The sequence below is a fragment of the Thalia democratica genome, chromosome 1 (assembly GCF_965202585.1).
Source record: "Thalia democratica chromosome 1, ktThaDemo2.hap1.1, whole genome shotgun sequence".
Classification (NCBI taxonomy): domain Eukaryota; kingdom Metazoa; phylum Chordata; class Thaliacea; order Salpida; family Salpidae; genus Thalia; species Thalia democratica.
Window position 1 is genome coordinate 54,830,901 of NC_139165.1, and position 60,948 is coordinate 54,891,848.

A 60,948-nucleotide genomic window follows, 5' to 3' on the forward strand; every position below is an offset into this window, starting at 1 on the left:
TTACTAGAAAATAAACTGTTTGCACACTATATTAGGAAAAATAAAAACTATTTACTATTTTAAGTTTTTTTAATAATAATGTGTTAAAAACTGTTAACATATACTTTAATTATCTTTGAATTCAATTAAGATTTAAACTCATTAAAAGACAGTTTTCACTTTATAAAATACTTTAAGCACAGCAAAATAGTTTCTTTGCACACGTTGAATTGTTTGTTGAACGGTATAAAAATAGAATCATTCAAAAATTTTGGTTCTAAGACCTGGTGTATACAAGATATTTTTCGGTTTTCGAGTATTGAAACCACATACTTGAACACATTTTAGAAACCACATACATTGAAACCGGCTAGGAGTTAAATATGCACGAAGAGACACTTTTGCACTAGAAGACACTTTTGCACGGGTTGAATTTTTTGAAATTTATTTAACTTTTTTATTAGTTTAAAATTTTAACTATCACTGTTAACCTCTAACCCTTACCCTTGGTCGATAACTCTATTTTTCTTTTTCTTTTTTTATTTTATTTATTTTTATTTGTTTATTATTTTTTAAATAGTTTATATAGATTTTTTTACTCTCGTGCAAAATGTCCCTTCGTGCAAAAGTGTCCCTTCGAGCATATTTGACCCGTTCCCATTGAAACCACATACTAGAAAACACTACAATTCGTTTAGTCCTCTTTAATCAAAAAATAAAAAATCTTTATGTTAGTAAGGTCCTGGACATGTCCTGGACATGACTTTAAACTGTATCCTGGTGTATGACTCGATAACCGAAAGGTTTTTTCGTACACCAGGTCCTTGGACCAAATATTTGAGCGCTTTTTTTGTTCGTTCAATAAACAATTATAAGCTTAATAATTTATAAAGCTTTAAAAAAATTTAAGACAAAAATTAAGATAAAACCTTTCAAATATAAAAAAAATATATAGATCCAACTTTAGAGTTTATTATTTAAACAAAAAATATATTTCCACAAATTTTTAATATATTTCTAATTATTTAAGGTATAACAACAAATAAACACTATAAGCTACCCTGGAAAGACGTTAAAAGATATCCAACAAGGAGTTTGACTCGATAATCGAAATATTTTTTTGTGCACCAGGTCCTAGGACCAAACATTTTGAACGCTTTTATTTGTCGTTCAGTAAACAAAGCAATATAACACAAAGCACAGTTACTTGTATATATTTTTAGTCTGTTTCATGCTCCACAGTTAAGAATATTCTTTTATGCAAAAAAACTGTTTACAGTTAATAAGAAGAAAAAATATTACAATTCTGTGTGTGTATAAAGCATAGTTGCCGACTTAGCAACAAGTGTATCGCTAAAAACTACTCAAGCAGACATTAAAAAATGTACAAAACAATATTAAGTATTTTTTATTTCTAACTTATGACAACTCTAATATGCATACAAAATTTAACTTAATGCAAACAAAGGTTTTTTTAACTTAGAAATACTTGTTTTTAGAGTTCTGGAAAATCTGCTTTCTAGCATACTTTTTGAATATTCATTTAACTTTTGTTAATTAAAAAAAATAAAATTAATAAAAAGTACTTTTTTTTCCTATCTTTATATATGTAAGAAAACAGCATTTTCTAACATAATAGTTTTTCTTTTTGTAGTAACCTGGCAAGTTCCAGAAATAATTAGTCTTGAATGTTGAATAAATGTTTGTTTTATTTTAAAACTTTATGTTTGAATAATAATGTGTCAATTTACTCTTAGACATCTAGCATGTGTGTTAGATAAATCTTAGTAAAAAAGGTTTTAGAACTTTATGTGTATAAAATAAATTTTGTTGATAAAAAAAACGACTAAGTTTACAATTTTTGATAATTAAAAAAATTCCTTGTAGATTATAAAAGGCATTAGAAAACAAATATTACTTTTTATAAAGTATCTTTTGAAGTGGTCAAATTAAATGATGTTAAAAATTGGGCTAGGTAGGCATTTGGTGGTCGTCAGCTAATTTTAGAAAATAAAAATATTTGTGGGCTGCATTAGTTCGAAATATTTAGTTTAAGTTTCGAACTTTCCTTTTATTTATTTTTTGCTTTTCACTTCAAAACTAAAAATATCTGATGTATGCTAGCCCAGGTTTTACCTTTCATGGGCCAAATTCCTTTTTAATTAAAACTTAACTCAGGGGCCGCACTTTTACCCTTCATGGATCAAGTGGCCTGCCGGCTACAGTTTGTTGACCCTTGTTTTAAAGTAGAAGTTTAAGAAAAAAATATTTGGCATGGGAGAATTCAAAGATCATATTCAAAGATATATTCAAAGATATATATTTGTGTTTCATTTTTTGTACAGTAACTGGTGTTAACTTTTTAATTCTTTAAATTACAACTAAAAAAATGTTTTATGATTAAACACTGAACTTTAAATAAGATAAATGGTATCAAGTAAGTAAAACAAATACTAAAAAGTTAAACCTTTAGTACAAAAGTTGTAAGTAAAACTAAACAAAACGTAGTAATAAATTAATGTCTGTATTTAAACCAAAAAATATCATATTTTAGTTGTTTTTAATTAAACACAAGCTTTTAAGTAGATTTTAAATGTGACATTGAGACTAGATAGAAACGATACAAAACTTCTAGTACTGTATATAAAATTGTAGTTATTTTATTTGAATAAAAATCGCACTTTGTTAATCCTTTCAGCGGTCAAACTTAGTAAGTGTATGAATTCGTGATAATATTTTTTCAGTTCTACTTATTGTTTGTAGCTGTTCATAAAACTGTGTTATGAAGGTAAACAAAATTTGTAGCACCAGTTTTTTATAAAAAAATCGTCCTTTATGTGAGCAGATATTTAAAAATTCTACCTTTTACTGAGGAATAACTCTTTATCTTCTGTTGTAATTACTGCTATTTTCAAGTTGCATATTTGCAAAACTCAAATTATACCGCTTCTGGTATGTCAGATTAATGTAGTTAGGTTAGATTAATGACGTCACTTTAACACAGAGCGTCATTTAAGCACATAGTGTCACTTTAGCATAGAGGATCACTATTGCATGAAGTGACACTTATGAAAAATGCAAAACTTTAAGACAAAGCTTTTATTTTGTGAAGGGATCAAAAATTTAGAAACAAACTGTGCAAAGTTTTAAACTAAAAGATAATAAGCTTTAAATGACTTAAAAGTAAAAGCTTTAATTAATACTTCGCGTTTAAAATGTACTACAAGTTTTTTTTTAAACTACCTAATCTTTCATAGATAAGATAAAAATAGATTTTTAAATTGTATTTATTTATTGTATCCCATAGCTTTTGTTTTTATTTTTAATTAAAACTGACACTGGATACATACCATTTGTAAGGTAAGTCATCAGAACCATCCTACTTAAATGTAACTGAAAACGTAACAAATTACAGACTGCCAATTTTTTGCAACAACTGCTTTTTTAAGAACAATGAACTGAAAAAAGGAGGAAAAATACACTAATCTTTGAAAATTCGAAGTTTTAAACTTGTTATAAAGAAGTGAAAGTACATCTTAAAAATACTCTGGTATTCATCTGAAAAAATTGACAGGTTTTAAATACTACTTTAAGAAGCTACTACAGCAAAACAGAATTAGTGAAAGATAAAAAAGACTAAGGATTAGACTGAGACAAAACTATGCCTTTTAGCCTATACAGGATTGCTACAGATCGAGCTGAAAAAATCTTACTTAATTTTATAAATAAAATTCTGAAATTAAACCAATTTATAAATACACAAACAAAGACTACTATTTATGTAAAGTTTCTGATATTAATTTAATACAGATTAAACTAACAGTATTTTTGCTGGATTCAGTCGTATATCTACCATTGCTTCATTTAAATCATCTGTGTATGACCAATGTATTTGCAATATTTCGCTCTATCAGCAAAATGTTTGTATCTCGATCACAAAGTAAATACGCACATGAGATCATAGAAAATTTTAATTTATTCCAAAAATCAATTACAACATGAAAAAAGATGAATTGTATAAGCAAATATTTTAGAAAATAATATTAGTATAGTGCACTTTTTAGTGATGACATTTAACCTATTAAGAGCATTTTTGTATCAAATTTTCTGACTTTTTTTCAAAAAGCTCTATTTTTTCCTGACTTTTGTGTTTTTCATTTTTCCTAACTTTGTGGCTACCTTGCAAATAAATGCTGAAAAGACAACTATAAAACTTAAAGTACATCTATCTCATTAAAAACATTATCGAAACTCTTACTTGCAGTATCTTTAAATTGGGAAACTTTCAGAACAGCTAGTAGTAGTGCTTTATAAAAAGAAAAAAAACAGAAATGAAAACTGAAGGTACGCAATCTCAGAGTTTTTTTGGTCAAAAGAAAATAACTTACTATTTTTTTATAGTTTTATTGAACAAAAGCAATTTGTGGGGAAGTGATGAATCTTTTGATGTGAGAATACAGAAAATATCTAAGGTGATTGCGTAAAATTAAAAACGTTATTGGTAATTCAATTTTTAGGCTATCTTATAGGCAACATGTGAGAACAGCTACTAAATTAAGTTTTCTGCTTTCTAGCATTAAAAAAAAATCATGTTTGGAAACCTAAAAAGTTCATGAAGGATTTAAATATAATCTGGCATCAGTTTGGTGAAGATTTTAAAATTAACTCGTTACTTATGAAATTCGTCAAAATCTTAAACTTTTATATACTGCTTGATGAACACAAAAAGTTTGGCTATTTTTTATTTGACAAAAAACTATTTAGTCTTAATTGAAGTCTAAACTGTTAATGTTAAAAATGATTGCTTAAACAATGTAGGAGGAGATAAGTTTTTGAACGAAAAGTTTTTTTTAGCTCAAACATTTCAAATGGCACTTTAGCTCAAACTGGTTAATATCTGTTTTTTGTTTTTCTTGAAATATTTTGCTACGCTGAAATCTTTTTATTAAGCTTAACTCTTAAGTCGGGGCTCCGGATTTGTACCAGGGGCGTGTTTTGACTGGTTTCCTGTTTCCTGTGAACCCCATGAAAAAAAAGAAAAGAAAAAAAATATCTTAGAATATCATTAAAAACGTTGTTTATTGACTTTGTTTTGGTTATTTGATAAACTTTGAATAATGAATGTTTAATTTATAACACTGAAAAATAAAAAAGTTTCCTTAACAAAAAATGCTCTTTTTTGCCCAGCTGAAAAAGATTTTAAATAAAATTTCAGTTGTGACGTCATAATAGGTAAAAGTTTTAAAGTAGCATTTTATTTATAGGAAATTTTTTACTATGATGTTCTTGGTTTACTATCATTTCTAACTCGCTATCATTTCTAACCCGTTCACTTCTAACCCGATCACTTCTAACCCGATCACTTCTAACCCGATCACTTCTAACCCGATCACTTCTAACCCGATCATTTCTAACCCGATCACTTCTAACCCGATCACTTCTAGCCCGATCATTTCTAACCCGATCATTTCTAACCCGATCATTTCTAACCCGATCACTTCTAACCCGATCACTTCTAACTCGATTACTTCTAACCCAATCACTTCTAACCCGATCACTTCTAACCCGATCACTTCTAACCCGATCATTTCTAACCCGATCACTTCTAACCCGATCACTTCTAAACCGATCACTTCTAACCCGATCACTTCTAACCCGATCATTTCTAACAAGATCATTTCTAACCCGATCACTTCTAACCCGATTTAACCCAATCATTTTTAACCCGATCATTTCTAACCCGATCACTTCTAACCTGATCATTTCTAACCTGATCATATCTAACCCGATCTTTTCTAACCCTATCTAACCCGACAATTATTAACCCGATCTGTATCAATATATTTGTTTATTATTGTTTTAAAATAAGGATTTGTTTTAAAAACAAATTAGTCTCAACAAAATTATTTTTTTTTAAGAAATTTAATTAGTTTTGTTTAAAATAAAACTTAATGTTCAGATAGCTTTGTTGAAATTTAATTTTTGATATTCTTTGCTATTGGAAGTTTGTTATCCTACGCTAGACCCAGGCATCAAAATTTGGGCCAGTTAAACTGAATGCCACTTAACAAAGAGACGCAAATTTATATTTCTTATAATAAAAAACTATAGTTTTTTCTAAAATTTATAGATTAACAGCAAAAGAATTTAACACTTTTGTATAATACTAATTGACTTATTTATATTTTGAAGGAGAAGGTTTTTAACAAACTTTGTTTTAACTTCTGAATAAGCAAGTTTAACATCAATTCTTTCATCGATCAGTGAGTTCCAGTAAAATCAAACATAGCTGCACAATCTTTCAATTTAGAATTAACTTCCACTTTCTTTCCATCAAAAATCCTTCACTTAAAAATTCAGCAACACATATTGAGACGATTTAGTAAAATATTTCAATGATTTTAGTGCAGCAATCAGCAAAACAGTCTCAATTACGCACTTTTTCATTAAAAGAAGGTTCATGGTTACTTTTATAAAATTCTTTTAGAACATACTAGAATGTCATAATTAAAACAAACTACATAAGTTCATGAATAAAATTTATTTTTGTTCAAAAACCAATCGGATATACAGATCCTGACTTTTATAGTTAGGTTCTGTACATTTGTGCAACCGTTTTATATTTCATTGTTTTTTTATCAATTGTTTTTGTCGCTTTGACAAAGCATAATCGATACAATTACAATAAATATTATTGGAATTAAGGTACAGACAATTGTAAAAAAAATAAAAAAATAAAGTGCATTGACTGACCACTAAATTTAAAGTCCAAAGCACATTAGGAACACGAATTTAAAAAAATATCTATCGAAAGTATTGAAAAACCTTGTATTATTTACAGAGGAAAGGCGTTGCTAACAAAATCAAACTATAGAGTTACCCAAGTTCTACATATTATATTATGGTTTATAATGGTGTATTTTCGTTAGGTTTATAAATCAATCGTTTATTTTCGTGGTAATTATTTATTTAAATAAAGTTAAAATGGATTAATTATGAAGTTTAGTTAATTAGTTTTAAAAACCATTACGAAAATTCTAAGTCTTCTGTCTTCTAAAGATTAAGTATTAAGTTTTGATAGTCGTCAATGTAAGAAATATAATGAGTTTTGCAGCCATTAAAGACTATTCCGTACTTTTTCTTTGAAGAGAATTTAAATGGTTATATACATTTTTTAATTATGGAGACCAGATTGGCAAGTTGCATTCAAATTTAAGGCGAACTTATATAAAATACAATTTTTTAAGAACATTAATATCAGTATATATAAAACTCGAGATAATACAGTTAATAAAATTTAGTAATCGTAATTAGTATGGTGGTTTCATTTAAACTATTATTATTAAATTCTAAGTTCTTAAAACGAAAGTGTATACTGTTTAAATAGTCAAAAGTAGAGGTAGACTTTTTTCAATATTTAGAACCCGTCATTTACTAGAAGTTAAATTTATTTTTATTTTTTTTAGCCAATGGTAATTTATATTTAACGATTTAATAAGATATATTACATAATAAACTTAACTATAAAAGTTAAGTGTCGAAAACTTATTATTTTGCTTTTTTTTTTCTTTCAAAATATGATGTATATAAAGAAAAACAAATTTACATTTGTCATGAATATTTAAAAATTTTCAAAATTTAAAATTGCAAAAACAGCTTCTCACGATTAATAGTAGAAACTTCTTTAAAAAATTTATTAATATCTTTTAAAAGTTATTGTATTACAGGTTTCCAAAAACACAAGAACTTAAAATTATTCAGCGAAAATTAAATATGAAATATGAGTATAAGTTACTTGATTAATTTATATATTTTTAAAATTTAAAATAAAATAATAAAATTTGTTTGTATTGTGAAACTCTAATATAGGTTTCTAGAAAATTAGAGGTCCAAAAAAACACCGCGAATAAAGTCAATAGATTTCAAGCTGGCTTTACTGTAATGAATAAAAAGTAAATATGTTGCGTGTAATAACCTGTACCGCGTGAGCGGTAATTGTCTCTTTTTTGCTTTCTTCTTTTTTCTCAAGCGATATAAATTCAAGAGTCTCGATTAATTTATGTTTCAGTTCTTTTAGTTTTGACTGCATAGCAGTGGTCTGAACTCAGTGCAGCTTTTCGCTGCACTTAAGTTTTAATGGTTTCAATCTTGTTTCGATTTTAAAATACTTTTTGAGTTTGGTTTAAACATTTAGTGTTTAGTTTCTTTTATTCGAGATTGTCGTCTTTTAAAAGATTTGATAATTTGGTTTATTAGTGTAATGTTGTGCAGTTTTTTATCATCTTTTCGTTTCGCAAATTCATTGTAAATATAATCATGATCACAAATTCGAACTCAGTTTAAAATAATATAAGTGACCGATTTATTAAACCTTTAGTAAATATTAAGTAATTCATATTAGTTTATTTAAGTCAACCATAATATAAGCGTTATCTTGGGGATTTCTACTTTATAAGTTAGAGCGCACGTTGCGTAATAAATCAGGCCAATAATAAGTGTATAGTAGAATCCTCGCGTGATAGCCTCATGATGACCCGGACGTCCAGTTATTTATAGCTGGAATTGAACACAGATACCTTCATTAAAATTTCTACGTTTTTTAGATAGGGACAGAGTGGAATAAACCTGATTTAATAATAGTATAAATTTGAGAAACTTTATGGCATTTATTTAACCTAGTCAACAGGTTGGTAAAATTTATAAAAATGAGTTTAAAATTTCTAGTTGGAAAAACAACTAAGTAGTTCGAGTTTGTGATAGATTTGAGTTGTTTTTTTCTAATGGTAATTAATTTATTGTGTTTAATGTTATGTTAAAGTGGTTTGGTAAAGGCTAACCGACATGTGTTAGAACTAAAATGTATTTGTGGTGTATGATTTTATCGCAATTCATCGTTGAAGCGTTTTGTAAAGTGAATTTTAAAACTTGTACGAGCAAGTTGAAACAAAAGTTAGTCTTGTTTCGAGTTTTTCCGCGTTTTGTCAAATTAATTAAATATCGTTCAATCGTTTTAAACATTTTATTAAAAATTAAAATGAAACTAAAGGCTTCTAATAATAAAACTTTCTTTTAACAAAAAGAGTTTTAAACGTCTATAAAAGTTAGCAACTGTAAAGTTTAATTGTTTTGTTTTCAAACAATCGTTTAATTTGAACTATAATGGATAATAAACTTTTTAAACTGCATGTAAAAACATTGTTGTTTTTCGTTCGTCCTTGTAAAAATATTTGTATGAGGTTATTAAAACTTGTTTTCGAGTGCATAATCGGTTATTGAAGTGAAATTTCTTAAGTTTATTAAACTTAATTTAGTTTTATATTTAGCAACAATGTTATGTTCAAACTTTAAACTATAATATTTAAAGTTTTTTTTTTTACAATGACCTTGTTAATTGCTTGTAACAAACTTTATTGGCATGTTTTTTGTTGTTTTAAAGCTAGCCGTACTTACAAAAAATAATTTTTAACGAGGTCTATCGAGCTATTAAATGTCTTACCCGGTATTTAAAATCTGAAAATAAAAAACTATTTTGTTTAAAATTTTTTAGAATATTAAAGTTTTCAAAATCAGTACAAGTTCACTGGCTATATTTTTACGAAAAGAAGTTTAAACTTTTGAGACGCATGTGAACGCTTGTTTTGTCAACTAATTCGTGTAAAATGTGAAATGTTTTTTATTTTAAAGCTTGTAGAGAATTACTGTATATTGATTGGAGCCAAAAATGTTTCTCAATTACTTTGAAACTTAACAAACTTTAAAGTTAAAATATAAATATACTAATTGATTAATGTAGTGTTGTTGCTAACTATTAGCATATAAGTTTGTAAATTGAATTTTGTCATCTTTTAATGTTTTAACTTGTTTTTAAAATTGATATCAAGTAGTGACGTACATTCTAATTGCACTTTCGCACGAACGGCTCGAGAAACGAATCGGCGAGGAGCGGTAGAGGAGACTGATGTACGAGGTGAGGAACGAGGAGCTGAAAGAGGAGATGTATGGAGAGACGGATCAGAGGATTCCGTAGCGCCAAGAGACCGCTGGAGACGTAAGGAGACGGTTCCGTAGCGCTAAGAGACCGCTGGTTGAGGCAAGGAGACGGATTCCGTGGCGCCAAGAGACCGCTGGGTGAGGCAAGGAGACGGTTCCGTAGCGCCAAGAGACCGCTGGGTGAGGCAAGGAGACGGTTCCGTAGTGCCAAGAGACCGCTGGTTGAGGCAAGGAGACGGATTCCGTGGCGCCAAGAGACCGCTGGGTGAGGCAAGGAGACGGTTCCGTAGCGCCAAGAGACCGCTGGGTGAGGCAAGGAGACGGATTCCGTGGCGCCAAGAGACCGTTGGGTGAGGCGAGGAGACGGATCGGCGTGGACCGGTCAGACGACGTGGAGATGTGCAGGGGCGGAGCGAGTTCCGGCGGCGAGGAGATTTTTTGAACTTTCTACATTTTTCTGTTATTTTGAAAAACTGTACCATACTTTTATCATTTTTGTGTATTTAAAACCGGTTTATAGAATTTATAGAGTTAAGTAAAGTAATACTTTTTAAACTAAAGAGGTAAAAGTCGGCGGTCGTATTTTCGTTAATTTTTCTATATAGGGAGTTTTAAGCATTCTTACAAGTGTTAATGAATAAAAATTAATTTTTTTTTTTTTTTTTTCGGAAAACCAAGAATAAATTTTTAAAGTACGAAGGTAAGAGGAGAAAATGTACCGCGTGAGCGGTAATTGTCTCTTTTTTGCTTTCTTCTTTTTTCTCAAGCGATATAAATTCAAGAGTCTCGATTAATTTATGGTTCAGTTCTTTTAGTTTTGACTGCATAGCAGTGGTCTGAACTCAGTGCAGCTTTTCGCTGCACTTAAGTTTTAATGGTTTCAATCTTGTTTCGATTTTAAAATACTTTTTGAGTTTGGTTTAAACATTTAGTGTTTAGTTTCTTTTATTCGAGATTGTCGTCTTTTAAAAGATTTGATAATTTGGTTTATTAGTGTAATGTTGTGCAGTTTTTTATCATCTTTTCGTTTCGCAAATTCATTGTAAATATAATCATGATCACAAATTCGAACTCAGTTTAAAATAATATAAGTGACCGATTTATTAAACCTTTAGTAAATATTAAGTAATTCATATTAGTTTATTTAAGTCAACCATAATATAAGCGTTATCTTGGGGATTTCTACTTTATAAGTTAGAGCGCACGTTGCGTAATAAATCAGGCCAATAATAAGTGTATAGTAGAATCCTCGCGTGATAGCCTCATGATGACCCGGACGTCCAGTTATTTATAGCTGGAATTGAACACAGATACCTTCATTAAAATTTCTACGTTTTTTAGATAGGGACAGAGTGGAATAAACCTGATTTAATAATAGTATAAATTTGAGAAACTTTATGGCATTTATTTAACCTAGTCAACAGGTTGGTAAAATTTATAAAAATGAGTTTAAAATTTCTAGTTGGAAAAACAACTAAGTAGTTCGAGTTTGTGATAGATTTGAGTTGTTTTTTTCTAATGGTAATTAATTTATTGTGTTTAATGTTATGTTAAAGTGGTTTGGTAAAGGCTAACCGACATGTGTTAGAACTAAAATGTATTTGTGGTGTATGATTTTATCGCAATTCATCGTTGAAGCGTTTTGTAAAGTGAATTTTAAAACTTGTACGAGCAAGTTGAAACAAAAGTTAGTCTTGTTTCGAGTTTTTCCGCGTTTTGTCAAATTAATTAAATATCGTTCAATCGTTTTAAACATTTTATTAAAAATTAAAATGAAACTAAAGGCTTCTAATAATAAAACTTTCTTTTAACAAAAAGAGTTTTAAACGTCTATAAAAGTTAGCAACTGTAAAGTTTAATTGTTTTGTTTTCAAACAATCGTTTAATTTGAACTATAATGGATAATAAACTTTTTAAACTGCATGTAAAAACATTGTTGTTTTTCGTTCGTCCTTGTAAAAATATTTGTATGAGGTTATTAAAACTTGTTTTCGAGTGCATAATCGGTTATTGAAGTGAAATTTCTTAAGTTTATTAAACTTAATTTAGTTTTATATTTAGCAACAATGTTATGTTCAAACTTTAAACTATAATATTTAAAGTTTTTTTTTTTACAATGACCTTGTTAATTGCTTGTAACAAACTTTATTGGCATGTTTTTTGTTGTTTTAAAGCTAGCCGTACTTACAAAAAATAATTTTTAACGAGGTCTATCGAGCTATTAAATGTCTTACCCGGTATTTAAAATCTGAAAATAAAAAACTATTTTGTTTAAAATTTTTTAGAATATTAAAGTTTTCAAAATCAGTACAAGTTCACTGGCTATATTTTTACGAAAAGAAGTTTAAACTTTTGAGACGCATGTGAACGCTTGTTTTGTCAACTAATTCGTGTAAAATGTGAAATGTTTTTTATTTTAAAGCTTGTAGAGAATTACTGTATATTGATTGGAGCCAAAAATGTTTCTCAATTACTTTGAAACTTAACAAACTTTAAAGTTAAAATATAAATATACTAATTGATTAATGTAGTGTTGTTGCTAACTATTAGCATATAAGTTTGTAAATTGAATTTTGTCATCTTTTAATGTTTTAACTTGTTTTTAAAATTGATATCAAGTAGTGACGTACATTCTAATTGCACTTTCGCACGAACGGCTCGAGAAACGAATCGGCGAGGAGCGGTAGAGGAGACTGATGTACGAGGTGAGGAACGAGGAGCTGAAAGAGGAGATGTATGGAGAGACGGATCAGAGGATTCCGTAGCGCCAAGAGACCGCTGGAGACGTAAGGAGACGGTTCCGTAGCGCCAAGAGACCGCTGGTTGAGGCAAGGAGACGGATTCCGTGGCGCCAAGAGACCGCTGGGTGAGGCAAGGAGACGGTTCCGTAGCGCCAAGAGACCGCTGGGTGAGGCAAGGAGACGGTTCCGTAGTGCCAAGAGACCGCTGGTTGAGGCAAGGAGACGGATTCCGTGGCGCCAAGAGACCGCTGGGTGAGGCAAGGAGACGGTTCCGTAGCGCCAAGAGACCGCTGGGTGAGGCAAGGAGACGGATTCCGTGGCGCCAAGAGACCGTTGGGTGAGGCGAGGAGACGGATCGGCGTGGACCGGTCAGACGACGTGGAGATGTGCAGGGGCGGAGCGAGTTCCGGCGGCGAGGAGATTTTTTGAACTTTCTACATTTTTCTGTTATTTTGAAAAACTGTACCATACTTTTATCATTTTTGTGTATTTAAAACCGGTTTATAGAATTTATAGAGTTAAGTAAAGTAATACTTTTTAAACTAAAGAGGTAAAAGTCGGCGGTCGTATTTTCGTTAATTTTTCTATATAGGGAGTTTTAAGCATTCTTACAAGTGTTAATGAATAAAAATTAATTTTTTTTTTTTTTTTTTCGGAAAACCAAGAATAAATTTTTAAAGTACGAAGGTAAGAGGAGAAAATGTACCGCGTGAGCGGTAATTGTCTCTTTTTTGCTTTCTTCTTTTTTCTCAAGCGATATAAATTCAAGAGTCTCGATTAATTTATGGTTCAGTTCTTTTAGTTTTGACTGCATAGCAGTGGTCTGAACTCAGTGCAGCTTTTCGCTGCACTTAAGTTTTAATGGTTTCAATCTTGTTTCGATTTTAAAATACTTTTTGAGTTTGGTTTAAACATTTAGTGTTTAGTTTCTTTTATTCGAGATTGTCGTCTTTTAAAAGATTTGATAATTTGGTTTATTAGCGTAATGTTGTGCAGTTTTTTATCATCTTTTCGTTTCGCAAATTCATTGTAAATATAATCATGATCACAAATTCGAACTCAGTTTAAAATAATATAAGTGACCGATTTATTAAACCTTTAGTAAATATTAAGTAATTCATATTAGTTTATTTAAGTCAACCATAATATAAGCGTTATCTTGGGGATTTCTATTATACAAGTTAGAGCGCACGTTGCGTTATAAGCCAGGCCAATAAAAAGTGTATAAGTAGAACCCTTTTGTGGATAGCGTCTGAAAAAATAGTTGATTAAAGGAAACAAAAAACTTGATGTAGTTTTTATAAACATTTGCTTCTAGTTATACTTAATTTTACAATAATTAATTTATTACTCTAAATTTTAAAGAATTTTCGTCTACTAAAGTACTAATTTAAGTCGTAATTAAATCATTTTGTATGTTATATAGATTTAAGTGAAGGTTTTAAAGAAGATTACCTGGGCGAGATTTGATTAACCTCGGACTTGTTATACAAATAAACATGAATGTTTAATTGTTAGTGACTTTTTTTTGCTTTAGGAATAAGTAAGAAATTATTAATGATGTGAAATCAAGACGCTCAATCGATGTAATATACTTTTACAGTTTGTTCTACGACATAACTGTTTTAATATCTAGGTTATACCTAAAATTCAGGCTTAAACACTTAATATAACAAAAGTATTTAATTTCTACTAGTGTTTGTTTAAATTCCATTATCTTAATAGGCCTATGTAAGTTGTATAACAATTTGTAAAAGTTACTAAAATGAAACTTAAAAATAACCTACTATAAATCGCTAGTACATTAATCAGCAATAATACAACATTTACAACAGACTTACATTGTAGTTTTTGGACCGTAATATAAAGGTTTTTGTATCTGAATATTACAATTGTCAAGGTTTACTTTTTAAAATTTGCTTATGTTAAAATTATTATAGTCACGTGAATTATTATCAGATCCAACTTAAATATAGTTATAAATGCTTACTTTAAAATCCTACAAAGAATAGTTCAAAATTTTTTAAAGTAAACGATTTAGTGAATTGTATATTATTAACGAAAAACGGCTGTTAAAGTAGATTTAAAGAACAAAAAAATATGAAATAATGAAAAAAATTGAAATTATGTGTAGGATGAAATATTAAAAAATAAGGTGATAAAAGTAAATAAAACTTATGTTTAGTTGATACTAAAGTTTAAGTTCATACTAACAATGTTTTTTTACGTAACACAGGAAAATCATAATGTTTTAAAGAAACTAAAAAAAAAATACTTTAATAATTTTATAAGACTAGTTTATTTTTGAAGCAATCTATATCAAAATTAAGAAATAAAATAAACAAGTAGAATGGGTTAGAAATGATCAGGTTAGAAGTGATCGGGTTAGAAGTGATCGGGTTAGAAATGATCGGGTTAGAAATGATCGGGTTGAATCGGGTTAGAAGTGATCGGGTTAGAAATGATCTTGTTTGAAACGATCGGGTTAGAAGTGATCGGGTTAGAAGTGATCGGGTTAGAAGTAATCGAGTTAGAAGTAATCGAGTTAGAAGTGATCGGGTTAGAAACGATCGGGTTAGAAGTTATCGGGTTAGAAGTGATCGGGTTAGAAATGATCGGGTTAGAAGTGATCGGGTTAGAAATGATCGGGTTAGAAGTGATCGGGTTAGAAGTGATCGGGTTAGAAGTGAACGGGTTAGAAATGATAGCGGGTTAGAAATGATCGGCTCCCGATGTTCTTAGTTCCCACTAAAAGTTGTTAATTAGTGTAAATAACTTTTAATACAGTATTGCTTTTGAACTAGTAAGTAGAATTTTACTTAAAGAAAATACAATATAATCCGATCATTAACTTCTAATCCGATCATTTCTAACCGAGTTTAGCCCGATCATTTCTAACCCGATCATTTCATACCCGATCACTTCTAACTTGATCACTTCTAGCCTGATCGTTTCTAACCTATTTTACTTGTTTATTTACATTAACTTTTTTCAGGATTTTAAGCAATAAAAAACAAATCTTAACAAAGTAATTAAAAAAATTAATAAAAGTTCAATTTTTAGTTTCCTTAAAACATAATGATTTAATGTGTTACGTAAAAAATATAGTTTGTATATATTTTTTATTTTAGTGTTAATTTGGCATAATATTAATTTTTATTTTTTATCTCATTTTTTGAGTTGTATAAACTAATTTAATGACTTATATTTATAATTCATACATTATGATCGCTAAATAATTTAAAGTTTTTGTGTTTTTGGAAATCTGTGAAATAATAATTTTTAAAAGATATCAAGCAAAATATTAAAGAAGTTTTTACTATTAATCGTGTAAAATTGATTTGGCAATTTAAAACTTTTTAAATTTTTAAATTCTTATTAGAATGTAAATTTATTTTGCTCAATATACAACATATTTTAAAAGAAATATTAAAAAATCAAAATAATAAGTTTTCGACACTTAACTTTTATGTTTTAGTTTATTACAAAATATTTAATTTTTAATCCTTAGATATAATTTACCATTGGCTAAATGAAAGAAAATCTAATTTAAGTTCTAGTAAATGACAGGGTCTATTTATAAAAAAAAAGAAATGTTTACCTCTACTTTTTACTTTGTATTAAACAGTATACACTGTCGTTTTAAGAACTTAGAACTTGATGACGATAATTTTAAATGAAACTACCATACTAATTACGACTACTAAATTTTATTAACTGTATTATTCTAAGTTTCATATATACTCATACTAATACCCTTAAAAATGGTATTTCGTATAAATTCGCCCTAAATTTTAATGCAACATGCTAATCTGGTCTCCATACTTAAAATTTATACTAACTATATAGAATATCTTCAAGAAAAAGTAAAGAATAGTCTTTAACCGTTGCAATGATGATTATATTTGTTACATTGACGACTATCAATACTTAAAAATTAATCCTTAGAATACAGAAGACTTATATTTTTCCTAATGCTTTTAGAACTAAAAACTACAGTTAATTTATAACCAATTTTTCAACCCTATTAAAATAATTAATTACCACGAAAATAAATCGAAAAATGCATGCAGTCATAAGTATCTTTCCGTTTAAATGTGGAGTTAGCTTTTAAACAAAACTAATCTTTGCATAAAGTTGAAAAAATTTGATTAAAGCTTACTTGATTAAAATAAGATACTCAATATTAGAAACTATCAGTAATTTAACAAATTTTAAATTTATGAACCATTGATTTAATATGTAGGATTTTGTTCATTCTACAGTCGGATTTTATTAGATTTGCCTTTCCTATGTAAATAACGAAAAATTGACGCAGGCAAATCTTCACAGCCAAACGTCTTAGACATTGTCAGCTTAATGTGAGATTTTACTCTCCACGTTCGTTTTATCAGTTTTAGCCAGTATTTATTTTGGCCATCATCAACAAAGTTGAGATGTTTTATGCCATCGAATATAAACAATGAACTTCACCGCACGATCAACAACAACAGCATCCGAGACAATCCTACGACCGGTTTCGTCCTAATTAGGACTCATCAGGCAGGAACAGTCGCGAGAAACCGCTATTGTGATCTCACCAAGCGGGCTTAAGTACGAAGCACTGAAGCGACCGTTTGTGGGTAAAGTTCGAAAACTTTGTTGATGATGGCCGAAATAAATACTGGCTAAAACTGATAAAACGAGCGTGGAGAGTAAAATCTCACATTAAGCTGACAATGTCTAAGACGTTGGGCTGTGAAGATTTGCCTGCGTCAATTTTTCGGACTTTACACACAAACGGTCGCTTCAGTGCTTCGTACTTAAGCCCGCTTGGTAAGATCACAATAGCGGTTTCTCGCGACTGTTCCTGCCTGATGAGTCCTAATTAGGACGAAACCGGTCGTAAGATTATCTCGGATGCTGTTGTTGTTGATCGTGCGGTGAAGTTCATTGTTTATATTCGATGGCATAAAACATCTCAACTTTGTTGATGATGGCCGAAATAAATACTGGCTATGTAAATAATAAACTATTTTTCAATGTTTCCGATAAATGTTTAATTAACCTGTATTATTAACGTGATTTGGACTTAAGGTTTAAACTAAGTGGTTAGTCAATGCATTTAAACTTTTGATTATTTTTTTCAGTTGTCTGTACTTTAGTTCTAATAATTTTTATTTTACGATTTTGCTTTGGCAAAGCTACGAAAAAATGATAAAAGAAACAATGAAATACCAAACGGTTGCACAAATGCGCAGAACCTAACTCTAAAATTTAGGATGTGTATATCTGGTAGATGTATAAACAAGAAGAAGTTTTATTCATAAATTTTTGTAGTTTGTTAGAATTCTGACATTGTAGTATATTCTAAATGAATTTCATAAAAGTAGTTCTGTACCTTATTTTAATGTAGAAGTGCGTGATTAAGAATATTTTGCTGATTGTTGAATTAAAATCATAGAAAGAATTTACTAATTCATCTCAAGATGTATTGCTGAATTTTGCAGAGAAGATTGTTTGTTAAAAAGAAATAGAAAGTTAATTCTAAAATGAAAGATTATGCAGCTGTGTTTTGTTTTATTGGAACTCACTAATCGTTGAAAAAGTTGATATTTAAGTTGCTTATTATAAAATTAAAACCAAGTTTGTTGAAATATTTCTCCTTCGAATCATAAATAAGTTAATTAGTCTCATACTAAGTGTTGATTTTTTTTGCTGTTAAAACAATTTAAAACTGTAGTTTTTGATTTTAAGATGTACAAAATTTTGTCCCTTCGTCATGTGCTATTTAGTTTAAACGGCCCAGATTTTTATGTGTTGGTCAAGCGTAGGAAAAAAAAACTTCCAATAGCAATAGACATCAAAAATTAAATTTTATTAAAGCTATCTAAACATTAAGTTTTACTTTAAACAAAATAAACTAAATTTCGATAAAAAAACATTTTATTTAAGATTACTTTGTTTTTAAAACAAATCCTTACTTTAATCCAATAGTACTTAAACATATTAATACAGAACGGATTAATAATTGTCGGGCTAGAAACGATCTAGTTAGAAATGATCGGGTTAGAAGTGATCGGGTTAGAAGTGATCGTGTTAGAAGTGATCGGGTTAGAAATGATCGGGTTAGAAGCGATCGGGTTAGAAGCGATCGGGTTAGAAGTGATCGGGTTAGAAGTGATCGGGTAAGAAGTGATCGGGTAAGAAGTGATCGGGTAAGAAGTGATCGGGTTAGAAGTGATTGGGTTAGAAGTGATCGGATAAGAAATGATCGGGTAAGAAGTGATCGAGTTAGAAGTGATCGAGTTAGAAGTGATCGGGTTAGAAGTGATCGGGTTAGAAGTGATCGGGTTAGAAGTGATCGGGTTAGAAGTGATCGGGTTAGAAGTGATCGGGTTAGAAATGATCGGGTTAGAAATGATAGCGAGTTAGAAATGATAGTAAACCTTTGAAAGAATCTAATTGTAATAACTGAGAACATAAGTCAGTATTTCAATATAAAAAATGTAACTTATAACTTAAAACAGTTATTTTTTTTCACACTAGTGATAATCTTAACAATATTTTTGAACAATTTTATGAGTTTAGATTATTCCTACAAAAAAAAAATTGAATTCAGCTACAAACTTTTACCTAAGGAATAGATTAAACTGAAAAGAAGCATGACACACGATTCGTACGCAAAAAAGTTTTCATTCTTTGCCTGATATTTTATAAAATGGGTAATCTTTTAGGGGCGATTTGGGCTATCAGAGGAGAAGTATTTAGTAGTAAGGCGGAAAAAAGCACAATGCTAACTAGCTAGTAATCGAGCGATATCTAGAAAATGAAGGTTTTTTTCAAGTGGGCATTTATGAAATCCCTGCCGTAACCTTTGTTAGTAGGCGCTAAGTTCGTCATATAACCAGATGAAAAAACATAACGTATTAGATAAGTTATAGTTGCCTAGCTAAAAATAAAACTTTCAAGTACATTTTAAAATTATTACCTGAAAAATATCATAAAAGTTTCAGAACTTGAATTGTTGTGTAAATGCTACAAACGTATTAGACATGTTCATGGTTGCCACTGATCAAGCTGAGAAAAATTTCCTGACCTTTTACCAAAATATTCCTGACTTTTCTAAATCAAACTTATTTTAAAATACATAATCTAGCACTTGAACTATATAAAGCTTTTAATCTAATTTTAATACAGCTTAAAAACAACAGTTTTTTGCTAAATTCTATCATCAAACTTCCAGTACATCACTTAAACCATCTTGTGTATGATTGATGTTTTTAATAAACAGCTCTATCAGCAAAATACTTGTATTATTACCTTATAAACACAGCTTGTCTGAAAAAAGACACAATTTTTTAGCATTTCCTAGCATAAATGTATCTAGATAAACAAACGACATATAAGGAACTTTTACAATTAAAACCTTAAATTAATAACGGAACTTTCATAACTAAAATCTTAAAACAATAACAAATTTTTAAAGTTGAAACCTTAAAACAATAATGAACACAAATTTTTAGAATCCTAGCATAAATGTATTTAAATAAACGAAACGACAAATAGGAAACTTTTACAATTAAACCTTAAATCAATTAGGAACTTTCACAACTCAAACATAAAAATAATAACGAACTCTTACAGTTAAAACAATAAAGAACTTAATCAAATGCTGTTTTTTTAAATGTGTGTACTAAAATTTATTTTATACGTTTTTTATTAGCACTTCTTTTTATTAGCAACCTCTTTATCTAATGAAGATATGGTTTGATAATTTTGATTCTAAAATTATGCTAGATAAACTTTTGTGTATATATCACAGTTTCACTATGGAAATGTCCTTGCTACAGATCACCAATACTAAAAAGCTTACAAAATCTGCTTGTTCAATATATTAATAGAAAATTTTTGCAGTTTTATAAAGGATATTTTAATAATTTATACTTAATGAAGGCATTAGAAATAAAATTAAATATTTTGTAAATTTATAGGAAAATTTTAGAATTTTTTTCTAATTTTAAAGGACTTTTAATTAATTTTTACCATTTGAAGGCTTTGGAAAACAAGGAATTTTGTAAATTTAAACAGACAAAATCTGACTTTTTTTTAAATTTTATCAAATTTCCTGACTTTTTTTCAAAATCCCCCATTTTTTATAGCTTTTCCTGACCGAGTGGCAACCCTGCATGTTACTACCAAAAAGCTGGTTCACTCAGTTTATTTTCACTTTAACTACAGCAACGCTGATACGTTCACTCTGTGATACATTGCTCACACTGATAAATATACTCACCTTCTTTGCAAATAATCTTGAATACGTCAATTAAAAGTTACCTCACTGGAAAAATGAAAATACTAAAATTTAATTCTAAATAAGTCTGCGCATGAAAATAAAATCTAAGTAAATGCACCTTTCAAAAACACTATCTTATCATTCATATTATAATTAATAAAAATAACAACTCAAACCAGTTTAAAACATTACATTGCATAAATTATTTTGAGTCGTGATAAAAACGGATGAAAATAAAATTATAAATCAACTGTAAACCTATTATCAACAATAAATTTCTTCAAACAAAAACCAAGCTTTAAAACAAATGTTAATTTACAAATAATTTGACATCTCAGCAATCTACTTAAAGCTTAATGTAAAAGATTCTAGAATTTATATTAGCAAGTTTGAAATTTTCAAGCATTTGAACTGACAAAAGCTGATATTTTGTTACTTCTTCGAAATAAATTGATTTAGCCTGACGCTTACGAATTCTGATAGCAATGCTTTAGACCTGTAAGCATTTGATTCAGGATCTTAATTCAATCAAAACAGGTCATTCCTTGATTTATATATTATTAAACTTTTTATACATAGGTTGTGAACTAATTTTAGTTTATAATATTCTAAAACATTAAAAAGAGTCCATAGTAAAAAGTAATATTTTTTATACTTATAACAAAATTCAAGTGTTCTTCAAAATATAGTTTATTAAAACAAGCAATACTATAAAATTTACCTAAATAAAATTTTTTCATCAATATTTACTAGTAATCACAAAAGATAAAACCTAGCTTCAAAGTAAAATTTTACTAATTGAAAATACATTTAAACGTGTTCTACAAATTCTTAAAAAGTTAAAAAGCTCTAATTCAAAATAATTTTAATTATAATAAAATGTGCAGTAAAATCCTTTAAAAAAGTATTTTTATACGATAAAATTTTCTAGTTTTGTAGCGAAGTAATCAAGAACTAAATTAGAAATATCACCTTAAAAATAAAATACGTATCGGAGTAATCTTAAAACTAATTAAAAAAAAGTTCACTTTGTAATTTTTTTTAAAGATTTCTCACACTTTTGTCATCAATTCTATCAAAAACTTCAGAATACGTTATTCCAACAATTTAATCCTGTGAAATATAAAACTTGTAAACTAAAACTGCAAGTTGGCAATGAAAATTAAATAATCTAGTTAACAGGGTAAGAGAAAGGAATTAAGCTTAAAAACTTAAAAATAGTTCTTCTAATGACGAATGCTTTGTAATAAAACAAAAACAGCTGATAATAGCAATCCTTTTAATTACATTTTACTAGATAAAAATCTCAAGTTTACGTTAATAAACAAATTGTAAATTTTATAGTTTCTTTTTATTAACTCTATTATAAAATAATTTATTATAACTAACACTGTCGTTTTCAGAATCTGCATCCATATAATCGTCAGAATCTTCTGTAATACATAAAAAACATAAAACTAACTAAGATATAAATTTTATTTACACTTATAATGAAAAATAAGAAGTCCTTGAGTGAGTAATCAAGTTTTGTTCAATAAAATAATTTAAGTTTATATTAAGTTATTTTAGTTTTACTAACGAATTCTGTGTTCAGCTACTACTTTTATCTCAATTATAAATAGGATTAAAAACAGAATTTAAAATTTTACCATATTCATGGTCAGGGAAAAGTTCAGGACGCTCATCATCTTTTTCATTTTTGACAAACTTTTGCTCGTTTTCTTGTTTAACGAGCACAGCTTTTAACTTTCCTTCTAAAGCTTGGAGTCGAGATAAATGTTGTATGTAAGCTGCAAACTGTGACTGTACAGGACCAAGTATATTTTGTATTTCAGGATTCTAATTATAGATATAATTTTTAGAGTGTTTTTCGGTGGAATTAAAATAAACAATATTTAGAAATTTGCATAACATGTATTGTTTGTATTATACATACTTATGTTTTAAAAATACCAAGGAAAATTAGTTATACTAATAAAAGGTAAAAGCTAACATATTTGTGCTAATAATATCATTATAAAACAAATGTAAACTTACCGTAGTCAAGTAGGAAAGGTGAAAGTGCATAGTATATTGTAGCCACTTACAGGTTATTAAAGCCCTGAGTAATAAAACTTGTATTAAAAATTATTAAAATTAAATCAATACAAAGTAAAAATAGTTGAAAAGAATTAATTAATGCATTTCAATAAAATAAAAAAGAAACTTTTCTGGGTGACTTCCTTGTATTCTCTTTGTAAGTTCTTTGATAAGAGGTTTTACATGCTTGAGTTCTACCTGACTCACCGTAGCTTTTATAATATTTTCTTTTTTTCTTTGTAATACTTGCTGCAATGTACTAAATTTTAGACTATCAAGTATAAAGTTGGCAATTCAAATAAATTTACAACTAACATTAGTTAATAAACTTATAGTAAGAATACAAGTTTACTATTAGATAAACTATTTCAAAATAAGTTGTTTAAGTAGATCTTAAACATTATTAGACAATATAACACCAGTTATTTACAGAAAAATATTAACATTAAGAAAATCTTTGTCGCCGCTTGTAAGACCATTCTTTAGAAGTTTATACAAGCTAGCACCCTCATTTTTAATATTTGAAACTTCTCTTTCTGTAGCTGTAGTCTTTAATTTTTCTTCTAAGGTCCGCTGTGAATAAACGTTTATTATTTTAATTCAAACAAAAAACATTATTCGAAAATGACTTATATGAATATAAGAAGATTTGAAAATACTTAAAATTGCTAAAAAATAGAATCTAAATACAATATAAGTTAATATAAATAAATTAAATGCAAGTAAAAACAAACCTAGTTTTACAAATGAATAATGGGTATATGTAAAACAGGGGTCGAGTCTTTTATAAGTTACAATTTTCTTAGAAAAAAAATTTCTGCGTGCTCAACTTATTTCAAATAATTGCAGTAACTGAGAATTTTTTCTACTACTTCAAAGCAGATATATAATTAATTAAGCAATAAAAAACCCAGTACTTACTAATTTAAAACCTAGTTATAAGTTTTTACCTCAAAAAATTTTTTCTCTTTTAGTTTTTTTGAAAATTATGTTTTATCTAAAAAGTACAATGCCGCAGCTTCCTCACATAAAAAAAGGCTATAACTATACAGGGTTAGAAAAAATCCAGGTTTTCTGAATATTTTAAAGTACAATTTATTTTTGTCTATTTTTAGTGTAAAACTAAATTTAAGGTAAAGAACTGTTTCAAAACGCTCAAAATTATTGATAAGACACTGTAATGCTACTTATAAAGTGTTTTATATTGAATAAAATTCATAATGAAAAAAAAATGTTTATGATGTAATTTTTGTATCAAATCATAATTGTTTAAATTACCAGGTTTTTCTAAGTTTTTTAAAGAATTTTGTTCATAGTTTAAGGTTTTTTTTTTTGAGATCTAACTTTCAATTTTTTTAGCCTAAATTGTAAATTTCAAGGTTTTTCCAGGAATCAAGATTTTTTGGAAACTATGACTATATTCAATATAATTTAGTAGTTGCAATGATTTATAGTTAAAAAATTATAATATGCTTAGCGGAACTAAATAAAGGGTAGCTTCAAATTTCCACTACTGTTTTTGAATTACTCGAAAATCATGCAACTAATTTACATATTTGCTGAGTTAGCAAAAATATTTTTAAGTTTTTTCTTTATATATTTATACCCTCAACTCTAACCCACCTTTCTCAAACCTAAAAAAAATTAATCAAAAATTAAAATTTTATTATTAAAAAAAAACAAGAACAAAAGTTATTCAAAAACAATTTGAATAACAAAGTGGAAATTTGAAGTTACCCCTAAATAAATGATCTACTTTTTTTTATAACTTTACAATACAAAACATTTCTATACACTTAAAATATAAAAAAAGGTTTGAAAAATATTAGGGCATAGGGAGGTTTCACTTTTTTTTAAATTGTAGATTAGGGTTTCCCAAAGTGGGCCAAGTGGCCCCCTAGGGGGCCATGACAGATACTCAGGGGGCCACGAGCAGCAAAGGGGGAAGAGGGGGGGCCATGAGCAGTAAAGGAGCCACAGGGGGGCCATAACTTGAAACTTACACTAGATATTCTTGAGTTGCAGATGAAGAGCAAAAAAAAAAAGGTCTTTGGTGTTTTTTATTGTAGTTTATGAGTAATCTTGTTGAAGGGGGCCATTGCTTTTTCAATTTCTTTTAAGGGGGTCATTTGCAAAAAAGTTTGGGAAACCCTGGTAGAGTGTTAACTAAGCTACAAGTTGTTTTTTAAAGCTTTTAGATATTCAATACTTTAAAAAAAAAACATTTTACTTCCAGGAAATGTTAATTGAAGTATTTAAAAAAATTACAAGAGTTCTAAATTTTGTTTTAAATAAAATATATTATTTCTTAATAATTAGTAACAAAATTGTTTTTACAATCAAAAAAATATTACGATAAACTTTTCTTAACAGTGCAAAAAATATTGCCTGATAATTTGAGTATTTTTCTTAAAACACATAGGAGGATAAAATTTTAGTGATCTTTAATATTTACTGTTTTAGTTTTCTCCTCCAATATATAACCTATGTACTCTCCTATTTTAACCGGTTATATCTCAGAAATTAGTTTAAATAATAATAACTCACAGCTTAGTTGTTTTCTCTCCTATATCTCTACTTTTTTTTTTATAAATAGTGTAAAAATAGTTTTTATTTAAATAAATCTTTTAGAATACTCCAAAATAAAAAAGCGTATTTTTAAATTTCTAAACCTGTTTTAAAACTTAAAAACTGAGTAAACATAAAAAAAATTAATTGGAATTTTAAGTTTTTTTATTTAATATTCCTCTTTTCATATTAAAAAAAATATAAAATAAATATCATTATTAGGCTATTATTAGTTTTTGTAATAGTGTAAAACTATTATTTTTTAAATGTACAATTTTGACAATCATTAGATATTTTAAGTTATGTATTTTACTTTCTTCATTTCAAAATTAAGTTTTAATTTTACTTTTAAATAGTTTATTTAAAACTTAAAACAGATATTAACTTCACTGTGACCAATTGAATTAGTTCTATTTCTTTTAGACATTTGGTAATTGTAGTTAGTTTGACTAGGAAGTCGTGTGTGAACAACTCCATTTAGTGCTGGCTGTTTTACCTGTCAAAATTAACTAAATTGTAAATAGTTTAAGAATAAAACAAGATTCAAGGTATAAACTTCAACTTATGATATAAATAAAAATGTTTATAAATAAACGAACGTAATAAACAACTTCGATAAAACTCACTTTTGAATTGTTAGTTTTTTGTATCACTTTTATATCACACAGGTCTTCTAAAATTACAACAATGTCAGTGTCATTTATACACGATTCATCTTGCAAGTTCTGTTAAATTTTTTAATGTTTATTTAGACACTCTCTTAAACTTATGAAACCATTAAACAAGTATAAAACATTGTCTGAAAGAACTTGTAAAACAGTTTTTCCTCATGGGCTGCTAGCCTTTGAAACATATAACAAGCCTGGACAAAAAAAATCATGACTAAATCACATGTCAACTTTGCAAAAAAACAATTGCTGCATCTTACTTATTGTTCTTATTTCTAAAATACTAAACTAATTGAAATGTATAACTAAAACTTTTATAAAAGCTTTAAAACTTTTTGCAAGTTTACAGTTAGAGTATTTACATTTTAAGTACAAAAAAATATTTTTTTCTTTTAATGAATCAACCCTTTTGTTAAAAAACTTATACAACTAAAAAATATATGGAAACAATCGTTACATCTCTTTTATTCACATGAAACAAAAAAACTACAGGTCATTTTCTTTAGTTTTTTATGTATCGGAATCAGCGTTTTATTTATGGTCGTTTACTATATATAGTTTAACTTCATTTAACTACAATTTTTCTTTGCTATAAAAAAGCAAGTATAACACTTTTGAATTAATATAATATCATGATAACTAAATCAAGAAAAAAATATACTAAACTACTAAAAAACTAACTACAACATGGAAAGCGCTCTGTTTGCCATAAGCTAGACAAATGTTATTTGCATTTACGAACTTCGCAGCTTTAATAGGAATAGGTTGTCCTTGTTCGTTAGATATTTTGATAACTTTGAATGGCATCAATGGGGAGGAATTTGCCCTCGAACTGTTCAGTTTAAAAATTATTTTTGTTAAAATCAACATCACAAATATTACGAATAAAATGCAATGGAAAAAAGATAAATAACTTTTTATTTTGAATAAAACAAAATAAACAATAATATTTCCGTTTATTATATTAAAATTTAAGCAGTTGGGCATAAATTCGTTATAAACCTTTACAACTAAATAATGTCCTTTACAACAAGTGTTTTAAATTGTTAACTTTCTAATGTTGAATTATTAGCTCTTATAATTAAATACAAAGAAAGGTTGCTACAAAAAAAATCAGTTTCTATTATATGCAAGAATTCTCAAAAAACATCAGTAGTAATGCTGTTATAAAACAAAAACATCATTAAATATTTAGATAGCACAAAAAGTATTAAAAAACTTTTAGAGTTACAATAAACTAAATAATTCAATAAAAGAATGTCATAAATAAAACTTTTATCTATCTACTTAAAGGTAATATTTTTAATAATAATAGATTAGATAAATATAGATAAATATACTGGTAATAATAATAGATTACCAGTATATTTATTTCCAAAGTTATAAAACAGTCTGAAGTATCATAAACTATCTTAAAAACAGCGTTTTAAAAATTATCATAATTATTTCAATCTTTTCTATACACTAAGAATAAGGGGAACGGGTCTAAATTGGACGAAGACAAAATTTCCATGAGTTTACTAAATTTCACAAAGCCAAATTTGCACGAAGACGATTTTGCACCAAAGGTCAATTTTGCACGAGTTATTTTTTTTAAATATACAGAAAAAAAAATCTAAATTAATTTAGTATAAACTTACTAACCGAGGGTAAGGGGTAACATGAATAAAAAAAAAAGAAAAACAATTAAAAATAATAATTATAAGATTTTGAAAAATTGAACTCATGCAAAATTGTCTGCTCGTGCATAAGTGTCTTCGTGCAATTTTATCCCCTCGTGCATAAGTATCTTCGTGCAACTTTGTCCCCTCGTGCAATTTAGACACCTACCCAAAAATAAGGATTGTGTCTCCTTGAAGAAAAAGCCAATCTCAGTAACTAAAAACTAGTCTGAGCAAGTCTGAATTTAGGAGATTTTTTAAATAATTATGATTAAAAAACCTTAAAAAAAACTGTTAATCAAATTTTAAAACCTGAAAAACACAAATAATAACATAGTGACTTATATGTAGCTGCAATATTAGATAAAATTTACGACTAAAATATTCGTCAAAACAATCTTGAAATTTAAGAAAATTACCGAAATTAGCCAGAGTTTTCAATAAAACATTCAAACAAGCCTGAGTCAGCAGAATTTTTTCATAAAAAAAATTAACTAGCCTGAATCTGTGGCAACCCAGCTTAAATGATTAAAATCATTATAAAAAACTTACATTTTAATTTTTTTATATAAATAAAAAAACAAACTTAGATAGCAGCTCTTCAAAAACATTTACATCGTTTTCTTCAGTTACACATAACAGTCTGAAGTTAAACTGGTTTGTATCACAAGACACACAATCGAATGATGTAGGTGCATCACTGGGAATCATAGACAACAAAGAATTCTTTTCATTAGTGTGCCTAGGGTTTTCATTGATAAATGTACAAATAAGCATAAATTATTATAACGTTGGTTAGATTTAATCAAAAACTATTTTACTTATGACTGTACTTACAAAAACAACCTTGTTTTTTACTTACAAGAAAAAATACTTTTATTTATAAATTTAAAACAAATAAATTTAAAAATTACAATTTTTAATTTTAAATAACTTGAACTATTTTACTTAAGTATGTCATAAAGTATATAACATTTCTAACCAAATTCTAATATTTTTTTCATCTTTAGCAGCAGAAACAAAATAAAATTTTTTGAAGCTTTCGACTATGTTTTGTTGGCTGGCTGAAACAAAAACTAAGGAAACCAGGTCGATGACTGGATTTACATGACCGTTGAACGACTGAATATATTTTGATTACAGGAAATATTAAAACAAAATAAAGAGTAAGTTAATGGTGAAAGTTGTACTTCATGTTTATGACGTAGTATATTTGCTTTAATTTGAATTAGTTACCAAGTTTGAATATACTTTAAAACAAAACAAATCAACTTTATTTAACTTATAGTTTATGGCCTATTTACATATATTATATGTTTTGATGTATTTAAAACTATTAACTGAGAGGAGAATCAATATAAATTATTCTTTCAAAATTTTTATCATCTCAAAGTTTAATTCTATTTTATAAAGATTTTAATGTCAGTGCTGATGAGCTGATTGAGCGAAACTTTGTTTATTGATTTCTAATCAGGTATATGTTTAAGTCCTACAAACTTTATTCATAACAGTTATAAAGTAAACTAAAAATAATTAAATTGTCAGCATAAATAACATTAAAAAAACCTTTATCAAAGATTTTGATTTCAAATCCCATATTTTTATCTTTTTTCCTCCGGAAATAAGAGTCTTACCAGAAGGTCCCATTCGAACAGTATAAACTTCACCTTTGTTATTAAATCTGTATTAAGTTAACAGTTAATTATATGAATAAGTAGCAATATTACACTGTCTTACAATATGATGTATATAGAATATAAACTGTTTTCTACTGGACTTTGGTTTTAAGTTTAAAATAATCTCAATATTCTGCTTACTGGGATAGTTTAGTGCATTTACTTGTAGCTTTTGTTTAAAGCAATTAATAATCTATTTTCCCTTTTGTATTTTATAATATAAGTTTGACTATTTCCAAAAATGTAAATAAATCTTTTTTTAGTTAATAACTCTAATTTTATATAGAAAAACTCTTTTAAAGTTAGTATAAGCTAGGGTTTCCAATACTCATTTTAACAAACAATCCTTTAGCAGAAAATTTTAGAAATAAATGCTTCCATTTTTTATATATCACCCATAAAGGTTTATTACTCACTTATTTGCGATTCCAATTTAAGTTATCTGATAGCCAAAATTGTCCCTAAAGGGCTATACAATGTGGCCAAACGTTCTTGAGAAATTTCTTCCAGATTTTAGAAAGTACACGTTTTTGGGTATAATTTTAGTTAAAAGCTAAGTTTAATGTAAAAAATATTTAAAATTCCAGCTTGTTTCAGGGCTATGATAGCAAGTTTCAACTTTTGTAAACATTTTTTAAAGCCCCTGATGGTCTATACAAACAATCGTACATAAATATTCTACTGCTACAAAACATCAATTTTTAAATAGAAAAAAACTCCTGTTGAACTATATTTTCTTAAAGTATTGCTGAAATCATAGGAATTTCTTTTTTATAGCAAACTTAGTCATTTGGTTGAAAAACGTGAATGTTATATTCAACTAATAGTATATTTTTTCAAATCTGCAGTTTTATACTAGAAAAAGTTATATGATTACATATCAAGTATCTAGTAAGTTTATTGTATGTATAGATTCTACACTGTAAAAGTTAGCTTCAGAATTTATATCTAAAAAAAATATTTAAAAACTAATTTATTTTCAAGAAGAAAAAGTTAAGAACTTTCAAAATTGTTGTTTTTTATTCCAACTTAGTACAACTTATTTGAACTAACATAAGCAACCAGTATTTTAAAATATGTAAGAGATAATATTTTTTTATCATAAATCATCAAAATTATTTAAATTGTTACTATAAAAAATAAATATGTTTTAAACTATGTTCAAAAACTTACTTATGCATGTATTGTTTTGGAAATTTATGGTCCCTTTCAATAATAGATCTATCTTTAGAGCAACTGTAAAAAATTGTACTTTCTTTTTCTGAATGCCAGCATACATCAGTAACCTCACTGGAATGTCCTTCCTGAAAAAATATTTTTCTATAAATGTAGAACAAAATTACAACTTTATAATTAAAAAAGTAGCAATCATTGAAAGTATAAAAATAAAAGAAATAGACCAGTCAATGTTTAATTTTGAATAATAGGCATACTTAATAGCTAATTGAGCTTTAAGGATGCCAAAACTTATCTTTAAATTTTTATATAAAATATCATATGTAACAAAAAGATATGCGATAATTAAAAATAGTTTATTACATAATACTACTTTCAGTATGACAAGATTAAAACAGCAGCAACAGAATGCTTTTAAAATCTGTATAAAAATTAAATTTTTATGTACATAACTTCATATGACTAAGGTCAAGTTAAAATGAATTATACTCAAAAGATTAAATAAACGATTTAATTTTCTTAAAATAATATTAGTTATTTTTCTACACTTACAAACTAAGAATTTTGTTATTTTTTTAGACCTTATATTTCATATTTTTAAAACTTAACTTACTCAGGATTGCCTTAAGGTTTTTTGTAATTGTTTACAGGTTTTTTTAAGAGTAAGTTTTTTGGTCCATTTTTAATATATAGTTAATTTTAAGGTAAAAAACTGTCCTCAATAGTACAAAAATATTGATAAGACAATGTAAAGCTTATTTAATTATGTTTTTTTTTAATAAAATTTTATTTAATACAAAAAAAATATCATTATGATATATTTTTCGGAATTAATCAAAATTTTATTACTTCACACCTTAAAATAGTTTAAAAAATTTAGTTTTTTAGGTTTGTTAGTGATTTTTGTTCGAGATTCAAGCTTTTTCAAAGTTATTTATACCTAAATTGTCAAATTCAAGCTTTTTTGACAACCATGTAATAATCTTTGAAATTAGTTATAGTTTTAATCATCATACTTTTATATCGAATTTAAATGAATCTATTTGTTATAAAAACAGTTATTTAAACCAGGGAAGTTTATATAAAAAAAAATTAACAAAACTTAATTTAATAATCTTTGAATAAATATACTAGAAACAAAATAACTACATTATTTTTTAAAGAATATCTCTAATTGAAAAAAAAAATATTTAGATACAAAACTTAAAATTCAGTAAGAAACTAGATTAAAATAATATTAAACTAACAAATTTGTGTTCAATTTCATTAGTTAATGAATTTATCAACAAACAACACCCATTTTTTGTTCCTAGAATAATTTTAGACTGGCCAGAGTTGTGCAGATTTGTTTGTTTATCAGCTACCTGTAAGTAAACGTTGAAAGTAATTGCAAGAACTTGCTTAAAACTCTCAAGTTTTTATACATCCTTAAAAAAGACACTGAAATGTAAAACTTATACAAAAAGAATGATAAAGACTATACCTTTAATAAACTATTAACTTAATTTAATATACCTTTTACATGAATATTTTTTTCCTTGGTCATTGTAAGTCATATAAAAATGTCTTAAAAGAAAAAACATTTATTAACTTTAAAAAAAAACATTTAAGAATTATTTACCATATGCTACCATTATTAGATAAATCGTTTTTATTTGCTGCAATTTATAAGTGGTTAAACTATTAATTTCAATGATCTATCATAACAATAGAGTATTTACTTAAACATAATGAAAATTTCATATAAAAACATCTAGTCAAATTTACGGTTAAAGTATATTTTCTAAAAATTAACAATAGTTCAAGTAAATACAATTATATCATTTAAATGTTATCTGATATCTAAACAAATATGAGGTAATGTCAGTTATTTATAAAGAAATATGAGGTAATCTTAACTAAATAAAATTACATTTGATCTTCTTCTTGGGTCAAATTTCCATGTTATACATGTGATAGTAGAACCTAGATGGTCTTTAGGTATATAAGAACTTTTTAAAGAATTGTCTGGTAAACTGTAGATTTGTAGCTCAGAATCGTTTGTTACATCAGCATATAAATTGTTGCTACTAAAAGCTTTATTATGGTGCATAATATCACACATATTTAATTTATTTAATTACAACCTGCAAAAAAATTATTGCTTAAAATGGTAATTATAATTTAAGAAGTACTTGATGATTAATATATATTATATAATATACTAAATAATAATAACAAATTATACAGCATACTTCTTTTATTACACTGCCCTATGTTTCTGTGTGTTAAACAAGTTAACAACTTCAACAGTGCTCTGTAAAAAAATAAATACTGTAAGGAAAGAATAGAAGCTAAAGTAGGTATATACATGTGTCCATTAAAATAAAAAATAATTGTTTAGATTTTTATAGGTAAATGGTTAATAATAGATAAAATACTTAATGTTAAATCTAAAATACTTGTGTTTTGCTAGGATCATTTGTTAACAAATGCTTAAATTTATATTTTGAATAGTTTTAAAATACTACTGTTTTTGAACTACTATAGTTTTATTTTATAACTTTGTTTTTAAATTATAGAAAACTATAAACCAAATTTATAATACAACAAAATATTAAATTAGTATATTACATTTATAACATTTCTACCTTTAGTGTTTTTAAATTCAAAGTACTTCAGAAACATTAAAAAAAATAATGTTTTAATGATCTGATCGATCATATACCTTTATAATTTTACACACTAGAAAAAGAGGCATTTTGGATAAAATTTTGTCATAAAACCCTTTTTTTTTCAAGTCTGCCACTTTTTGTAGCAAATAAAAAAACCTAACCTGTGTTTTATAAACTAGTTAAGTATATTTAGAAACTCTTTTAAAATATGTGCTTGCTCTGGCAAAACTAAATTTTACTTTAGTCTCTAAAATATTTAAATATATTTTTTATGATCAATAAAAACATGACTTATATGCTCAAACTTTCTCTAGGTTTTCAAAAGTACACATTTTGGGTTTATTTTAAATTTGTTTTTTTATAAAAACTTTTTTTGATGATGACAAAAATGTTTATCTATTTGATAGATTTTTGTGTCAAATCAAATTTTACTACTGAATATGTTGTAGTGTTTATTTGCTCCTTTTCAGTTTAGCTCTTTATTGTGGAATCATAGCTCTTCATTAAGTTATCACCTACTACTGAACATGTTTAAGCTGTTAAAAATTCCATGTCTGTCAAAATTTCTCAAATTCCAGGTTTTTTAGCCTAAATTGTCAAACTCAAGGTTTGTCCAGATTTCCAGGGTTTTTAACGACCATGTCTATGTCTACCAAACTTTATAAAGAATGTCAGTAAAAGTGTAAAAATGTTGAGAGCTCATAATAATGAAGATTACTAATTTGTATATGCCAAATTTAAAGGAAGTATGTTTTTTTTTGTACAACAGTATTTCCTGATTTTTTTACCCTGAAATTGTCAAATTCTGGGTTTTTCCAGGTTTCAGTGGCCACCCTGGCATGAACAATTAAGCCATTAATTGTATAAATATTTAAAGTAGATACATATAAATCAACATTTATATTAACTAATAACTATACTATCACCATAAATATATCTAAACTTCAGCATTTATTTGAAAACACAAACTTCATTTTAAAGTAGAGTCTTCCAAATAGAAAAATTCAATTGATCTAAAATCCTAATGTACAATTTAGGATCTAGCTGACCATCTTTTTTTAGTTAATATTATTCATAATAGTTACTTTAGATTTTAGTTTTGTAATTGATATTTTGAATTTACTTCCTTCATCTTACACTGGTTAACATAAGTTAACTTTTACTAAACAAAGTTCTTTTCAAACAATACTTTGTAAACATTATGTATATTTAATAGTATCTATATTACACAAAATTATATGTCAAGATTAAGGTATTCTAGGCATTCTTAATGCTCTTACGAAGCTGAGCCTTAAGTCAGTCAAAATAAAAAACAAATATTGCAATCTGTAATTTTAATAAAAATCAAAGTACAATAAAATTTCAATTTAGAAATTCTTCTATTTTGCTCACATGTAATAAAATAAAACCGGTAAAAATTATAAAGAAAATAATTAAGATGAAAAAATGTCCATTTATTTTAAACTTTATTAACATATTTATTCACACATTAGAAAATTTGTTATCAATATTGCATATATTAAAGGGTTACCAAAACTGTCCTAGCGACCTTAAACTATCCTGGGTCATCCAGAAATTTTTAAATTAAAAAAAAAAGTTTTCTTCCCTGGCGCAAACTACTTTAAGCTTTAATAACTTACACCCAAAGAATTTTATTTAAAGTATAATTTAGCATCTACAATATAAATATTTAAATCTGAAATAATATACTCTAAATGAGCAACTTATTATTTTTTGTTGTTCATACACACTCTATAAAAAAAATAACAAATACAAAGAAATTTGTCCTGGACAAGACTTTAAAAGGTATCCGTGGTGTGCGACTTGATAACCAAAAGGTTCTTTATGCACCAGGTCTTATGACCAAATGTTTTGACCTTTTTTTTTGTTGTTCAATAAAATAAATATCTAGCCACAAGGCTATAAAATGTTCAATAAGCTTTTCAAATTTATAAAAATCAAGTTCTTCAACAAAATTAGTTAAATAAAATAACAAAATAATAAAACTGGATCAACTGAATCTCATTTAAAATCTAGAAAAATTTTGCCTTGAGATTATTTTTTAATCTCAACACTACCCTGAGATTTTTATAAAAAATCAAAACTTCTGTGGGTCATCCGGAGTTTAAAAAAAAAGTCAAAATATCCTGAGTTACCCTAAAACTTCAATTTATCCTCAGTGTGAGGCAAACCTGAAATATATACAGTAGTCAACATAAAAACTCTACTTTAAACCAAAAATATATTAAAATAGCAATAGCAGGGTTGCCAAATGTTTTTGGCAAACTTTCTTCAGGTTTTAAATTTTTCTCCATTTTTTTTTAAAGTACACATTTTTGGGGCTATTTTTAGTTTAAAATTAAGTTTAAGGTAAGAAACTGTGTTAAATATTATAAAAAAATTGAAAAAATACTGTAAAGCTACTTTAAATGAGTTTTTTGATAAAAAATATCTTATGAAGACAAAAAAAAAATTATAGGATAGACTTTTTGTGTCAAATCAAAACTTTGCTACTTAAGATGTTAAAATTGATAAAAAAAGGTATTGAAGTGATTTTTGATCAAAATTTCTTAAATTCCAGGTTTTTTGGCAACCCTGCAATAGTAATGAGTAGTTATTAAATTTAGAACCTAATTTTAAGCTTTTACCACAAAAATATTTTATATTACTATTTTAAAAAAGGTTTTTTGAACAGAAAATTACCTTGAGGCCTGCAGATTTTGGCTTTAGCGGCCAAATTTAGCCCACAGGCCGCAGTTTTCTTAGTTAGATCCATAAAAACATACCTTTACTGTATATTTAACAACATGTCTGCATTGAAACTTACACTAAATATTTTTGAGTTACAGATGTAGAGCAAAAATAAATTCTTAATATTAGTATTTTGAAACTCACACTAGATATTCTTGAATTGCAGATGAAGAGCAAAAAAAAGGTCAAAAAGTGTTTTAAATGGTAGTCTTGTTGGAGGGGGCAATAGCCTTTTTAATTTCTTCAAAGGGGGCAATTTGAAAAAAAAAGTTTGGGAAACCGTGGTGTAAATTGCTAAATACCAGATTTCAAGTTTTGTGGCTACCCTGGTTTATTTAAACTTGAAACAGCTGATTGTGAGTTCACAATGGTGAATATGACCACACAATTGGATTTCAATGCATTTTTGTTGGAACATCACCAGATACTTGCTTGGGGATTTGAGCTTCAGGATTTTCATTTTGTGGTTGTTTGTGTTAAAATTTTAACCTTGTGAGTGTTTGCTTAATGCAAGGTTGCCACTCTATAAGTCAAAAATCTTCCCTGAGTGACTAGAAACTTCCTTGAGTAACCTTAAACTTCCCTGAGTTTTTTTCAAATACTTAAAACTTTTAGTAATAATTAAAAAAATACTATGTAAATTCTAAGAATATTTAAGAACTAGCTGCAAGGCAACAAAATTCTAAATAAGCACTTAAAAACAAATAAAATTAACTTTTTTGAACAAAATATTGAAACTGGATTAACTAAATTTCATTCTAGATCTAGAAAAAATTTCCTTGAGATTTTTTAAAAAATCTTAAAATTAACCTGAAATATTTATAAAAAACCAAAACTGCACTGAGTTTCCCTGAGTTAAAAAAAAAGAATCTAAATTCCATGAGTTTCCCTGAGTGTGTGGCAACCCTGTTAATGTCACCAAGGACTTTTTAAGTTAAATAGATAGTTTTTTTTGGTTAGCTTAATGTTAATTAAAAAGGGGCAGGTAGAATTACAGGCAATGACAACTTGACCATCAAAAATCACTTATTGTTGTAGAGGGAAACGTAAGACTGATGTTTTTCTACCAATATAAAATTCAAAATAAATACATATAAGATAAAAAGTTTAACTTTGTTTTTTTATTTGGTGTGCAGTTAGAACTCACTTAGAGATTTTTTTTTCACAAAGTTGCATATACACTAAGAGCATCATTTTTAGTCATTAATTTGATATTAATTTTTTTAATTCAAGAAATACCTTATTTACAGTTGGCTAGTATACTTAGAAGTCAATCTGAACTGAAAAAAACTTTTTTTCATGACATTTTTTATTTTAATCATTTATTTTATATTAATCAGTACTCTTTGATTAATTGTTAATGTGTTTGGGTTAGCAGGGTTTGGGATAAGGGTACAAATAAAGAAATCTAAATCAACTTTTAAATAACTTGCTGATTCAGCTTTTTTTTCAACTCTGACTGGCCTTTTAAGTATTCTTCCTCTTACAATGTTATCAAAACTATTTTTAAAAATCTGAAAATCAAGTTAAATACACAAAATATTTTTTTAGGTTAAAAAAAACATCAGACTTACTCTTCCCTCTACATAAATTTTGTTTCTGCATAGTAGAAACTTGAGAATTTAAACTTTCAAATTTAATTTAATTAAGCATTAAACATTACTTAAAAATCTTTAATAAAGTAAAACATAGTTTTTAAGACAAATTCTTTGATTATAATGTCTGGTCTTAGATACTTTCACCCCTGGTTGGAAACTCTAGTTAATGCATTCTAAACACGAGCATAAAGTTATTGTTATAGGAAAATTTATTAATTTTTCAAAAAACATAAAACTTTAATGTCAATTATTTTCCTTATCTTAAAAGCTATCTAAAAAATTTTTTTTTTATTATAGAGAACGCACCTTTGCCTTTAATTTAAAAAAAAAATTATATAATTTGGGGTTGGAATTATTTCATGGGGTCCCTCCAAAAATAAAGGTTTTTTTTCGTTTTTTTTCATCAAATGGTATTAGAACCAAAAATAAATATTTTTTTTTAATATTTTTTTTTGATTTCCCTTAGTTTGCATGTTATTAAAATTAGTAAATAGTTATTTTATAAAAACAAATTATACAGTAATCTTCCTTTATTCTACCAACATATGTTTCTGTGTGTCAACGAATCAACACACTTCAACTGGGTTGTTAATAGGAAAGATAACTCGATAGATAGAAGATAAAATAGTTATTTTATAAATAATGTTAATATCTTTTACGATTTGGCCGAAAATCAAAATGTAGTATATTACACTATCATTTGCCTTGGCCATTTCCTAGATAAAAAATTGATAAAAGGAAAAAAACGTTAATAAGAATGCGATTTACATCAAACTAAATTAAAATAAAATAATTTAATTAAATTTGTTGTATATTCACATTCTTATTAACTTTTTTTTTCCTTTTATCAATTTTTTATCTAGGAAATGGCCAAGGCAAATGATAGTGTAATATACTACATTTTGATTTTCGGCCAAATCGTAAAAGATATTAACATTATTTATAAAATAACTATTTACTAATTTTAATAACATGCAAACTAAGGGAAATCAAAAAAAAAAATTAAAAAAAAATATTTATTTTTGGTTCTAATATCATTTGATGAAAAAAAACGAAAAAAAACCTTTATTTTTCGAGGGACCCCATGAAATAATTCCAACCCCAAATTAAATATTTTTTTTTTTAATTAAAGGCAAAGGTGCGTTCTCTATAATAAAAAAAAAATTTTTTAGATAGCTTTTAAGATAAGTAAAATAATTGACATTAAAGTTTTATGTTTTTTGAAAAATTAATAAATTTTCCTATAACAATAACTTTATGCTCGTATTCTAAACTATAAATGTAGAAATTGAAGTTTTTAACAACTAGGAGACATTATGGGTTTTTTTGTCATTGCTGTATGTAATCCATTTGATAAGGATTAAGGACTACCTTAATATTAAAAGCTTACGTGGGCTAAAAACCTGTCTTTGAAATTTTTTAAAGTTGAAAGTTAGTTTCACTTAAGTATGTTTAACAATTTCAATTTTTTTTTTAGATATAATAATTCAATTTAAACTAATGAAAGAAGTTGTAAATATAAAGTCAAAAGCAAAGTAAAAATAAATAATTTATTTCTTAAAACTTAATAAAATGTTAACAACTGCTCAACAAACTCAATTACTGAATATTTTAGGGCTATACATGTAAAAGCGAATTGCTTTATTTACTCAAGAGTGAAATTTTAATTTAAAACATATGAAAAATTTATGCCCCATTGCTTAACTTGCATGGCAATAACAGCATTACCATTTTGACAACCCTGTCAGGCAAGTACATAAAATAGTATTTTAAACTTTAATTTTATGCTTGAGTTATTGTGAGGCGATTAACTCGAAGCTTATCTGGCAACTATGCCACCTGAATACTTAATAAGCGTTTGTTGGAATGAGCAGCTCATCAGACACAAAAAGAGTTGTAAAACATAATACAGAGCGATTAACTAAAAGAAAAATAAAAGTAAAATAAATTATAATTTGACTTACCATGAATATTATATCAATAAAAATAAAACATATGTAAGTATTAATATTAGTGTTTTGTTATTTTGAGTTAATATTTAAGTGGTGTAATATACATTATCTATAACGATAAAAAAAAGTTAATCTGTACAAAATCAAACAACTATGCTTTTTACTAAGCTTTGAAAAAATTTAAATGTTAGTTATATTAGTATAATTAAAAAATTATTTAAAATACTTACTTTTTTGTAATTTATTTAAAAATTTTAGTATTTTAACTTTATCTACTTTGTATGCAATATAAATTTTTTAGAATTTTTCTTCTGTAATGTAGTTAAATTCATTATTAATAACAAGTTACTACTTTTGTTTAAAGTTATCAGAACAAATGTTTAGTTTGCTTGGAGAAGTATGCAAAACTTTAATAAACTTTCATTTTATTTTATTTTAAACAACAATTACTTGTTATTGTTGATACTTGTACTTGTTTCTGACTATAAAATAAATGTTTACTTAGATTTTACAAATTCAAAATTAAATCTTCTTAGATATAATTAAGAAATATATTTTTGTTCACAAACTTAGTCAGTTTATAAAAAAAAAACTATAGGAAAAATAAAACAAACAAGCGCGTGTAAACTTCATTATTTTTATTAGAGTAAAGGTTTGAATCAGGGGCGTGTCTAGATATTTTTCAAAGGGAGTTTACAATTTTTTTTTTGTTCTTAATTTGCCGGTTAAGTACGCGTTTCTTAGGTATGCACTGCCAGTTAAGTACGCAATATTTAGCCGAAAAACTGCTTAAAATGCTTTTTTCTGCTTAGAAATAAAAAAAAACATATAAGTAGTAATAGAAAAATATTATATATTTAATTTGAATTTTTTCTTCCGATTTTAGGTTTAAAAAACAATTGTTTTTTTATTTCTTCAACTGTTACAGACATAACTAACTTACTTTATAAAAAAATAACTTATTTATCAGGAAACAATAGTAAAAAATAACTAACACTAGAATAAATTTTCATAAAGAGAATTTCAATTTTGATTTAAATGTTAGTATAGATGGAGTTCTTACAAATTTTTCTTTTAAATTTTAAACTCTTTACATTTACATATCTATTTATGATAAAAATATTTTTTTCAAGTAATTTAATCTACAAAATTTGAAATTTCATTAGAAAAAATGTTTAGACTCATACAATTAAATTAAAATATCTTTAAACTTTAATAAATGTTTGCCTGATGGTGTAGGGATTCTAATGATGATTTTGAAATCTCTCTGAGTTAAAAATTTCAAAAATTAAGAATCAATTTTGAGGCCAACAGATATACAAAAATAAAATAACTTAAATAAAAATAATAAAATACCGTTGAATGATATAAGAACAAATTGCCAGGTGGTGTAATGGTCTAAAGATGATTTTGTAAACTCTCTGAATTGAACTTTTCTTATGAATCAACTAAGTAAAATAAAACTTTAGTGATTATATTGGACATTTTTTAAGTAAAATTGTACTTACTAGTTGAAAAACAATACTCAACCAAAAGTTATTTACACTATGTAACAATTTATAATGGGAACTAAGAGCATCTTAGTAAAGAGTTTCCCAGAAAAAAATGCTACTTTAAAACTTTTACCTACCATCACGTAACAACTAAAATTTTATTTTAAAACTATTTCAGCTGGGCGAAAACGAGCATTTTTTGTTTAGGAAACTTATAATCTTTCAGTGTTATAAATTCAACATTCATTATTAAAAGTTTATTAAATGACCAAAACAAAGTCAATAAACAACGTTTTTAGTGATATTATAAGAATCTTTTTTTCTTTTTTTTTTGTTTTTCAGGGAGTTCACAGGAAATAGGAAACCAGTCAAAACACGCCCCTGGTTTGAATGCGAATAGGAGTTAAACGAAGATACTTTTGTAAAAAAGGTTTAAAGTATACAGCTTTTAAAATTTCTACCAGGAAACGGTGCACGCATTGACGAGCATAAAGTTAATTTTATAGGCAAATTTACAAATTTTTCAAAAAACATAAAACTTTAATGTCAATTATTTTCCTTATCTTAAAAGCTATCTAAAAATTTTTATTTTTTTTTAGAGAACGCACCTTTGTCTTAAATTTAAGAAAAAAAAATTGGTTTGGGGGTTTGAATTATTTCATGGGGTCCCTCCAAAAATAAAGGGACGAGCATAAAGTTAATTTTATAGGCAAATTTATAAATTTAAAAAAAAACATAAAACTTTAATGTCAATTATTTTCCTTATCTTAAAAGCTATCTAAAATTTTTTTATTTTATTTTAGAGAACGCACCTTTGTCTTAAATTTAAGAAAAAAAATTGGTTTGGGGTTTGAATTATTTCATGGGGTCCCTCCAAAAATAAAGGTTTTTTTTTTTTTCATTCATATTGCCTTATAGCAAAAAATTTTTTTTTTTGATTTCCCTTAGTTTGCATGTTATTTAAACTCTTAAATAGTTATTTTATAAATAATGTTGATATCTTTTACGATTTGGCCCCAAAACAAAATGATGTATATTACACTATCATTTGCCTTGGCCATTTCCTAGATAAAAAATTGATAAAAGGAAAAAAAAAAAAAGAATGTGAATTACAACAAATTTAATTAAACTATAACAATTTAATTAAATTTGTTGTAATTCACATTCTTATTAATTGTTTTTTTCCTTTTATCAATTTTTTATCCAGGAAATGGCCAAGGCAAATGATAGTGTAATATACATCATTTTGTTTTGGGGCCAAATCGTAAAAGATATTAACATTATTTATAAAATAACTATTTAAGAGTTTAAATAACATGCAAACTAAGGGAAATCAAAAAAAAAATTAAAAAAAAAAACTATTTTTGATTATAAAGCAATATGAATGAAAAAAAGAAAAAAAACCTTTATTTTTGGAGGGACACCATGAAATAATTCAAACCCCAAACCAATTTTTTGTTTCTTAAATTTAAGACAAAGGTGCGTTCTCTAAAATAAAATAAAAAAGTTTTAGATAGCTTTTAAGATAAGGAAAATAATTGACATTAAAGTTTTATGTTTTTTTAAAAATTTATAAATTTGCCTATAAAATTAACTTTATGCTCGTCACGCATTGCAAGTATTTGGAAATTTCATGATTATGCTTGTTTACAAACACCTATTTCTTCTTGTTTTACAATAGCCACCAGTATACTTATTATTGCATTCTGAAATATAGAAAAGACATTTTAAGCGAATCAGGCCAGCAAGAGATAAAGTTGTGGTCAAGAACAGAAGTTCTAAAAGGTTAAAGTAGGCAATTTGTATAATTTGATAAAAAGTTACATTTAATCTTTTATTTTCTTCTTAAAACAACCAGCAATTTCCCAAGTTGCGTATGATACACAATGACTTTTGTTTGTAATAAATATAACCATTTAATATTTAAAAGTTAATTAACGTTTTAAGATTTCACTAGTTATTTTTTTTAGTTAATACTTAATGGTGTGAAGCCCTTTAGGTCTTTTTTCTTTTCTTTTATATGTTTGTTTAGTCTAGTTTCTTATACTTTGCTTCATAACTTCATGTATGGTTTGATGTTTTTTTATTTACTTACTGTATTTTTTAAATTGAATAAAGCATTAGGAAAAATAACATCTTTAACTTTCTGTTAGTGTATGTAACACAGATATGGTTGTTGACTAACTATTTTTTATATACGTAAGACTATCTACATTCTAATGATAATATGTTAAGATCCTAGTTAACGTTTCATAACTTAATCGTTTTTTTTTTCTTAAGTTTTTATAATCATATAATTGACTCATTATACAAAGTATTGTATTGCAATAAATACAAGTATCTGGAATCTGGATATTATGAAATAACCAATGTTTACAATTTTTAATCGAGCTATACTAGTTTAAAACCTTAGATTACTAATAAATTTGTTTAAAAAAGATCTAAAAAAATCTAACATATTTGAGTTTAATAACACTAAGTTACAAAATACTTGCTTCATTCAAACTGACGTACGTTTCTTTCTGCCAAATTAATTTGCGTCAGTTTCTCAGTTAATGCAGGCATCTCGCCAATTTTACCTGAACTTATATTTATAGATTGCTATCATGTTCATATTTTAGGTAGAAAGTATGCTTAAAGGTTAGTCTGGTTACATATATGCTTAGTCAGCAACTTTTTTAAAACCTTTTTTTATTCATACCCTTATCCCTAACATACCAAACCCAAACATATTAAAAATGAATCACAAAATAAAGTTTTAATATTTAAAAATTAATACAAAAAAAAAACTTTTTTGCTGACGCAGCAGATATGAAAATCCACCTGAACTTTAAGTTTAATAGCCGTTTTAGGTATTTTTTAAGTCTTTTTGTCATTTTATGCAAATTGTATATAGGTAAATTTAATAACTTTATTCCTTTTTATATACTTACGAATATTTAGTATTTGAGAAGGTTATTAAGTTTTTGAATACTGAAAAGTATAGTTAATATAAAATATCAATAAAATGTTATCGTAATTACAATTTTGTTCTGTCGCCATCACATATTCGTCTTTTTAATAACTAAATTGATATAAATAGTTTTATCTATAAATTGTTTATTATATACTAATTTCTCAACTTTACCCAGTGTATGAAATACTATGTGTTTTTGTAAATTCAAAGTGTAATATTTTATTTTGTTTTCTTTTGGCTTCTACCAGTTGAGCTTTCTCTATAGACATAATTAACTTTAATAAGTATACGCAAAAAGTAAATGCAAAGTATACGGAAAAGTATACTTTTAACAAATCTGACCCGTTTTATACAATTTTTTTTACATCTGATCTACAGACTAAATAAGTTGTTTTATCCTAACATAAAAATTGAAAAAGTATGCAAAGACTAAATAAATTCATAAACAGTTAAATCACTGCACTACTCAAATGTTTCATAACTATGAAACAAGATTACTATAAACAAGTCAACAAGACTTTGTTGTTTCAAATACTTAATCACTTGCCAATTAAAAAATAGTTTTTGGATTTATCATTGGATAGTTTTGTAATTTAAGAAAAATAGTTTGTAAACCTAAATTATACACAACTTAAAATTTCTATTAGTATGTATCTAGTACAGTGCTTATTCACTTATCTGGACTGTTTCGTTTAAAAAAAAAATCAAAAAAATTTCAATAAAAAACACTAACATGATACAAATATTTAAGCTTTCATGCTGTAAGAAAATTTCAAGTGATTTTATAAATTCCGAAATTTTTCTGCTGAAAAACGTGAAAAAACTATTAAACATACGTCTATTCTTTCTTATTTTAGCAAAACTTACAATAAAAACTAGTTTCTTAGAAATGATATGTTTCCGTTAAATTGGTTTTAAACTTAGTCAAAGTTTTTCGTTTTTCTTTATGTCTGTTTTTTTTTCTTTGTTTAAAAAGTTTTTTTTCACTTAGAGAGATAGGTTTACATCATTTTTTGTTTTTAAAGATAAACAAAATTTATATTTTCTCTTAAACAAAATTAATCTTTTTTTTTAAATAATAGTAAGGGCAGGTGGAGTTACAAATGATGAATTTTACTTGCTTGACCCTCAAAAACGTATATCGTTGCAGAGGGTTAGTAAGTCTGATGTGTTCTACCTTAGAAAAAATAAACTAACTAACTTAAAATTTAGCTTTTATTATTTATCATTTTACTATGTATTACTCACAATTACTATGTATTTTTTTTTACCATAACACGTTTATTATGCATTGTATTATATGCAGCAGTTATATTATTATATGAAAAAAAACTGATTTTTCGTACTTATCCGGAATTTTGGTTAACCGGACATGTTTACAGAAAAATCGTGCCCAACGTGTCTGGATAAGTTAATAAGCACTGTACTGTGTATTTGTTTGTGCTTGATAGATTAATTGAGTTCTACAAAGAATACTTTGTTTTACATCTAGTGTGATTGTTTTTAAAGTACAGACGTTATATATCTATTAAAATATGACTCTTGCTTTTTTTAAACAACAGAATTCGGGTCTTTTTTAAAAGAAGGACCAGGATCTTATAAAACTTGTTACGTAGAGCAGTACAAAAAATTAATAATACTGCTAGGACGGATTATAAACAATTTTTGTCTAATATTGCCTGCTCTGAAGCTAAAACAAGTGATCGCACATCGTGCACTTTATGAAAATTTTAACATATTGTTCAAATAAACAATTTGAAAACTTTTCTTTTCCCAGCTATAAGTACTATGAAGCAAAGATGTCAGAATTTTAAATTTAATATTTATTTTAAATACGTGTGGCTTCTTTTTTCTAATTAAAATCTGGTAACTATGCTGTTAAGAAAACAAAGGATATAATTACAAATCATGCCAAAAAAAAAAACTTAAAAAAAAGTATAGCACTAAAGTTGCTTAAAAAGGATTTGTTTATGACCCGCATTTTATTCATTGCTTGGAAACTCAATACCTTTACAAATGGTTGCAGATATACCGGGAAAAAACCTTTAATAGAAGTACAAAACAAAAAAGTGCATTTTTAACAGAAAAATTTCTAAACAAGGGAGTTGTCTCATTAGTGTCTCAAAGTGTTACCCCGTTATTTTTAAGTTAATTTCTTATTAATATCTGCTAAACCAAGGTATTTAACATTTAGTTAATACGTAAAGGAAGTCTATGTCACTTTTTAAACTCATAGAAGAAGTCTTATCAATTCCTATGTGAATAAAACCTCTTAGTTAAATTTTCTTAAAAGAGCTCTCAGACCTTACAGACCCATAAACAATTAGCACTACTATCCTGTTGACACAAAGAAGCTTTCTTGTGTATTATAATTTTATGAAAAATTATAAATTGAGTAAACTTTAAAATATTGTTAACTATATATACCTATAAAACTAATCGAACTAAATTTCTTTTAAGTTTGTTTTTCAAGCAAAAGTATTTAGGGCTGCACGATAGTTCAAATTCTGAAGTTTTAAATTTCGACAGCTTAGATTATATTATAATAATTCTGTCTTATTGTTTATTATTCGTTAAAAAAAATCCTTTTTATTTAATCATATTAGCTAGACTAGAGGTCGGCAGGCATTTTGTGGTCGCGGGCTAAACTTCGAAATAAAATATATTAGCGTGCCGCAGTTGTAGTTTTTACTCTTCATAACAGACCCAAAATATCTAGTGTAAGTCTCGAAATTCCCGTGAAATTTACCTAATTAAATTTTTTTATGCTCATCATTTCAGAACCTTGAATATTTAGTGTAAAATAATATTTTTATTATTGCCCTTTTACCTTTTATGGCCCGCATTTAGCCTGTAGTTTGGTGATTTTTGAACTAGATCTTACAGGAAGTTTTTTAAATTTTAATACTTTGTGATAAGATAAAGAAGTTTCAATTTTAATAGATTATAGCTAAATTGGTAGCTATTTTTTCTTTTGATTAGTGATCTATCGGATCCAAGATCCCAATCCGACTATTTTTTGCTTGGATCCGAATTAAAAAAAAATCCATATTCAGTTAGTTTGGAATGACTTTGTTTCCCACTAACAGTTTCTTTCAGTTTTATATATTTAGTTTATTGTGTTTTAAATATTTAATATATATAAATCTAGTCAAGCGAAATAGACTAATTAAAGTTAATTCAATCATTTGTTGTAAACATACATCCATTGAAGTTAAAATAGTGAATTGTTAACTTAAAGACTGAATTCTTCTACTGACTCTATAATTTAGTTTTATTTATAAACTTAAAATTATCAGAAGCTTCGTTTTTGTCATTTACAAGTGACATATGGACAAATAAATCATATCTTTTTTATCAGCACATTGGTTGAATGAAAGCTTTGAGTAAAAATACCGAACTTTGCACTGTAAAGAAATAGAAGGTTCTCACACTGGCTTTTATATTTGTGAAAACATTAAGGAGATACTTGAAAATTGGGGTATTAATATGAATCGAATTCACGTTTTTCTGCGTGACAATACATTTAACATGAAGGCTGGTATGTTTTTAGAATCTTCTTCAGCACCCTGTTTCATTCACACGCTTCAACTGATAATTAAAGATTCACTGTTTTCATAATATAACACAATTGTGTTGATAGCCGAGGCCCGTCAAATTATGGGGCACTTTTCATTCTTCTACAGCGTGCGAGAAACTTAAAAAAAGATCCAATATTTTAAAAATATTTTACCCCTTTTTGGGAAGGTAATTATCAAATTTACCCCCAATGTACAAAATAGTGTTTATATTTGAGAAACATTTTATTTTTGAACTTCAAGCTTTTTAATAAAAAAAATTGTGAGATTTAAAGAGTTTATTTAACTTAACAAAAAAAGTTACAGTTAAATACTAACTTATAAATTAAAAAGATAACTAATAAACATTAATTTGCATAACTTGAGTAAAGAAAATTTACCGCAGGTTAATAGTCGCTGATTTAGACAATAACATTGTGCTTTAAAAAATAGTATTTACTATTATTAATACATAAATAATAATACTTTGTTTTATGTACTAAAAAATTTTTACTAATTAATGGTATTATAATAATTAAATTTTATAAGTTTGTTCTCTATTGAAACTACATATAACTTAAAACATTTAGTAGATCATTAATATTTTTACCACCATATCTTATAAATCAAACTTACATGAGCATTTTCAATTGTGAGATCTGGGTCCTTAAATATATCAAAAGAATTTGAACTGTCGTAATTTTAAATTATGTAATCATAATTCAGTCTCAGCTCTTCAAAATATTTTATGGGAATGGAGTAAAATATTTTATTTTAAATTTAAGTTACTTTTGATAAACATTATTTAACTTGATTTTTTTTTTTGCGTAATAACATGTATAATACAGTATTTATTTTTAACCAAACTTTTAGAAAACAAAGTGGTATAACTTGATACAGATTTAAGTTCATTCAAATGCAATTAGTAGTTATAACAATGTCCAAAAGTAATTATTAAAAAAATGATTCTACTGTATGGAGTAGACACATATATTATAAAAAAAACTTGTTAAATTCAATTAATCACCAAAATATTTGAATTAAACATAAGTAAGCAAACTTCTGACTAAATACTAAACTTTATTCTAATAAAAAGTTGTACAGTCAAAAAATATAAGACACTATGTGTAATTTTTGAATATTTTAGCAGAAATAAAGTAGTTTAAAAAAAAGTGTATGCATTAGATATTTAAAAAATTATGCATAGATTATTTTTGAACCACAAGAAATAGTCAAATTATATACTTTAGGAAAAGTCAATACTTTAAGAATGAAAATTAAAAATTTCATAAACTATTTAATTACTTTTAATTAAATTGCATACTAAAATAAAGCGTTTGTTTTTAAAACATTTTCAAAATAAATAGAAATCAAAAAATAATATTAGCGAATTTTGTTTATCCTTAATTAATAACATAGAAAACATTTACCTCGTATTAACTAAATGTAAAAAAACATACAGTTATTCGACAATAAAATTAAGTAGTGTTTTAATTAAGGTAAGCTCGAGCTGTTTAAAAATATTAAAATTTTTAGCTAAAAACTGCTTTGGGACTAGATCGAGTTTTAAATTTTACAAGCCTTATAAAAAGTATTAAAATAAATCATGCTCTTTAGATGATAAATAATAATTAAAATATCAATTTAAGGCTAAATTTTTTTGAAATACATTTAAGGTAAAATAATTAAAAAACTTGAACTTAGTTTTTACACTTCATAATATAAAATGAATACTACTTAAAAGTTTGTCGAACATATAAACACTTGTAAAAAGCTAAAACGTTAGTATAAGATAGGATTAAGAAAAAAATTTTAAGTTGATTTTCAAAAATATATTTATAACAGTCATAAATATATAGGGTTAGTATATATTTATGAGTATGTTTAAGTTTTTTTTTAAGTAAATGTTTTTTTTTCTTAAATCAACTTCAAACTTTTTATAATTTAAATAATTTCAAAAAATTATAATTCTTAAATCAATAGATCTCCAGAATTTAAAATACATTAAGACTAATTTTGCTCTTTCGATAGTGCAGAATAAGGTTGTTTTTTCTATTACGCCATCTAGACTTTTTGATAAACATTAATGTGTGATCTTTTCCAAGAATTTCACCATTGCACAGGATATCATACTGTTTTATTAATGTTTAAATTTTATAACTCCCAAGATCTCTTTACACATGGTTGCTACTACGTAATGAATTTTTTTCCAGAACAAATAAATCTTCTGACCATTTCTATCTCAAGAGAGCAACCATGTACATACACAGTATTGCCACTTAGTTAAGAAAAGTTTTTTATTTTAAAATGAGATTTAAAAAAACTTTCTTGGAAAAGTGGCAACTATGTTAATACTTTAAGCTTGAAAATAATTTTGTTCTATATATTGAGAAAACTTAACTTTACTGCTTCTTTCAGCATTAAGTTATTTTTACTAACGTTTACAACATATTCAATTATTGAAGTTTATATTGGGTAAAATAAAAATTTTGAAATAATTTCTACTCTTTATGCTTCATCAAAGATTTCCAAAAAAAAAAAAAAAAGTTTAAATATTTTTAAACATAAAAAACAAATACTATACAACATATACAATTAAAAAACTTAAAGATTCAAAATAACCAGAAATTAATTTTTTTTTTTTCATTTTAAATATTTTAAACATAGTTAATCAAAAGTTTCAAACTTACATTTATATCTTTTAACTTCTTTTTCTTTGAAATAAAAGATTTAAGACATCCAATAGTTATATTTGCTGAAGTAGATATTTTGTTAGCAACTGAAAAGTCTTTCAAGGGATGTAAAGCTTTTAGATGTACCAATATTTGTTGATCATTTCTGTTGTAATAAAAGCTATATAAAAAATCAAGATAGTTATTTTTAACTCTTAAGTATCAAGGTTGCAAAAGGTTTTTTGAAAATTCTTTCCAGGTTTTCTAAAGTTCTTTCAAGAACAAGTTTTTTTAGTCCATATTAAGTATAAAACTTAAGGAAAAAACTGTTTTAAATAGTATAACAACATGGAAAAGATATAGAAAGCACTTAAAGAGTGTATTTTGATAACTCTTATTAATATCACTAAAATAATTCTATTACATGATAGATTTTACGCATCAAATTAAAATTTCATTAACATATAAGTGACAAAACAAGTATAAATCTAGGTTTTTTAGTGATTTTTGTTTGAAATTACAGGTTTTCTTTTTAGCCTAAACTTTTAAATTGCAGGTTTTTACAGGCTATTTTTGCCTAAATTGACAAATTCCATATTTTCTTGGATTCTAGTTTTTTTGGAAACCGCGTATAATTAAATATAAATTAAAGAACAACCATGATTTGTGTAAAACAAAATAACATGATATGACTAAAATAAGGTTAACAAAGTATGTTGAAAAGTAAAATTATACATTTTACATATACCTCCATTTAAAAGAAATAAGCCCAACTTACAAATATAAAACAAAATATAGGACATTTAATAAACCTTTTTTTTTTTTAAATCTTTTTATTAAAACACCTGTGATAATTTGTTTTAGTTTTCTTTTTACTTTCCAAATTGGAATTATTACTTTTAGTAGGCAATTCTGGATACTCTTCTTGTGGGGGTAATCCTCTCATTTTGTAAAAGTCCAATCTTCTTGCTTTTTCATCTAAATAAGAACAATTCTTAAATCAATAACTGTTGCAACAAATTGAAGCAATAATATGTTACCTTTATACAGATTAGGAACTAGCTTGTAAGTAATTTCTTGTATTTTTGGGTCGTATGCCAAATACTGTAAAGGATTAGATGAAGCTATTGGTGTTTTGCAAGTAGGACATTTATTATTACCCTTTTGAATATGTTTCACTATGCATGTTTTGCAAACTGTAAAAACATAATGAAATTGTAAAATATCTTAAGTATTGTACAAAAATAGGTTTTATGCTGTTTTGTTTTTGCAAAAATATTCAAAGAACAATTTAAGTCAAAAGGTAAAATGAAAAACTAAACAATACAAATTAAACTATATATATTGTTTATAACTGCATTTATAATTGTAAGAAAAATATAAACAAAGTTGTAAAAGCTATAACTACAACTACCATTTATTGTTTTATCAGGAATTTCTGGAAATAATAAAGGTTTTTATGGTATAATTTTTTGTCTTTATTCGTGTATATTTAATGCTAAAAACACTACTAATTTAATCTTGAAAAATCTTCATAGTAAAAAAAGAAATTAATTTCTGAAATATAACTAATTTAAAGTCATAACAACTAACCCATTCCTTAACTAATCTGTAAAAGCATCTTGTAGCTTAGTAAAAACTATATAAAATAAGATCAATTTGTGAAAAAAGTGTTTTACCTCCCCTATGCCTTTAACACATTATATTTGAGATTCATTAAAAATAGAGAACTAAGAATTATGACCTTCATAAAAAAACTTTTTTTTACTAAGAAAAAAACCACTGCCTTCAACTATTATAATTAGTTATAACTACAATACATAAGTTTCAAGTAATCATAACTTTAAAATTAATTTAGAAACTTACAATGGTGTAGACATTCTTTTATTGTTGTTGCATCAATGAAGTAGCCTGTACACAAACTACATGTAATCAGTTTTTGTATTTCATTTGTTACTTCAATTTCTTGCTCTTCAAAATTATTCATATGAACTAAAATACGTTAGCTATAATTTATTTGATAAAAAAAACATACTTAACAATTTTGAAATTAAAATATTTACTGTTATACAATTTAATAATATTGTTATGAGATAAATGTTTTTAAAGTGAATGATATTTTCAAACCAAGAAAAAATGATAGACTTACTGTATATCATTTATAAACCAAAATCATAAAATTACACTAAACCATAAACTGCTAAACTTTAATGTATTTAACTCTACATAAAAAGTTCAAAATAAACAAGTACAATTTTTAATAAGATATTTTTCTAGAACTTTTTATCACAAACTTCTTATCCAAATTTATTTTCAGTAACCTTTAACCATGTTATTTATAACTTACTAAACATCTACCTTTTCCAACATTTAATGAGAAAAATATCTCAAACATTTAGGATATATTCCTTGCTATATTTAGAAGAATAATCTTTAAGGAAACTATATATTATTTATTTTCTTTTAAGAAAAAATGCCGTTTTGTTTTCAGCTAACAAAACTTTTATTTTTAAATTAAAAAAACACATATTTTGTTATAATTGCTAGTTACATTTCCTGAAAATTTGAAGTGTTTATCTCAAAAAACTTTAAAGAAATAGATTTTATTGAAAAGAATATATAAAAAATTAAATTAACTTTTACTACCAACAAAATTAAGTTTTTGAACAAAATTGGTTATAATATATTGAAACTGGAGCAACTAAATCTCGTTTATAATTTAGAAAAAAACTGGACTAAGAGTTTCAAAAAATATTATAACTATTTGAGTTTTTATTAAAAATATAAACTGGCCTGAGTCATCCTTAGTTTCTTTTAAATTTCAAACTACCCTGAAATTAAAAAAAAAATTGAAACTGTCTCAGGGTTATCAAATGTTTTTGGAAAATTTTCTCCAGATTTTCAAAATTTCTTCCAGGTTTTTGAAATTACTTATTCTAGGGTCTATTCTGAGTTTACATACAAATTAAGTTTAAGGTAAAAAGCTGTGTTAAATAGTATAAAATTGAAAAGACATCTTAATGCTTCTTTCAATGTGTTTTCTAATAAGAAAGTTTTTGATGATGAAAAAAAAATATTTATACAATAAATTTTTTGTGTAAAATCCCGATTTTACTATTTAATATTTAAAAATTGTTAAAATTCCAAGATTTTACATGATTTCTCTTCTAAGTTCCAGGATTTATAGTGATTTTTGCTAAAAATTCCAGGTTTTTTTTTTCAAAATTTCTTAAATTCTAGGTTTTTTGCCTAGATTGTCAAGTTCCAGTTTTTTCCAGGATTCCAGGTTATTAGACAACCCTGCTGTCTTTAGTTATTTTCTAATGGAAAAAATTAATGGTTATCCAGCCAGAGTATACTGATTTTGGGGCAACCCAGTTATTCACTGTTTTAGTTTTCTCCTCTTGTAAGGAACCTATTATAATTATTTAACCTGTTATATCTCAAAAATTAGTTTGAATCTTAAAAAGCTGTTAAAACCAACTTGTACCTTAAGGAAATCTAAAAAATAAGATTAAGCTGTAAAACGAGTGATTTACATAGGTATTGCCATAACCAAATATACTGAAACTTTATAATTTTTAGCCGTTTTATTGATGCTTCGTACTATATTAAATCTGTCAAAAAGCTTCTAGTACACTATATACTTTAATAAACTCAAGATTAGAATTTTTTGTTTTGCTTTTATACTATAACCTGATGTGTGGCCAGATGGTGTATGGGTCCTTATGGTAGCCTCAAAAACTATCTGAGTAAAACACTTATTAAATTTTTTTGCATTGCAACATTTAATCCTAGTGGTTGACACTTATGCAAAAAAAAACAAAGTACTAGTATACATAAAAAACCAGAACTGAAACAACTGTATATAAAAACTGATCCATCACTAGACAAAAAAGTTACAAAAAATCAGAAGATGGTTTAAAAAATCTACAAGTTTATTGCATACTTTAGTTCAAATCGATTTCAAACAACAGTCCTTCTTCAGTGAACTTTTAACTAACAGACTTCTGTTACTCTGAAATAAAGTATGCAATAAACTTGTAGATTTTTTAAACCATCTTCTGATTTTTTGTAACTACTGATGCAGGTAAAAAATCACAAGTAAAAACAATTGACTGTGTCCTGGACCGATTTGAGAATTGTATATGAATCTTGTCTAGACAAAAAAGTAACATGAATTTAATATTTTTTAGTTTTTTCAATTTTATCCAACTTTTTTCTATGGGATTATTCAAGAAAATCAAGTGAAGTAAGAACTCAGTATATGTATATCCTAATCAGGTTTATTATACATACATACTGAAGAAAAAACTTTCATGACCATTTTGGAAAATTAAAGTGTTCACCAAAAATATAGGTAATCATCACTAGGATGATGTCTCACCAATATCAAACTGGAACTATATTTATTTAATTTAGGCTCTAATGTTAAAACATAATTTTAGAATGTGCTTTTAACAAAATAAATACATTTATCAGGTACGCACTTTAAGAAGTAAGTAGGCATCCACGTAAGGCAAGCACCACCCCAAGTATTTTTTATTACACATTTACCTTTTGTATTTAAAGGTTTTCTTTACAAAGCACGCACTTGCTTATAGTAAGTAATAAATTTTTATTTACTACAAAGTTCAAAATAATGCATGCATCTTTAATATTTATTGGTGTTTTTAGGAACTTTATTCAAAACTAAACTGTATGAATTTTATTCTTGTTTGAACATGAAATCCCTCATAAACGAAATATGAGGAATTTCATGTTCAAATATTGATAATTTTAGTAAAAGGTGCATGGGTCATGCCTTGCTTACATAAAAACAGTTAAGATAAAAAAAAGCGTGCAACATTTAAAATAATCATTATCAAGTGTATTAAAAAATGTTTAGAATTTTTTTTTTTGCTGCAGTGACCATTAGAAAATTGAGGGTATTTGAAATTTACGATCGGCATATTTGTAAATATTCTTAAAATATTATAAATTAAAAAAAAAAATCACCAAACCTTGAAAACATAGCAAAGTAAGAATATTAAAAAAAATCTGGCTAAAAAATTGATTGGAGTAAAATTATTAAAAAAAACATTTTTTCTAAGGGGCCCTACTCAAAAAGTCAAACCCCAATCCAAAGGATTTTATAAAATTAAAGGCAAAGGAGCGTTCTTCAAAAAAAATTTTTAGTTAGCTTTAAAGATAAGGGAAATAATTGGATCTAACGTTTGGACATTTTTTAAAAATTGCAAAAAATGCTAATGGAGCTAAGTTAATGCTCCAATATAATATATGAAAAATTACAAAAAATGTATTATTTTACTAAAATGTACTTTAACTATTATACCCCTCTATATACCACTGTATATTTTTTATTGAATGAAAAGAGCGCACAAAACTTTGGTCCAAGGACCTGGTGTACGAAAAAACCTTTGGTTATTGAGTCATACACCAGGATACAGTTTAATGTGATGTCCAGGACAAATGGTGTTTGGGCCAAGAGCAGCAAAGGGGTAAGAGGGGGGCCATGAGCAGTAAAGGAGCCACAGGGGGGCCATGAGGTCATAATTTGAAATTTACACTATATATTCTTGAATTGCAGATAATGAAAAAAAAAAAAGAAAAGTTTTTGGTGTTTTTTATCTTAGTTTATGAGTAATCTTGTTGAAGGGGGCCATTTGCAAAAAAGTTTGGGAAACCCTGCTCTAGAATATTAAAAATTGGTTGTTCCAAAAATGCAACTTTGTATGCTTCGTTAATGTTAAGGTTTTCCAGATTGTTCTTATGATTAAAATAATAGTGTCTGTATAATGCACATTCATCTGAGATATCTTCTGTATTAAATTTTGATTTATTCCAATTAGCTCTTTGGGCTGTCCATCTATTACTAAAGATTTTGTTTGTCCTACGTATTTACTATCACAACTTGCGCATACTGCTTGCATAAATACCAAAACTCTTACAGTTCAGATTTGGTCTCAGTTTTGTAAACTTGTTGTTTGTGTAGATTAGTAAAGTTCAATTTACTATTTGTATTTTAATAGTATTACCTATGTTTTAAACTTTGTGTTTATATTTTAATTTTTTGTCTTTCACAGCCGGTTACTACATTGATATTGTCAAATAAATGATGAAAATTTTGTGAATAAATAGTTTGGTTTGTATTTCATTTTAAAGTTTATTTCTGAGCTATATAGCTTTTCTGATTGGATAAAATTGTTTTACTGTCTGAAATTACAGATAACTGGCATCTGTTCTGACCCGGATTTACAGCTTATTTGAATTTTTAATTGTGTATTTTACTATTAGAAAAAAAAGGTTTTATACAGGGCACACATGATAGAAGCTTAAAAAACTATAAACAATTTGCATAAAAGTAACAATTCATATTTGTTGAGTAAGCAAAAAAAAATGTTTTTTTTTTTCATGTTACTTTAAATTTAATCATTAAAACTTCATTTTTTGAATTACTTTATCTTTTGTTTAGGTAAGGTGGTTAAGGATAAGGGTATAATAGAAAACTTGAAAAATAATATGCAAACTATTTGCTTCTTTTGTGCAAATGTTATCCAAGCTACCCCACATTATTAAACATATTAACAGCATTTTATTTTTGCTTTCTTTGGTATTCACTACCTAGCAGGTCTAAAGTTTAGACTAGTTTTGTAGAAGTTTAGACTCTAAACATCTACAATGTGATAAAAAATGAAATTAAGGATAGGACTGTAAGAGGTACACTATGCACCAGGGGCGTGTTTTGACTGGTTTCCTGATTCCTGTGAACCACCTGAAAAAAAAGAAAAGAAAAAAGATTCTTAAAATAGCAATAAAAACGTTGTTTATTGACTTTGTTTTGGTTATTTGATAAACTTTAAACAATGAATGTTGAATTTATAACACTGAAAAATTATAAGTTTCCGTAACTAAAAATGCTCGTTTTTGCCCAGCTGAAATAGATTTCAAATAAAATTTTAATCGTGACGTGATAATAGGTAAAAGTTTTAAAGTAGCATATTTTTTCAGGGAAACTTTTTTGAATGATTTATTATCAAGATTTTACATTCTGTTTTACTGGTATTTTTAGATTGTTTAAAATTTAAAAATTTTTATTTACCATAGAAAATTTTATTCCAGCTGTGCTTTTTGTTAATTCTGTTCGAAACAAAATATGAAAATTAATGATAAAGCTCGTGAAAATTAATTTTCAATTGTTTTATTTAACTGACTTCCACTTTATTTTCGACAACTTCTAAAGGTTTTTTATTGAGTTTTGTTTTATAAAATACAACAGATTTATTAAGTTTTTTTGTTTAAGTTTAAACCAATGATTATAATATACTAAGACTACCTGCAAGTTTTGATCTTTAATTACCTAAATTAGTCATAATACAATGTTCATTATTTTCGTTAATTAAATAAACTGTATGTAATATATCTGTTTTAAAAATAACGGATTTGAATTTTGATATAAAATTTGTAAGTTCATAACTTTTTACTGGTTCTTTTAGTTTTAACTTATCTAGATTAAATACAGTATAATAAAAAAAAATAATGTTTTTTTTGTTACTACTTATATGTTTTTATTTATTCTAAGCACAAAAAAGCATTTTAAACACAGAGTTTTTCGGCTAAATATTGCGTACTTAACTGGCAGTGCATACCTAAGAATTGCGTACTTCAGCGGCAAATTAAGAACATTAAAAAATTGTGAACCCCCTTTGAAAAATGTCTAGACACGCCCCTGCTACGCACTTAATCACAAAATGTAAGATCAAAAGTTTTTAACAAAAAAATATTAAAACAATAAATAAAAACACAATTAAATATCAAAACTTCTTTAAACAAGTACTTGTTTAGTTTTTATTAGTATTTAATGTAAATTAATTTAAAAATGTATCACAAAAAATAAATAAGAGAAATAACACCAAATAAACTATATTAAATGAATTAAGATACAGAAATAAAAATCCATCATGTAGTGTGAACATGACATTATTGAATATCCTTAATATCCTTAATATTTAGTTACTTGTTTTGATCACGTTTCATTTTACAATAGTTATAAGCCGTTTTAGTTAAATTAACATTAAAGATCTTTTCGTCAGAAATTTGTTTAGGTTTCGACTTAATAGTTTGTTTATAGCCACTTTCCCAAGAATCCCAAAAAGATGTTTTCCGTTTCAACTTTGAAACAAGGTAAAGAAAAATTCAGACCTAGCCTTAGAGTAAATAGTTCTTGTTCCGATAACTGTTTAGAAGAAAGATTGTGTATACTACATTTTAATATAGTTCCAAACTTTGATTTAGTTAATCTCTTCAGAGTATCTTAGTTTTTCTTTATACATTTTACTTCCTGCCTCCTAACTACCTGATCTATGTAAACCATAAAACTTTTCAAATGACTGTCAAAAACGTTACTCTTCAATTTTAGTAAAAAAATTTTATTTACGTACTTCAAACTTCCAATGCTAACTTCATATTTTGATATTTCAGTTTAAAAAAAAAAGTTCAATATTAGTTGACAATTTCTATTGAGACTTGTGAATTCAATCTACAATCCGCTTAGGACTCACAATCTTCACACTAAATTATTTAAAAAAATTAACCTACAAAGTTTTCTTTTTATTTTAGCTTGAGTAACCAAAAACTTATCACAAACGCAAATAGTACAATTTTAGATTGACTTATAGTTTGTAAAGTTAATAAATAATCTTGATAAGATAGAAAAAAAACATTAACACACGAATCGGGACAAGCATTTTTGAACTTAAATCGAAGGTCTGAATTTTTTAAAACCCAAGTTTAAGCACAACTGATACAGTTTATGACTAACTCTAGCTTCTGTAAAATATATAATTACCCTTGATATAATTATAAATAGTCACAGAATTCATGTTTATAAACTGTAATGAAAAGTTTATATTTGTTTAAATTACATACTTAAATGTAAAACTACGTTAAGTAATTAAAAAGCTTACTAAACTTAATGAAACATAAAGTAAATCATGAACACAAGAATTATAGCACACTATCTTTGCCAAAATTATAAAACTGTTCTTGTACTACAGAAAACAGCGTTTGCATACGGATCTGCATTATTTTAACTTGAACTCATTCTCTTATGTTTAAACACCTTCAGAATAAGAGTTAGACCGAAAAGTTTAGATATTTTCTTTTTAAAGATAAATACTATGTTGTTGTGACTTGATCTTAACTAAAAATAAAGTTAATTTTAATTTTGTTAAAAAATGCTGAAGAACACAAATTATTACTTATGTTTTAATACAGTACACTTTTCAACCTTTATCTAACATCACTATAAACTAAAATTGATAAATCACTACTAAGTTTATCTCTGTTTTGTATTTTATTACTTAAAAGAATTATAAACAATATAAATAAAAAAAAAACTAGCAAAATATTATTAATAATCTAAAAAAAATATTCTTTTAATGGTACGTGAACGACTTTCCGAACTTAGTCAACAAATGATGATTGATTTTCTTCATTTATTATTATACTGTTTATTGTGTAATGTTGGACTCAGGCATCAAAACTTAAGCCACTTAAACAGGAAACACAATGAGAAAAAAAAGAAATAAAACAAAATACTTTTTTTTAAATGTTGTTATTATATTTTTAGTAAAAAAAAATATTTGAATACATTTTGTTCCGGTAACAATCCCTTTCCACGGCCTCTTATATAGTCCTATGGTCATTATTAAAGTTTGAAAATGTATGTTTGAATTAGAGTTTCGATTAGGTGTACAAATACTAAAGGTTTAGATTATACTTTGCGAGTTTAGAATAGTTTTATTTAATTAGCTGATATGTTAACACCTTTACATTAAAGATTTTATTCTTTTATTTTATCAAAATAAGAATTAAATCTCTGTGTTAATACACTTTTTAAATAGCATAGTTATGTACTATAAAAATTTACTTTTATTTTTTTTTAGTTGTATTTAAATTTGAATTTTAAATAATCTAAATTTATTAAAACATAAGTATAAAACTATGTGCTCTAATTCTTGTGTTAACGCTGTTTTTGATAATATAAGGCTGGAACTATTGTTTTATTTAAAAATATGTGTCTCTAATCGTGTGTTGATACTAATTTTAATACCAGCAATCTAAACTATACACTTTGAAAGCTTTAATCTATAAACTTGTAATGTTTGACTCGTATAAGATATGTTTAAACTTAGATATAAAGATCATTTTCTTCAGTTTAAAACGGTGTGCTCTGGTTCGTTTATAATGTTGTTTTTCAATGTTATTAAGATTATTTATACAGTTTACGAACTAAAGTCAGTTTAAAATTTGTACTGTTTGTGCTTTAATATACAATAATATTTTTATAGCTGTTAGTTTTAGTCTACAACTTTCTCCTCTATAAGTGAGTAAACACAGTTTTAGGTATCTTTAGAAAAATATTCGTATTTTGGCAAGACTCTCCTGTGTGCTGTGTAGTGTAATATGTTAATGTTTCTTACTTTAGTTAAGTTATTTTA

At 26.3% G+C, this 60,948-nt stretch overlaps 2 protein-coding genes across 3 annotated transcripts; both read right to left on the bottom strand.

The window, feature by feature from the left end:
• Positions 1 to 21,728: 21,728 nt before the first annotated feature.
• On the bottom strand, positions 21,729 to 32,916 carry LOC145844375 (WD repeat-containing protein 43-like). The gene is made up of 15 exons (XM_082951775.1): positions 32,726 to 32,916; positions 32,061 to 32,177; positions 30,811 to 30,941; positions 29,528 to 29,642; positions 28,944 to 29,083; positions 28,548 to 28,703; positions 26,982 to 27,132; positions 26,259 to 26,357; positions 26,018 to 26,128; positions 23,509 to 23,637; positions 23,192 to 23,313; positions 23,023 to 23,086; positions 22,635 to 22,824; positions 22,375 to 22,418; positions 21,729 to 22,098 (listed from the first exon to the last, which is right to left on the bottom strand). The coding sequence occupies exons 1-15, from the start codon at positions 32,903 to 32,905 to the stop codon at positions 22,093 to 22,095; spliced, it is 1,755 nt and encodes a 584-aa protein (XP_082807901.1). The 5' UTR covers positions 32,906 to 32,916; the 3' UTR covers positions 21,729 to 22,092.
• Positions 32,917 to 49,342: 16,426 nt separating this feature from the next.
• Positions 49,343 to 55,064, bottom strand: LOC145833252 (polycomb group RING finger protein 3-like). 2 transcript variants are annotated; one of them, XM_082940453.1, is made up of 6 exons: positions 54,937 to 55,064; positions 52,313 to 52,438; positions 51,487 to 51,642; positions 51,292 to 51,424; positions 50,465 to 50,612; positions 49,343 to 49,906 (listed from the first exon to the last, which is right to left on the bottom strand). In XM_082940453.1, the coding sequence occupies exons 2-6, from the start codon at positions 52,431 to 52,433 to the stop codon at positions 49,769 to 49,771; spliced, it is 696 nt and encodes a 231-aa protein (XP_082796579.1). In that variant the 5' UTR covers positions 52,434 to 52,438; positions 54,937 to 55,064; the 3' UTR covers positions 49,343 to 49,768. The 2 variants fall into 2 exon arrangements, with proteins under 2 accessions (XP_082796579.1, XP_082796574.1); XM_082940448.1 differs by lacking the exon at positions 54,937 to 55,064 and adding an exon at positions 52,794 to 52,858.
• Between the last annotated feature and the right edge of the window lie 5,884 nt (positions 55,065 to 60,948).

What these genes read in the sequence shown, in the direction of transcription:
- LOC145833252 (XM_082940448.1), bottom strand. An exon ending in AGTTCCTAATCTGTATAAAG is followed by an intron (nt 51,425 to 51,486) that starts GTAACATATTAT and finishes GTTCTTATTTAG; the next exon opens with ATGAAAAAGCAAGAAGATTG. An exon ending in AGAAGTTAAAAGATATAAAT is followed by an intron (nt 49,907 to 50,464) that starts GTAAGTTTGAAA and finishes TTAATAAAACAG; the next exon opens with TATGATATCCTGTGCAATGG.
- LOC145844375 (XM_082951775.1), bottom strand. Translation starts at nt 32,905, where the DNA reads ATGCACCATAATAAAGCTTTTAGTAGCAACAATTTATATGCTGATGTA. An exon ending in AGAGCGCTTTCCATGTTGTA is followed by an intron (nt 26,358 to 26,981) that starts GTTAGTTTTTTA and finishes AAAATTTAACAG; the next exon opens with AACTTGCAAGATGAATCGTG. An exon ending in TTTCCCTGACCATGAATATG is followed by an intron (nt 22,419 to 22,634) that starts GTAAAATTTTAA and finishes TATGTATTACAG; the next exon opens with AAGATTCTGACGATTATATG.